At 44.7% G+C, this 72,089-nt stretch overlaps 1 protein-coding gene across 1 annotated transcript; it reads left to right on the top strand.

The window, feature by feature from the left end:
• Positions 1 to 14,297: 14,297 nt before the first annotated feature.
• On the top strand, positions 14,298 to 51,327 carry LOC144137674 (uncharacterized). The gene is made up of 11 exons (XM_077669609.1): positions 14,298 to 14,405; positions 19,320 to 19,406; positions 19,507 to 19,571; positions 20,156 to 20,194; positions 29,574 to 29,618; positions 32,113 to 32,158; positions 33,156 to 33,229; positions 40,179 to 40,226; positions 40,342 to 40,380; positions 42,757 to 42,895; positions 51,149 to 51,327. The coding sequence occupies exons 2-11, from the start codon at positions 19,331 to 19,333 to the stop codon at positions 51,196 to 51,198; spliced, it is 621 nt and encodes a 206-aa protein (XP_077525735.1). The 5' UTR covers positions 14,298 to 14,405; positions 19,320 to 19,330; the 3' UTR covers positions 51,199 to 51,327.
• The last annotated feature ends 20,762 nt before the right edge of the window (positions 51,328 to 72,089 follow it).

Raw genomic sequence — 72,089 nt, 5'->3', positions numbered from 1 at the left:
AACGGAGGTAGTGACGCGAGTGCACTTCCTGAAAATGCTTCCATTTTCGTGAGTCGTTCCTCTAAATTGAAGAATCGCATGAGTTGTTGCCCAGCACATCTGCTTACCGCGGCGTGCAGATGTGCTGAGTCTCGTTGAGGGAGGTACCACATGCCTTCACTCGGGCGTGGCGAGAGGCGAGGGACAAACGTCCGCTGAGTGGCCCGTTTGATGGCAGAGGGTGGAAAAGGCGACCGTGTGGCGATAGGGGTAGCAGAGGAGGGCTTGATTGACATATACGTAGTACGGTACTCACTTGCCTCGAAATGGAATGACAAAGACTTTGGACCCTCCGAGTCGCCGAGCTGTGAGCACCTCTTAAGCCGGTAGCGCAATGAGTGACTTGACGTACTCCTCTAGATCTTCATGAGTGATGTTGTGCATGATGCCACGGCAAGAGTTGTCCGGAGTGACCGGGTAAACTGAAAATTCGTGTCTGTAACGCGCACCCGACGGAATTGAGCGGTCGTACGGGAAACATACGTTTTGGATTGGTTTGCAGGGCAAAAAACAATATGTACAAACCACATACGGACATCTCGCCTCTAGACAAACAATTTTTGCGCACTGCTTGCCATGAATGGGACTCCGCTTTCTAAACAGGTGAATACCAATTCGGTTGCGTCTTAAGAGGTATTAAAAAGGCAAAAGTAGCAATTGCTTATGACAAATAGCGATTATAAAAGTTCTCACAGTTTTCTCGCTATTCTGAAACTTACTGAATTAACTAGTTTAAATCGGTATAAGTGAGCATCGCTAAGCTCGCATGCCGAATTGTTTCGGTGTCTGCGCTTGTGTCGCGCGGTGGTGGAGCCGGAATCCAGCCCATCAGGACGGCTAGGGTCCGCTGTCTTAGTTTTAGGGTCTTAGGGTCCGCTGTCTTAGTTAAAAACGCTCCTCTTATTTTTCTTTCTCCCGACTCACGCCCCGGCTGCAGCGGCGGCGTTGGCCGCTCTCGCCCGGCCATTGCCGAGGCTCCTGCTGCGTTCAGGACGCCGCCTCCGCAAGTTACAGGTAACGGCTGGCAGTATCTCTGGTTTTACTCTTTGTAGAGCCACGTGCGTGAATTCAAGTGACGTCGCATTGACAGTTGCTGTGGGTGTTGTTTAAAGCTATGCTATCAAACCAACTCCGCAGCTTGGTTGGAGCAAATTTTTTTAGAATGCATTTATTTGCCAAAATCTTCGCAAATAGTAGAAATAAATGGAGGCGGCATTGAAAGAATCTTCACGCCATCCAGTATGAGAATCAGAATCACAAAAAGAGTTTATTTGTTCGTTGATTATGTATACATGAGTGACGATACAGAAGGAGGTCCCAGAGCCAAGGGGTCAAAGGGGACCTCCTGTGAGTAAGCGCATAGTCAATGGCACACGAAATATTGGCAGTAGATCAAATGATTGATTGATTGTAGGGTTTAACACGCCGACGCAACGCAGGCGATGAGGCGCGCCGTAGTGGAGGGCTCCGCATTAATTTTGACCACCTGGGGATCTTTAACGTGGGCCGAAATCTCGTACACACGGGCGTTTTTGCTTTTCGCCTCCATCAGAAAAGCGGCCACCGCGACCGGGAATCGAACCCACGACCTTGTGCTCAGCAGCGCAACGCCTTAGCCACTGAGCCATCGCGCCGGGTGGCAGTAGGTCAAACAAATCAGCAAAATTAACACATAGTCAAGGGTGAAAGAAAACAGGTAGTTGCATATGGGCAATAAAAAGAGACATTGTGGTTACGGTTGTAGAAAAAATTCAAAAAGACCTCTTTAAAATACATGCAACGACGTAGAGAGTTTAACGTTAGCTGGCAGGGAATTCCGAAGCACGCGAGCGGCAAAGTTGGCAGTTTGTTTTCCATAATTAGAGTGTGCAATAGGTAAGAGAAAATTACGATTAGAGTCAAACCTAGTGGAATTTACATTCACGAGACTTGACCGGGTGAAAAAATTCAGTGGTACCAATGTTATGTAAGGACTTAAACAATAGGGTTGTTAGGTTATATTTGAATAATTCATTGATAGATAATATACTCAACTGCTGCAGCAATGAAGAAGAATGGGAGCGGAATGGACTGAAAGTAAATATGCGAATGGCTGGATTTTGGATATGTTGCAATGGCATCAAATTACTAAGGTACGTGTTGCCCCATGAAGATAAGCAGTACGTAAAATGGCTATGAATAAAAGCATAGTAAAGGGAAGTAAAGTTGATACACTAAAGAAATGGCGTGCTTTGAGTAATACCCTGATGCTGTGAGCAGCTTTTGTCCTTAAATATGAAATGTGCTTAGTATATTTGCAATGACTATCAAGAACAACTCCTACAAACATGCATTGGTTAAGTACTTGAATGGTATGATTGTTAATACTTATTATTGGTTCATGTGTTAGGTGACGCTGACTCGAATGGAAATCATAAACATTGTTTTAGATGAGTTGATATGCAAACAGTTTTGGCGACACCACAGCAAAATGTTGTTAATGTCATAGGTACGTTTTGCTGTCAGAGAATGAAGACATTTGTCAGTAGCCAATATTGTAGTATCGTCGGCGTACCAAAAGGGTTCGGAGTTGGAAACACAATTAGGCAGGTCACTTATGTATATTAAAAAGAGGAGAGGACCCAGTATTGAGCCCTGGGGCACGCCTTTGTTTGTGGTTTTAAAGTTTGACAGATTTCGTGAAACACAGACTGCTTGTCTTATATCAGATAAGTAGCTTCGAATAAGTGACAGAGCACGTGTTACAGCGCCTACTGCAGTTAGTTTATGAAAGAGAATGCTGTGAATTATTGAATCGAAAGCTTTTGTTAAATCAATAAAGAGGTCTCCAGCATAATTTTCCGAATCAATTGCATATTTATTTTGTCAGTGAAGGATAGTAAAGCAAGATTGGTGGAGTGACCGGCGCGGAAGCCGAACTGGTGTTTTGAAAGGGTGTTGAATTTTGTTAAGTACTTGTTTAAACACCGAACAATGCAGTTTTCAAATATTTTGCTAAAGAACGGTAGTATGGAAATGGGTCTCTAATTGTACATGAAATTTCGGTCTCCTTTTTCAAATACCGGTGTGATTTTCGCCCTTTTTAGTTGGGTAGGATATGCACCCGTTTTGAAAACAAGATTATTAATTCAAGATTATTTCTGCAAGGTGAATAATGTGAGCAAGTGGTTCAGCTATCTGGTGAGCTATCCATTTAGTGTTCCAAGAGAAAATTTGGTCGAGATCTGCACTGGTAATTTTAGTCAAAGCTTTTTTAAACTATAAATCGTTACGTATGTTTCCATATCCTCCAACGCTACGTTTTCGCAAATAATGAAGGCTGTGTCTAAAGGTACGTCGGACGTACCCGCAAAATTTCTTAAAGATACGTCGGACGTACCCGCAATATTTCTTAAAGATACGTCGTACGTACCAGCAACATTTCTTAAAGATACGTCGGACGTACCCGCAAAATTGCTTAAAGATACGTCGGACGTACCCGCAAGATCTCATAGATACGTCGGACGTACAGGGCCCAGAGTGGCTCGAAAGCGGCGTTGCTCGAAACTAGCGTGGTTATCTCGAACCATCGACGGCAAAACCATCACGCGTTTGCTGTATATCAGCCAAGAATCTAACGATGCCTAACCTGACGCTGAATGTATTTTTTTTTTCGTATTCTCTAGTTGGACCTTATTTGAAGGGGCGGTTAGAGCCTTCGCTGAGGTCAGATTATCGAATGCGGACCACTCCGGGTTCTCGCAAGAGGGAAACAAAATCATGTGCGACGCGAGTATCTCATTTTTTTTCCCCTCATATATTTCTGTTTAAAGCCCTAACCAGATGGACGCGAAATCACGCGTCGCGCGAGCGTCGGCGTCGTTCGGCGGGCCCGCAGGAGACCATCGAAGTCGCGCGCCAGTCGCTGCGTCGGCGGGCGTTGCTGGACACGTATGCCATCCTGTTGAAGTCGTTTATGAGCAGTTATTGTCGCTTCTTGAACTGCAATTATCAAGACTTTCGCTCTAGCAAAAAAAAATCACTTGGCGTCTTTATTTATTGCTAAGTATGTTGGCGGGCAAATATTGAAATGCTGCGAAATGTATCGAGCCATACGGTCAAATCAGAACAAAATAAGATAGAATGATAAACGAAGACGCACCTCGCACAACTGCTTTAGTTGCTACTTGATCTAACCTTCATGTTGCGTACCGACTGCACGTTCATGAATTCAAATTGTAATCAAAACAAATTTCAGCGCTGCCTTGTACGGAGGTTACCGTCGAACGTCATTTGTAGGTTGAAAGGCACGGTACTCTGGCACCCTGTCTGTACCCTGTAAAAAAAACTGATCAAACCCTCGCCACAAAAAAAAAGAAAAGAAAAAAAAAACCGTCTTTGGTAGGATTCGAACGACGGACTTTCAAAACAGAAGCCCGGCTCTCAACCGCTCGGCCACTTTTTTTTATTACCAGTCTTCAACACACAATTACAACGCAAAAATAACCACACTGTAGTTGGTACAACACACACCGACCGTAACATACCAGCCGTGCCTCCGGCTAGGCTTTGTCATTTATTCATCACGTCAGAGAAATTAACGGCTCTAGAAAATCCAAACAATCTTGTACTGGCTGCTGGACTCTCCGCCCCTCAACGAACTGCGTGACACTTTCCCGCAGAAACTGCCGTGCCGGTCGGGCATCCACGTCGCCATGGAGCCACGCCATGCGCGCCCTCCGTATGCTGTGAAGGCCCGGGAGCATTATTAAATCGTAGGGAACTCCTTCGTTATTCTCTGTAGGTAAATACCGTATACCATGGGGGGTAAGTGGGAAGTCTTTGTGTAAAGTTCGCTGCATAACATCCCAAAAGTGAACCGCCATCCAGCAGTGTATAAAAACGTGGTCTATGTTATCCGGTTGTTTACAAATTGTACAGTCAGTACCCGCGAGGAGACGAGGAGGTTTGACTAATTCGGTGTACCAACTGAGGCTGCCCATGAATAGTGTCGGGTGTGTTTTCTTTTGGTCGTATTTGAGAGATTTGAGCAGTGGTAACGCTTGCTTCTTGTGCACCGATCTTGGAGCCGAGGACAATAATGCTAGCGCTACAATCGATGTAACCACAGCTCTCTTTTTTGAGTAAAAAAAAGCTATCGCACATCCCCGGTCTCCTCTGCGCAAGCCACGGGAGCTACGAATGGATTGGAATGCGCCAGAATTCTGGCGTTGATAACGCTTGCTCGTCACGCACCAAACTTGCTGACAAGCCACATTATGCTAATAATGGATGCGATGTAACCAGAGCTCCCTCATTTAACTCACACAAAGCTATCGCAGATCCCCGATCTCCCCGCGATGAAAGCCGAACAATAGCCTCCTTTATATATAGGAGGCTATGGCCGAACAAGCCACAAATGGACGAGCGCTTGCGAACAGAAATAGCTTGCAATTTGTCTCAAGGCAACCGATTACCGTAAGTTAAAAAGAAATTGATGGTTTCCTGCTGAAAGGAACGACCCCAAACCAGGCGAAGACGGACGCTGCCGCTCGCTTTCCAAAGCCCTCTCGCGCTGCGTCGACGCCGATATCTGGCGCGCGTAGACATTGGCGTCGCTCGAGTTTCAGCTCGCGTCGCCATGCATTTCTGGCGACGCGACGTCGACGCGAGAAAACGCTGAACGTACGCTGCATGTTTGGGCCGAGTGAAACAGAATACACCGACGTACTTAAAAAAGCTTCGCGGATACGTCCGAAGTATCTTGAAAAAATCTTGCGGGTACGTCCGACGTATCTTTAAGAAATGCTGCGGGTACGTCGGACGTACATTTAGACACAGCGAATAAACGAAAAGCCTCAGGGAAAGAATGGACATGCTTCGCCCTTCCCTACGGTCCTGCACATTTTTGTTGCTGCCGTTTGCCTTCCAACGCGTTTATACATGGGTGGTTTTAACCGGGGAACACGCATTTGAGGCTGTACCTACTAATCGCTCAAGCAGCTGGCTCTAACCCTTACTGGTGTGCAAATATAGAACTCTCCGACAGCTTTTCAGTGTAGTGTCAGTGTGTAAATTTTCTACAGGGCTTTTTTTCTAGGCCGATTGAGGATAATGCAATTAAAGCAGCTGGTATATTTTTGAGCAGGCGCATGCTATTTGAAAGGTAATCGGCCAACATCAGAATCACAGTATTTGTAGGTGGAGCTTATTTCCATCAGGTTAAATATTCGTGTTAGAGATATTAGAAACCAACCGCTGGATATTTATCACCTAAATATTTGTTCAACAGCATTTATTCACACGTGTGTTTCATAGAAAAAGTATTTTTAGCAATAGCACTCCCATACAGAAAATATCTCACATTGAATTGCAACCACGCCTCAAGATGTAGAAAAAAAGATGTAATAAATACATGGAAAGATCCATATAGTGAGGAGGTACCTACCCGCGTCCTACATTCCTTGAAACGCGCCGGCAACCCACAAATAAAGCGATGACCTTCCCGTCCTGTTTTCTTGTTTTACATTATCTTTTGACGTCATAATGCTATGCCAAACTTGGTATAGAGAAGATGATGTAGTATTGAGAATAACAGGCTACCAAACATACTATCTGAAATGCCCGGAAAGGAGAGGCGGAGGTGTTATAGTGATTATGAGTGCTTTTAAATGTGAGATAATTCAATAATTCCCAGAAATAACCCAAGATTACGAGTTTCTAACCGCAGTTTCAAAGAAAACGTCCATGCCATAGTGTACCGCCCAGCTTGTGGTTCTGTTCCTACATTCCTTCAATTTTTAGACATGTTTCTTGGCTGGATAAACGACAATGATTTCCACTTTGTTCTTAAATGTGACAGAACCATGAACATGCTAAACACGAAGAGGTATATCGCTTTTCTGATGGGGGCGAAAAGCAAAAACGCAGTGTGTACGAAATTCCGGCGCACTTTGAAGATCCCCAGATGGTCCAAATTAATCCAGAGTCCTCCACTACGGCGCGCCTCATCGCCTGCGTTGCGTCGGCACTTTAAACTCTACAATCAATCGACGAAAAGTGATATTCACGATTTCGTAACTATGCTACAGTCGCCTGCCTGCATCAACACCGCGTAAGCCCTCACTGGCATTCAAGCTAATTCCGTCATTTATTCGATATCTTTCCCACTAATATGTATCCCCCCACTTTATTTTCCGGCGTAATTGGCTGCCACTTGACCAATAACATGCCAACCATTTTAATGTTTGACGAACACGCTGTACTGGAAACAAAAGCTGAAGCGTGAGTATCCCCTTTACAAGACATAAATCCCCTGACGCTTAAGAATTCTCCAAGCCACAGCGCTTTACCGCAAGGAACATGGCAGCACGTTCGCAGCCAACCTGACCCTAACGAGGTATACGAAAGCTTTTTGAATATTTTTAAACTGATTTAGGCAGAACATTTTATGCCTAAAACAGCCTGTCCAAATCAGACCCGCAACCCTTCGCAAAGTAATAAAATGCAAAAACTAATAAAAGAAAAATAGGCTCTTTAGGGGTGGTTTTTGTGTTACAGAAATCAATGATTCACACGCTTTCAAGGCGTTCTGCAATAAAGGCAATAAATGCTTAAAACAAGCAAACAAAATTTACTTTCATAAGTTATTTAACCCTGAAACACTGAACTGGAGTGATGAGGTATGGCATAATGTGAATTTTGTGCTCGGACGTACGTGCAAGCAAAATGAAACCGAAATGAAAATCTCGACGCAGTGTCTTAGGCCGGAGCTAAACTGGCAAATGCTTTAAATGACATTTTCGTATATCTAACAATCAGCACTTACTGTTGGCCTAGCTTAGATTACCTGAATCCCTGAAACAGCTGGCGCATTTTTAGGGCCAACAAATGCTCAAAACAGTCACTAGGGTTTTGTTTCTCTGCGCAATAGAAAATGTACGGACGCTGATAACTTACAAATTTTACCAGTTAAACATATCATCGATATCGTCACTCCCTTATAGGATATGTTATAGACAAACTGATGAAGTACTGAGAATAACAGGGTACCAAACGTTCTGTCTGAACTGTCCTGAAAGGACAGGCGGAGGTGGTGTGTACCTACTAATCGCTCAAACAGCTGGCTCTAAGCCTTAGTAGGATATGTGGACAACCTAATTTCCACGCAAGCCATGTTCCCACGGCGAAAGCACCTAGCTTATGACAGAGCAAACTTATATCGTTAAGTTTAAAATTCTATACTAGCCCTAGGGTTGCCATTCGCCTGGTTGAAGAATTGCCGCACGTAGCGTGATGCTGACTCAGGTATGTGTTCCCAAGTAATAGCATGCAGGTTAATTGCCCAAACAAGAGAACAAGAATCTACTGATGATGTTTCAGTATTTGAGGAATGTTATGCTTGCTATTACCTAGGCAACGCTCCTACAAAAAATGTTTATTCTGCGCCCCGGCGATTCTCAGGTGCACTACTCAATGAGTGTTGAATTTTTAATTCTAGCGAGCCCTCTACGCAAGACAAACAGCATCATAAGCAGTAGTGTCAGTCAGTCTTATATAAATGTTAAAGAGCCAGTAAAAATTACTCACACAAGAGAAACAAAAATGCATCATTAGAACCGATGTTTGTCACCCCTTCCTCTCGTTTTCAGTATTTCGAGATGTTTGATGGTAATCCAATGACTGAAATGCGGGGCAGTTTCAATGGGAGGTGGAAAATGACCTACTGAACTTCTTTGTGACGCACGTTAACGCCCTTCAATTGCAAGCGTGGGTCCCCAGTTAGTTCTTGAAGCAGTGGCAGCAAAGTAGCTACGCCATCAGAAAAAAGTCATTCAGCTCCCTTCTTAGAAACGTTATACACTGCTCGATACAATATTTTCTGTAGGATGTAGATTTTCACACAGAGCACCCGAATGGCACTACAAATTCCGGTTGCCATCGAAATTGAAGAATCACTGAGTCATGTTCCGGGTGACACCCAATGTCATGTGTACTTGATTACTGAAACAAAAACTGAAAAAATTCTCTTACACGCGTGTTTACCAAGTTATCTCGCTCAGCAGAGTGACCTTCAGGAAAACAGCTCACCCATACAAGCTGACCTTCAAACCCGTTCTTCTACGTCAACAAAAATGCTTGGAACTTCGCACGGGAAAAGGGCATCGAGCCAGCCGATCCTTTTTGACAATTCCAGATGCTTTTACACGTAAACATAATGCTCCAGGAAAAGCGGTCATGCACGGGTTTTTTAGGCTCAAAAAATGTTGGGCCGAATTAAGCGGTTTAGCCTTTCAATATTCTCATATGAGTGGCCGCAAAACCGCAACGAACTATAGCGTATTATTGAGTATGCTTGTCAATTTGCGTGTAATTTTCCCCCAGCAATTCACAGTGACTAATAAACCTGATATGCCCAAATGTCGTTGCTGAACATGGATTGACAACTGACATTTCTGCTCGGAGGAATTTCAGTTTTGTATTACGGAAGAGAGGTCACACGTCAGACGACCTTCCAGTCGTACGCCGAAATACTTCAGCTCCTGATGCTACTAAATATGGCGGCGCAGGGGTCATCTCTCATGACCGGGACGAATGCCTTAATAAGCGCATTAGTTGGTTGCTTGGTTGCCGGTACCACCGGGCTTTATTTGTTCGATGAACAAGATGTTTGCTGCTTACGGTTTTGATAACCAACGACAAAAACAACAAAAGACGTCCTAACGATTGCTATACTCCTTAATAGGAAATTTGTGCGCTGGGCAAACTGCAGTCTTCTCAGTCACGGCGCATATCTGCTGTGCCCCAGGAAGTGATCGCGTGAGCAGCGAACGCAAGGGGGCGCGCGCAGCTCTGCCGTTATCTCGCAGCACTTCGCTGCCGCCGAGCGTGTTGTTGCAAATCTTGTTTTTACCCCCGCCCAAATTTACCGTGCTTCGAATTAGGGACAAACAGAGGAGGAGTACGGGGAAAGTGCGATTGAGAGAGCGCTACTCAGCAACGACTTATGGCGAACGTGAGGGGGAGAGGCAGTGAGATATATGAATTTTAATCGCAAAAATTCAGACAGGCGACGTACGGGACAAGGACAGGCGCCTGTTCGTCCCCTGTATGAATTTTGAGCTTTAAATTCGTACAATGAATTACCAGCTAGCTCGAACTCACACGTCGTTAAGTGACATATACTTAAGCGCGAGACACATTCACGACTCGTGCAAGAAGGAAGGAAGAAAACTTTATTAAGAAAGGATGGCCCGAAGCCGCAGGGGAAGGGGGAGGGCAGGAAGGACGCTAGTAATGTCCAGCCATCGACGCCGCACAGACAAAGCTCCAGAGTTCTGTCAATGTGTCGTTGACACGCCAAGAGGGCCGAATCCACTCTTCGTAGGAGTGAACCCACGCCGGGCGGTGTTGGGCGCGAAGCACGGCAAGGTGGTGCTCGTGCTCGTGGAAGCGACTGGTGGTGCTTGTGCAAGCTGGTGCTCGTGCAAGATGGTGCTCGTGCAAGAGACTGATCGTTACGACTAGTCGTTAGGACCAGTTTTGTCGTCGTTCTGTTGCGGGAGGAGGCTCACGACGTGCGACTGGCACGCCAGATGCAGTCGTGCCATCATTGCGATCGTCGTGCAGCCACAGCCAATGAGAGCCCAAAGGTGTCATCGCTGAGAAAGTTTCTTTCAAAGCCCCCAGGAGGCGCCAGGGAGTATTCCGAGTATGTTGTGGGGAGCAGCTCTACGCCGCCGCCGATGACTACCCGTGCGCTCTCCGCCTGGTAGACGCACGTTGCCAGAGGTACCTACAGCATGGACGAGCGGAATCATGGGTGCTAAATGTTCCCAAACCGCTGTACTTCAAAGGAACGTTTGACATCCACCTGTATGCAGCCGAACGGATACAAGGGAAAGCTATACAGCTTTCTCAAAACTTCGTAGTTTTCTGAGAAAGATGAATAGCTTTCCTTTGTAGCCATTCGGCTGCATTCAGGTGGATGTCAAGCTTTCCTTTGGAGAAAGTTAATCCACCTTGAGGAATTTCCTCTAAATATTTTCTCAACACCGCTGTACTGAACATAAAAAAATGCACTGTATAACGTAATAGCGCAATAAATTTTCACTTCAAGCTCGGGATTCTCTTGCACATTATATAAATCGTCCGGAATTCGCCTAAACAGGAGGCAACCATGGAGCGAAAAAAGTTGGCCGAGTGACGCCGACGCCGCATCGCACGTGCACATTGCAGTTTGTGTCTCAAATTCACGCGTACGACTAGTCGTGGCGACCGTTTTACCACTCGCATGAACCACTCGTCAATGTGTCTCGCGCTTTAGCCATGGCATACGCTTTGGAGGTGACGCCTTAGCCCTGCAGGGCGCCCTACCCCTCACCAGACGCCACTCCGTTTTTTCCTTGATCTACAGTGTTCTGGATGATATTCGATGGTTCGAGAAACGCTGGCGCCGAAAGATAAATGCCCGCATAAGAGACGCCGCGTATTCGATTCGCCGACACTCGCCTGCCCACGTCCCTTTGTTGACTTCTGCATCGCCGCCAGTGTATTTTTGTTAGTTGTTAGGGGAGCACTTGTTCCCTCCAGTAAATTTGTTTTTCCTTTACGGCCAACTGCATCATCTTTGGCTTCTTGACCATATTAACAGGGGTTGCTAACACCCGACATCATTTTTAAAAAACAAACAATTTGACGGCAGATATGACTATTCCACAAACAAAGAATTTGACGGTAAATATAAGTATTCAACAAACAACGGAGACGAAACGAGCGCACAAAAACCCATTAGCTATGCCAGAGAAGGGAAGCAGAATGTGTTATAGAGAAAAACAGGCTTGGTTGAAATAATTCACAAACGAGCAAGAGAGAGAAAAGTTGGACTGTAAGTTCAGCATTTAGACAGAAGACCAAAAAAAATTGTTCTTCCAGTATAGCTATTGAATTACGAAAAGAGTGTAATTAAGAAATGAGGGGTAAAAACTGGAAAGAAAGGCAAGAGTTCTTTGAAATGCGCAATGAATAAATTCTTGCATTTTTGTGTTGCCGTTTATTGAGTAAATGGGGGTACATTTCGCTACTGTGAATGCTTTAGCTGAAACGTTTACTCGTTATATTATGTTAATTAGCTATATCTCAGGATGAATTCCTTGCGATACCATATCTGACTGCCTCATTGTTGTTCTTCAGGGAAACCATGTTTCAACAAAATGGTGCATTCATTGGTGATTACGAACTTGAAACCTGCTAATAAAAAAGCGAATCCATATCACTTGCACGTTTTTCAAAGTAGTCAACTATACCCATTTTAGGCAGATACCCAAGGGGCCATCGGCAATTGTGCTTAGCTGTGCACACATTTTCTCACTTCTGGAATGGCTTAAGCTGATTGATACAGTAATGGTGTTCCAGTAAGGAATATAAGCCGGCTATTTAGCCGGTATCCTGTTTCTGGCACTTTGGCACAGCATTTTTTTAACTTAACGTGCTCTGCTGAAGTTCAAATGACTGATCCAGATACGTTTGAGTGTCTTTCACAATAAATCGCAATGGCAGAGTAATCTAAACTTCACGTCGGTAGAATATATGTCAGAAGAATATGCGGGGCGCCATACATACAAATCATACAAGCTTGGCGAAGGAAACCAGTGAAAGCAGTGAAAGTGCGAGACTTGTGTTGAAGTCTTAAGGAAAACCGTGGCAAATTAACAACACTAACGTGAAGACGCAACCCCCTCTCTCCCCCAAAAAATTACAATGCGAATTCCTTTGCACATAGGTCGTGACTTTGGTCCACACATTCCTTCGCTTTTGCAACATGTCATCCAGGGAATAAAAAAGAAAACTTGCGATGCGTATGTGACAACCGCGCCTGCTCCTCACAAATTCCAAGTTGTAACAGTCGGGTTGAGTTAAAAGGCGCGCGGTCACCCACAGAGGCGAGAGTTAAAGTGAACAAAAAGGGCAGAATGGCGAACAAGGGGGTTGCGATAGCCCCATCATTAACGATTGTTTTAATTCACGCGGCACCGTTTGCACGGTGATCATCGGCTATTTCCCTGATGCAGATTGAGCTCGAAACGACGGGTAGATGGTGCTTGGGCAACTAATCCATCTGAGAGTGTCAGGTGGGCGCAGTCCATTGATATTTAAAGCGACGCATGAAAGCTTCCTTCCGGTGAACGAAGAACTTGATGAAGCTTGCACTAGGGATGGAAGATTGGAAAAACAGCAGAGCTGGCGGCTCTTTCTCTTCGTCGGAAACCCGGCTGTTGCATCACACATATATATATCCGAAATTGCTTATGACTGGCGGGAACCGATCGTTTTGTACCCAAGCTTTCAGACCTCTTCCACAGTGGACAGCGCTAGCAAGCGCTAGAACCTGCGCCAACCGGCTTGGCAAACGCGCGAACTCTGCGTCTGTAGAGCGACCTTTTCTGTGTTTCCTATTTCAGATGCGAATTCACGAGATCTGGTGAGAAGAACCACACGCTAAAAATCACGCAGCGAATGCTAAGCGGGGTGCTATCGATCGTCGAGCTGGCCGACGCCGGGCGCTCCTCACGAGGCCCAAGCTCTGGTGCGCAAGGTATGTTTTTTTGCGAGCTCCTCACGCGGCGCAATCCTGCAGGACGCTTAGCGCCCCTCACGAGGCGCACGTTTTCATGCGCTCGGCTGGGCGGAGTTTTATGGTAACGCTCCACGGCGGACCTAAAACCTCAAACAGCTGTCCTGTTGAAAACAATAACCATGAATACTTTCATTTGCGGAAAACGTAAGACCAATGTGAATAGTGCGGTTTCAGGCGGGTTAGCGCGAATAAATCAGAACCACACTCAGCAATTTTTGTGGCGGGCAAGTAAATGGAGGGATGCGCGAGACAAGGCTGAAGAACTCAGCGATAAGCAACATTCTTTTTTTATCACCCCAGTCAAGAGAATTTTTTGGTCGGTATTCTCTTGTGTGAGAAATATTTTCCGCTGCAAGTATTGTGCTTGGACAAGTTGGGAAAAGGTCTGGAATGTCATGATAACTAATGAGTTGGACAATGGTCAAGCTATTCTAACTTCGGACTGGAAAAAAAATGCCGACTTAATCCGGAATTTATAACCTTTACACGGCACCCTACGTGACGTCACATGCACGGGATACAAAATGTCGCGCGCTATACGGACGGCTCACGCCGAAGGAGAGAGTGGGCTGAGGGAAGCCTTTCCCCTTGGATGATACATATATATATACATCAGAAGGTAGGTGAATATTCTGCTTTTTCGTCTGCAGTAAGCAAATACATTAGTTCGAAGATCAATTCAATACCGAGCATCTACCTGGTCATTGACTGACAACTCGTTTGTAGGTCTGGATCAAGCTGAGAACTCACGGTAAATTATACTACACTAAGTATAAAATCTATAGAACGCACGTTATTTAGCCTTCGCTCCATTGCAAAAAATGCACAAGTGGTGAGTTTGTGCATGTGAATCTGTATTCAGTGGTTTTTGCCCCTATTTGTGCACTAGTTAAGAAATTAAGCTAGCTTATCTTCTGTGAAAGAACCATAAGAAAATCGTTGGAAGTGGCGTGTTATATTTAATTATTTTTGAAATCCTGCCACTTTGAAATACTGCCCAACGGAAGGGCAGGTGCAAGGATCCTGGAACTGGTACATATACATGACATTAGGGGAGAAGCCAAACACGACTTACGAGAGCCAAACCACCTCACTAGCGTGGTATTTCCGTGCTCCCGGAAACGACCTCAACCTAACAACGTGTGAGTTCGAGCTATGTGGTAATCCATTGTACGAATTATTGCGCTTTAAATTCGTACAATCTCAGCCGCCAGAGCGGCACCCGCAGTGCGGCCGGTCATCGCGGTAGGAGCCCATAATGACGACGTTTGAAACCTTCGCCTCGCCCCGCTTTTTCCAGCAGCCTCCTCAGCAGCTCCCTTACTCCCGAAAGCGTCCCAGCTCAATGATAGCGCTTTGGTTCCTGGGCGACCAATTGATAATGAGCATATTTCAAAAAAGACATCAACGAGTGCTCTTTTCTTATCCGTTAACGTCACCCCTTCCTCCTTCTTGTTCCCATTGGGAGCCTCCCTTTCTGCTTTAGGACCCAATACAAAACGGTCGCGGAGCCTTGTACCGCCCTGGGCCGACTGAACTACACCGAAATTCCCTGACCGCTGATATTTTCCTTTACATCCTCCCATAAGGTACCTCCGTTTGGCATTGCGCTAGATCGGCGTTTCTCTGTTTTTTTTTATTTCCTAATAATGTAACCACATTTTACTAATCTCCACTACAGACCAGTAATGATCTCCCGTTCAGATTCCTTAGCGAGTTACCCGCCCCATGTCTTGCATGAAAAAAGGAAACGACTGTGCCTAACGGATCCTCACCTCGACGAAAAAATATATGGCTGACCTGAGTAAGCCGTCCCAGTCTTGACCACTGCTGGAAGGCTAAACGCTAGCCCTTCCGCTGAGGACAGAGTCGTGTTTAAATTTAAGTGTGCTCGCTTAACTCCAAAACGGGAACGCTGAATTCAAAACGGAAAGACATCTCCGCTGGCATTTATTATGCGCAGAAGTTTCGTCTGAAACGTGTTAAGCTTCTATTTTGCCAGAAAAATGTCGGAATTATGTTTTTGCCCACCTATGGTAGAAACAGCAGTAATTGCTGTATCTGCATGTGTATAGTACGCCACTATTATTGAAAAATATCTCTCTGAAGTTCATCCTTATGAGCCGACATTTGAGTAAAAAATATGACACTAAATACTACAATAAAAAGTAAAAAAGCCTACGGGTGTTTGACATCTATGACTTGATATTGAAAAGGAAATAGGCGGTAAGTGATTGCCGGATGAAGAAATTCTTGTACCCGTCATGGTTTCCCTTACCATGAAACATTAACAATATTCATCATTCGTTATTTCGATTGGTGTTGAGATTTCCAGGGGGCGGGGGGATTTTAATTTTGTGGTTCGCAGTCTGAATCGGGGCTTATATTAACGATGGCTTGCGCGAGTGGACTTAGGATTGGAACGCGAATGCACCTCGATTTCTACAACGATTTGCACGTAAAAAATGTAGATACCCTACTATTGACAAAAATAAATGTCTAGCAAGTTAAGCCGATATTCAAGTAGACGTCGGGGAGTGAGTGCCTTCTGAGTGCCGATTTTGTTATTTGAAGGCATGTAAGATAGTGCCTCAAAGGAAGGGCGATGACAAGGACACGCAACTCTCCAAGGTTATTCACAGCTTGTTTACAAGAGGTATTCAGGACATTGTATTGGAAAAGGTGGGTGTCATGGGTAACGAAGAATACCTCAGTAACTCAAATTTTCTGATGACGTTGCCTTGCTACGTATCTGGGGACGAATTGCAAAGCATGATTACCGCAATACACAAGCAGAGTAGAATTGTGGGCGTGAGAATTAATAAGCAGATGACTGAAGTAATGCCCAATAGCCTCAGGAGAGCACAGCGGTTTGAGATACGTGGCGAAGCAGTGGAAGTGGCAAGTAATTTTTTCTACGTAGGTCAGGTAGTTACCCCGGATCCCAAACATGAGGCAGAGATAATTAGAAGGATAAGAATGGGGCGGAGTTCGGCAGGCATTCTCAGACAATGAATGGCAGCCTACCATTGTCACTGAAGAAGAAAGTGTATGACAGCTGCATCTTACCGGTACTCACGTACGGGGCAGAAATATGGAGGCTCAATAAAATGATTCAAGTTGAATTGAGGATGACTCAGCAGGCAATGGAACGGAAGATATAGGTGTAACGTTGAGGGACGAGAAGAGAGCGGAATGGGTCAGGGAACAAACGCGTGTTAAGGATATATTAGTAGAAATTATGAAAAAGAAATGGGCGTGGGCCGGGCATGTAATGTGACGGCAAGATAACCGTTGTTCAGAAAGGGAAACAGAGTGGATCCCTAGAGAAGGCAAGTGTGGTAGGGAGCGGCAGATAGTTAGGTGGGCAGATGAAATCAAGAAGTTTGCAGGAATAAATTGGTCGCAGGTAGCACAGGACCGGGATAATTCGAAATCTTGGAGAGAGGGGTTTGCCCTGAAGTGGGCGTAGACAGGCTGATAACGATGATAACGACAGTGACGACGACGACGACGATGATGATGATGATTATGATGATGATAGTGCCAGCGCAGTGAACCTGAGGCTTGAAATATCGCACTACTGAGCGCGTTTCAGTAGCGGTAACCGTTTAAAGCGGCTTCTCCGCAAGTTAGAGATCCCTAGTGGTGTGAATAGGCTGTAGCATCCGCTCAACTCCCATACCCACTGACGCATACTGCTGTGTGCCCTATAGCCCCTCCGCAGCTTTTGTGCGTTAAACTTTGATTATGGTATTCCTCGGGGGTCCATATGCATCAACCCAATGCGGGTGCCGTTCCATGGCAAAGTTTCTTTCTCCATAGCTAAGTAAGATTCCTTAATCTCATAAAAACAGGCAGCACCAGCTTGAAAGGTTTGCTTTTTACAAAAGCCTGCCTTGTTTAACAAAATAGGCACACAATCAACCCATGGGCCTAGGAGTCAGGACCTTCCCGTGCAGCACGTTTCGCGCGGCCAAATTTCAATGCAGGGATATTCTGGCACATAAATTTTTCGCGAACGAATTGGCGCACTTAGCTTTTCGAACCTACTGGTACACGTTGATTTTCCCAAATGGTCTGCTGTGGAAAACTAATTATTGCTATGATTGAATTTTATTATTTATTAACATGCTTTAAAAGCTTAGCTTCATAATAATTTCAGCTATTTCCTTTTGTTTTATATCTCTTTCATGTGATAATCGGTTTATTATTGGAAAGGTTATTTTTAAAATTTCAGCATGTCGTTTCTGTTTTGTATAGCTTCAGCCGATATTGCTTTTCATAAAGCCAACTGTTTTCATTAATTGTCGCCAATTTTTCATCATTGAGTTAGTTTTTTGGTCGTCTGTGCTCTAGGTTTTCCTCATTTTTCGAGATGGCCAGGGTGACTAAAGCAGCTTTTGTCGCGTAGTGCGAAGTCCCAAGTCCCATTACACGAATCATGTTTTCCAATCACCACGTTGCCAGGATATTCTCGGCTACACTACAACAAATGCGTGTAAAAACCAACCAAAAGGAACTATGAAGGACAACACGAAATTTCGTTATAATGGCTACAGAGAACGTAACTTTATATATAATATATCGGGAAAACAAGACAAGTTGCATGTTAGCGTAGAGGGGATCTCAGTTTTATGTAAAGTTTTGCGCGAGTAATGGGCGCTTGGTTCCCAACTAAAAAAATACGCCTTAGTTTTTTTACAAAAAAAAAACAATTTTGGAATATTTATATACCTTGAACTTACATGTGCGTAGCAGCCTACCATTGCGCATGAAGCAATACAATTATCTGGTAAACAATTATCTGGTTTAGCTTCAGAAAAACAGTCCATAGGGGAACCCTCACTTCTTTAAAGAAGTACCGCCAGGCCTAATTTGCCGCTATACGCAATAACAAGCTATACTTCCCGTTACAAACTGCCTTTCAGTTTAGTGGGGCTGCAGAAAATGCTGGCCACTACACGAGAGGGAAACACACGTCCCCGCTCTCCAACCTGGCATCAGACTCCGGACAAAAAGTGTGCAGTAACATTTTTCTATGAATAAATCATGATGGCTTTAGCTCGACTGGAAGTTGAAATACCATACTACTCAAACCCCGGACAGCAATTGGATATCTCATCTTGCAACGACAGCCAAGCGTTCCCTTTTTCAGAGCCTGCCTTTAGACGCCACTGAAAAAGAAAACATATATACCCAGTTAAGGGGCATCCTTCTTGTCAAATGAATGAAAATACGCAGGAATAAAGAGTGAAAGCTGCTGATCATGTAACTGGGAGAGCAATAAGCTCACTGGTATTTCTGAGGATTTATTGATTTTTCATTCTTCGCTCCGTTCAGGTATGAAGCTTCACGCCACCACCAGCCGACCGATGGGGCTATTCTCCGCGGAGGCGGGTGAACAGGCGTTCTGGGTTAGATATGATGAATAACGCACGAAGGCAATATTGTCAAACTGGGAGCTTCGGAGAGTAAACACAAAATCATAGAAACATAAATTTTCTCTCGTGTTTCCAGTAACACCTTCCTTTTGTGGAAGAAGGTCTAGGGCAATATTACCCAATATGAAAACTTCGAATCCTGCCAAGCAAGTGAAAATCTCGAACACTTTTATCCTATCTCACCCGTTGTTGCTCTTTTTACTTTTTACGTATCCTTGCAGAATCAGGGACAATGAAGACACTGCTCACAGCTCTCCTGCATTCTGCCTTCTTTTTTTTCGTTTCGGCGCGGTCGTCGGCGGCTACAAGTAAGTTCTCAAATTATTTGTGATTTTTTTCAAACTCTTATGAAGGTAAAGATAGGATTTCGAATTGCCCATTTCTGCTTCCGATTTCATTTTCCCACAGCCACTAAAAAACCACTCGGTCCATGCCGAGAGATATTCGTCCCCGATGGCTTGCTGATTCGTAAGGTAAGATATCAAATCAGTTCGGTAACTTATTGTACCAAACTTAAAGTAAAAATAGACTAGATTTTAGAAAAATAACGCTTATGGTTTCTATAGCAAGGCCGTCTATAACGAGCATGGATAGGTAGCTGTCGTGCTACATATCCCCGCTTTGCTAGTCCTGAATTGGTTTTGGGGAGTTCGAAGTCTTACTTCGGAATAGAGAATTTGGTGTACCAGAGAGTTATGAAAGCGGATTTGCTTTCCATTGAAGACGATGTTTTTGCGTGCTCTCTTCATAGCTTTCTTATCATTTTGGAAATAAATAAACAAACCAAGGAAGTTCTTTATAGCACAAAAAACAAAATAATATGCCATGATGTACTGCCCTCGGCCTTTACAAGAGCAAACAAATGGAATGAAATGAAAATATCTGATAATTAGAGAACACTTATTTCTTACAAATTCTTGCCGGGGAGATATATCTCCAGCGTATCGTACCATTTTGCGTACACGGCGCACGACGAATACGCAAAACTGTTTCTGGCCTAAAAATGTGGGGTTGCTGTTCTGTCTGTAATCTTGTTATCTGGTGCTTTTACTTACAGTGTATGGGCTACTACTTCAACCTGTGCGCTGTAGGGCAGGTAAGTACCGTATCCACAAAAGCACTGCTTCATTTCGTACAAACGCACAGCTTGCACGAGAAGCTCAACGGCAACATTTTCTTTTAAGTTTGGGCAACATTGATCGAATAAAACAATATAAACTGAACAAGTAGGATTCACCAAAAACTCTGTATTGTTGTACATAATAAAACTTTGGTTGTGATAATCTGACAGCGGGTAGAAAGAAACAAATCTGGGTTGTCAAATGGAGAGCTATAACTGTTAATGGCGTCTACACCGGCAGTAAAACTTCGCAAAAGCTGCTAATTCTCCGATAACCCCTGTCCCACTCATTGTTTGATCAAAAGCTGATGTAAAACAAAACTCTGTACAACAAAATGTTAACCGTAAACCTTTTAAGTTTGCGCTTTTCAGGCAGCATAAATCCTCCAAACAAAACAAAATACTGTCCAAGGGAAATGATATAAAAGGCGAATAGTTGAAACCGGTAGTAGCAGAGGAAAGCAGTGGCGCATGAATAGCAAAAGTTCTAAAAATAGTTCAAACCCGGTCTAACAAGGTTACTGAGAGCCGCGAAATATTTGATTAAACCGAGCACTTTGTTACATATAAAAATGCCAATTTACCAGCACTTGGTTCTATAAATTCGATGTCTAGTAATTTCTGCTTCCGTGTCGCTCGGCGGCGGTTAATTTAGCCATGCGCTAAAATTCTGTCCTGAAAATAATAATACTGAAGCGGTAAGCGTTCAGAAAGCAAAACATATATTTCTTAAATAAAGCTTCTCATTTTCGGCAGCGTGTGGTTCGTTAACATTAGGGTGGACAGACTTTTCGTAACACGCACGCCTGTTCAATGCGTTATTGGTTCCTTCATGACTCCCAGAAAAGCGCCTGAGCAAGTCAGTAGCGTCCATCACCTGGCCTGGAGCGGGCAGAGCAGCTTCAGCAGTTTCTGGGTTATCCGCATCTTCTGACACATCTTGTGCGTCGGAAACTAACTAGAATTTCTTCTTCATTCAAAACCTTCGTCCCGCAAGCGTCAGCGTCTCCGTTGGTGCTCAGATAGTCGTCCAAGCTCTGATTCGACGCCAACTCGTTAAGCCGACGAAGCTGTTCTTAGAAACTGGGCGCGACCTCTCCTTCCTCGTGTGGAGGCATTGCGGAACTCCAAATGCTTCGTTAAATCGGGAATTGCGCTGAACTCTTTTCGTCAGCTTGATTTCACAGAAGCATACGGCCGTATATGCACCTGCAGGGAATTGGAATTTGTTTGTTAGATCGGAAAAATCATAAGATAAGGTTTTGCTCCAACGAGTTTTGGCTCTAATGCAGCTCCTGCGAAGCTTGTAGCAGAAATGAAACAATTATTCCTTCAGCACAAGCAAAAAATGGCTATCTCCTCTAGCTCATTTTTTCGACAACATTGATTGTAGTGGAAGCGACGTTTACTTCTGAAGAAGGGCCAATTTCACAATACTCCTTGTTCTGGTTTAATCTAATGAAGTTGGTTCTAATATTATAAATTTTCAAACAATATAGTGGCGTTGATTACATTTACACGCCTACATCAAGGACACTGTTGATATTATGCCTGATACACTCGCTTACATTGTAAATTTAATCTTTTACACGGCCGTGCTCCCGGAAGAGCTTTACAATTTAACTGAAAGTCTGCCTTCAAATAGGGTGTTAGACTTCCTTTAGTAACTGGGACCAATACTTCCGCTTTTTGTTAAACGAATAAAAACGGTAAGTGAACATCGTGTTTTAAATTACCAAAAAATGTTAACCTTCCTAATGCATTGACGATGTGTTTACCGCCCTGGTTACTCAGGAAATGTTGCCGTGGTAGCTATTAATGATTGTTTAGGGAGGAAACTGATAAAGGTAAAAGTGTAGGATTTGTCTTTTCCAACAATAACTTCAGAATAACTAATTGTACCCTCTTTTAACCACATCCTGAATTACTTGCTCTACCTAGAACAAAGCGTGATCTTATCAGGTGAAATGTCACACAAAAAATAGTAAATACAGGCTACCACAATGGCCTATTCTTGATCCTATTTTATTCACAACTTTATTAATAGTCTCCAAAACTGCAAAATTGCCTTACTGACTTCAACTTTGCTCGGACAACACAACCATTTTTAAGGCCGCAAATCTAGAGATGAAATCACAGAGTCGCTAAATAACGATATCTGGAAACTTAGCGATCGGTGCTACAGAATGAAGCCCATAATGATTCCTTCTAAAACACAATTCGTCACATGTAGTTCGTGCAAAGTTAGGCCCGGCCATCTGTTCACACCCTGTACCTCCAACCCTATATTTCCTATTGATGTGGGCTTCTCAGTGCACAGGGGAACTGCTCCCTTAAGTTTACCGTCCACATTCCTTATTTAAAAATGTTTCGGATGAGATCTTCGTTTAGGTCTTAAGACGTACGAAGCGATAGCGTTGCTTTCACACCGAGGAGGTGTTTTAAAACGACGTTGCTGTCTTTACGACCTATGCTATCCGACCCCTGAAGGTCATCGAAGGGAGAAATACTAGCAGCCAGGGTTTTTGATTCACTGAGGCCCCAGATACACAGAAGCGTTTTGCCCTTTTGTGGAATAAACTGTGACCGTGAAAGGTGACGGCTGCAGAGTGTCGTTCAGCTTTCGCGAGAAAACGACAGTGTCGCTGTTCCAAAGTGTTTATTCTGTGATGCCTCGGCCGGACCGAACGGTTTTGGTTTTTTGCTGAGAGGGGCCGTCAGTGAAAAATTTTGCTGAGGAAGAAATGGTTGTGGTTTAAAAAAAGGGAGTAAACAGATGGTTGGAAGCTCAGAAGTGGAACGTAAAGTCCATGGCCTATCACGTCCAGCAGCAGCTTCTTCCCTACCCTCCTTAATGAGCTAACGCTGGTCTCGAGGTAGCGATATGGGTTAAAGCTGCTTCCCATGCTCGGTAAAAACGGAAGATGTAATGTTTGAGTTGTCCTAACGCTGACCATACCCTTCGACATAGGTAGGTTGCCTGGAAGAGGATGAATGTTTCACAGAATTGAACACAGTTTACAGATAACGTCTGATGTTCCTACCAAAAGTTTTATCCCAGATAGATTTAAAGATATCTGCGTTGGTTGACCCTCCGCAGAGTGTGCTATTTATCGGCATTGGGACTCCCTTGTGGCAAAAAAGAAGATCGCGTCCCAAACCATAGGAGTAAGAGACGTTCTAAACGTTTTTTCCAGAGGGAAGTCCGGTTGCTGCGGGTGCAAGGAGAGCAGTATGTGAATTCGCGTGCCTCTTTGTCGGATCCCCCTTCTCTTCCAGACCTTTGGGTGCGGGCGACAGAATGACGTCCTTAACTTCCGTCATTGTGGTTCGGAGGAATTCTGCCTCCAGTCGTCAGTACTATTCGGTTCTTCCGCTAGTGGGATAGCCAAGAAATTGGCTCTAGCTTCTTTGTTCTTGTATTCAGCAGGGTCTTATAGTCTTAAAGACTGCCGGTGTAGTGAAATACCATGATTGCTGCCTCGTACATTCGCGCATTCACGAGTTGGTGTATTGTGTGTTCGCTTTCTTGACTTCGGAATTTTCCTCGAATGAACATGATTCTGCCTTACGGCATGTCCTTGTGTAAGATTTCATTCATGTTTTAGGTAGCAGAGGGTTTCATGCGAACTCGCTGGATGAGGGCATATCTATGATGGCGTGTGTTGTCGATTCTTTTGATTTGACTTGTCTGCCACAAGATGGCCCCTCGCAATATTGTTTTTCCAGCGTTCCCTCCAAGCTAAAATAATGGTTTCTCTGATCCCTTCATAAAAGTGATAAAGACCCGATTTAAGGACCTCTTTCATAATTACATCATCAATAGCCTATTTACGTCTACGGAAGTATGAAGGCTTCTCCCATTCATCTTCACCGCTCCTGTCCTACCCTGCCCGAGCCCATTCTTTGCTTCCGAATATTGCTATTTCTTCCCTGCATCGAGTAAATGACCTTCGCCTTCTTGTAGGCTCATCTCTGGCTGTCCATTATTTTACACTGGTCCTCCATGGGTTGTCAGTGTCCCGGCAAAAAATGCAAGGTTAAGGGTTGGCTTACATGGTGCGCTGATAATGGTGTTTATCTGATTTTCGTTCGTGCGCGTAAATTCGGCTATTGTAGGGTCTACGATACCTTGCTTGTGATCTTCCTTACTTTTTCTGTAATTCCTGCTCTTCTCTTCGTTAGGCGTTTTACATAGTTGGCAACCGGTTAAAGATATTGTCAATTTTGCGGGTTGAGAGATCTGCCTTGACGCTTGACTCTACAACCATGCCGAGCCTTCTTACTTCCCGGTCCACGGGTATGACATCCGTACATATTTGTAGTGCGATTTCTAACTTGAGTCGTGGCGCCATCCGCCGTTCGACAATCAGACTGTTGCGGTGGACACCAAAACCCGGAAATGTGGAAAATTACTTGAAAATTAGCGGAATTAGAAGCTATAACCGATATGGTATTCCATTTGGTTTCTACCGATAGTCTATGCCTTCTGTAATGTTAGAGAAACTGGCGTTAAGTTTTCCGCCTGATTTGACTAGGTGACCTAATGTCGGTTGCGGCCTCAGTTCTGGTGGAAAACATGCCACGGTGGCTCAGAGGGTAAGGAATTCCAAGAACGGGGGTTCGATGCTCTTTTCCTGAATCAAGCAGCAAACGAAAACGCGCGTTTGTCGAGATGTCGGCGCTGGTTAAAGGTCCCTAGGTGGCCGATATCATTTCGGAGCGCTCCAGTACGGCGCGCACCATATCCCTGGTGTGGCATCAGCACGGAAATTACTACAAATTTGTTTCCCTCATTAAACAACTTCCTCATGAAAGACACTTCAGTTTAAGGCCGTCAATTGCGTGCACGGCTAGTGACCATGACTGCCGAACATGCTATCAGACAGCACATATAACAAACGTCACAGGGAAGGTGCGGAATCTGCTGTGTATGATTGTTCTTGGTTCCACTTCACCGTAGTATTAATGTTCTCCTGGCTACACTTCAGTTAGCGCAACGCCATAATCAAGATTCAAGAAGCCCTCAAATCTGGCTGCCTTAGTCTTAGCTTTGGGTTCAAGCGATGACGTACCTACGGGGACGCGTGATGATCACGGCTGATACGTACGTTTGGCAGCCACGGAAAAATCGAACATGAGCCTAATGACGTTATCGCGCCAACAGAATACGTTTCGTGGTATAACACTATTGTATAAAAAGTGCGTCATTATTTCCGCTTGTCAACGCGCATTTCCCTTTTCTTTGCATTCATTGGCAGTCACATGAGCTATTGAATCGTGTTCTGGCCTTACTTATCGTTCGCGGCTGACTCGCCTTCACCACATAAAAACCAAGCGGTACTATAACATGCAGCCAGTGCAACGCTTATGCGCGGAAATTTTTGAAGCCTAAAAACCTTCTCAATGTTAAAAACGTGTACAATATAACCTGGGAATGCTTGCTTATCGTTTTTAAAAAAATTCCTAATACTTGTAAGTCATCAAGAGAACGCAACTAAAAAAACCTAACGGCACATAATTCTCACTTCAAGACAGCTATTCGATTCCGAGGTTTTGCAATAACTCGAAAAAAATCGGTAGAATTTCCTGCTATAAAAAAACGGTCTGCCCCTTCTCCTTAAACATGACATACATCCTTGAAATGCCATGAGGATTGCGGCAACGACAACACAAAGAGTAGACAGCAGGACGAGCGCAACTAACAACTAACTTAGTTGCGCTCGTCCTGCTGTCTCCTCTTTGTGCCGTCGTTCCGCGAAATGCTCATGGTGTTTCAAGTATCAGACCAACTAGCTCGTCAAAAAATCTTGCAGATTTACATCCACTCTTGTTTAAACACCTACTCAAGTCATTTTTATCTGGCTAATTCTTGCGCGCTATTTTTTACTCTAACCTCTAGAAAATTCATTAATATGCCAGTGTTCTTCACAATCAATCCGGAAGGCCGTTTTTCTGTTTCATTGTGCATTCTGTGTTTGACAATATTTGTGTCGAAAAACTCATACTACTCATTAAGCTTGCTGATGGCATTTTTCGCGTTAACTACAGTAAACGCATCTGCGTTGTCTCTGCCTTTTATATCAGTTTCCGCTTATTAAAAAAGGTCCAAGTACACGCCTAGTTTGGGACCTATTTCTGTACGTTGTATTGTATTGCATTAACCGGAAACCAATAAAGATAAGGCTGTATTGTTATATTCAGAAGCAGAATTGTTTCAGTCCATACAGGTACGGTCGAGCCTCGTCAATTGGAAGTCGCGTAATTGGAACCAACGGATAATTCGAACTGCTCTATTGGTCCCGGCCAAGTGACGTGTATTTGAAAGGGGGAGACCATCGCTCATGGGAACCTGAAACACGTGCCAAGAGTAATTCTAACAATATTGCTCGCCCGTACAGACCACTTTCGTGGAACTCGAAGCCGAAGACAAAAGTAATACGTTCCTAGCCTCCGCACCTAACCCAACCAGTAACCGCGTGTTTGCTCCGCGTACACTGAAACAGCTGCATAAACCACGCGGTCCTGCTTCGCGTATGGCGTATGCTCCATGGAGGAAAGAAAAGGTTAGGAGAGGCCCTGACGTCACATTTCTGAAGCCGAGTCCGCCATTACTTGAGCCCACGGAGCCCAGCACTCTATCCCATCATCCTTTGCTATCTCCGGTTTGATTTGACTAACATGGCATCACCCTGCCCTCCCGCTTCGAAGCGAAAACAGCTTCGTCGCTAATTCCTCGGTGCGATGTCATGTTCTAAGCTGTTGATTTTGCCTTCGATTTGCCATTCTAACCCTCACCCAAAGTTTCAATCGAAAAACGGCCATCGTTTTTGAGACAGAAGGACGATTTTTCAGCTCTTAAGCCTGGCAAAGTAGCGTTTCTCGTCGTCAACAGGCTCGCGGGATGGCAAACGCAGACGACGGGAGCATTGTTTGGGGTGGTACATCACTGCGGTCTTTGCGCGCTACGTCTCAGCAGCGATAAATTTCACTTCACTTCACTACGAAGAAACACACAGTGAGCAAAGAACGAACTGTGGTTCTCGCCAACGCTGAGCGAAGGGGATTTTCCCGGCAGGTCGCCGGCGGCGGCAGCGGCTCGCTCCGCCGATCTCGACGCGACGTAAGCGCCGCTGCGGCCGGGGTATGAGCTAAAGCCTCCTCCGACGGCGGAGTTTTCAAACTGGCCTAATCTAAAAACGTTTGTCGTAGCGACTGCGCTGGTTTGCAAGCGTAGCGAGGCAGCCACATACCAAGAGCCTTAAAAATTTTCCGTTCTATTCGCCCACATTTGGCCGCCGCAGTTGTAAACAAGTAAGCAACATTGTCCATGGGCTAAAAAAATCCCCCCACCTCCCCGAAGGGGATCGTGCGGAACTGCGATTGCATTGGGTGCACCGAATTCTTCTTTGCGGTATCGTTGCCGCGAGGGATTCGACTTCACCGACTTCCATCGCTATCAAGGCGCCAGTCGGCAAGCAGTCACGGAGAGAGGCGCGCACTCCCTGCATTTATATGCGCAGCGAGCGGAGAGGGGTACGCGGAGAGGAGAGAGAGACCCGCGCCAGCCCGCGCGCGAGGTCTCTCTCCGCCCCGAGCTCCGCGATGCGAGCGCCCTCACACGCCGAGCGCGCTCCTCCTCTCCCCTTGCCCTCCGCTACTGCGCACCTGCTCCGGTAGCTAGGCGCGCGCCGCAGCTGTTGCTAGGCGCGCACCACAGCTGTTGCTAGGCGCGCGCCACAGCTGTTGCTAGGTGCACGCCGCTCAACGACGCAAGACAACCCGCGGCTAAGAAAAGAAATGCATTCGCATTTAAAAAATGACGTCACTTCCTCCACACTTTTTGCAATGCATTGGGATGCTAGGGGCCTCTCCTGAGTATTCTTTCCTCCATGCGTATGCTCGCTTCGCGACCATTGCATACGCCGTACTTCAGCCGCACGTGCTTATTGAAAGTCCACTTCGAAGGACGTGCAATACCGCGTGCTTTATCGCACATGCGTTTTTAGTATTGGTAGCGTTAGCTGTACCGCCAATCAACAGGACTCCGCTAGTCCGAACGCCAGCCAATGTTAGCGAATTTTCTGTTCCCTCGTAGTTCGAATTAACGAGGTTCGACTTTATTCTGGGATAAAGGAATAAAAGAAGGTTTTAGTGTTGCATAAAAGTACGCCAACTTTATGAACATTATCTATGCACGAAGATGCGTATAGATTAACAAATAATCATTGCGTGGCACGCAAGCTTTGTGCATATATTTTATACATCATCAATGAAAATATTCAGAAATCGTAAGAACAGACGATTCTCAGTTCAACACAACTATCTGGTGCCGAGGGTGCAGTAACTATGAAAAACAATTAGTAGAAGTCGCTGCTATAGAAAACATGGGGGCCCTTATTAAACTATATCAATCTACTAATTTCCTATTTCATAATATTATAGTTTGCGAAGGTACATTACATTTTTATCCTGTACCTCGACTCACCCCATTATTCGCGAGCCCCGTTCACATAGGGGTGTGAAACGTTTCCCCTTGACTACACTGCAAGGTTACCTAGCGGACACGAAAGCTTGAGTCGTAGCGTGAGGGATATTCGATCCAAGCTAGTTTTCATTACGGCATTGTAATTATGAAGGCACGAAAAGCAAATTGTTTTCTTGTCACGGCAGAACGGGCGAGTGAACAGCAAGTGGTTTCACGTTAGCATTTCAGAAGTCAGGGTGAAAAAGCCGTCGTGCTGACGCATGACTGAAAATAATTCGGCATTAACCTTGTGAATAGAAAACAGCACAGTACTTCCTTGGCGTCGCTGTATAGGGCAGAGAAACTGTATATCAACGGAAGGCCGCAGTACGATTGAGTGAACTCTCTAACTATCAGATACTTTCTGAATCACTTAGGCATTAGCCCGGACAAACCAGTCTTTGTTTGCCTACAAAAAGTTCTCCTCAAAATAAGTGTGATCTATGAAATCCAAAACCAATTGAAATTTCAAGTGCATGGAGTTTTTTCTCCCGTGAAGGTGTCCTGGACTTTTCAGAAGCAATTTAGAAGCGCTTTTAAAATTTCGTATTGGCATTGTACTTTCTAAGCGTGTATGTTAGCGTAAAAGTGAGCTTTGTTGAGTATTGTAGCAGCGTAATAAAACTGTACGATATTTCTGCTTCCAAACCGCTGTAAAGAAGCTCTCTTTCACACATAAGTAAAGCAAAACTTATGAGAGGCGAGGTTTTTATTGACCTAGACTAAAATCATGGAGGGCTCACTTGTTACACGTGGAAGGTACCTCTCGAAAAACGTAAATATCAAGAAACTTCACTGCACTTCTAAATAAACTTTTTGATCTTACAGCACTCGCAGAAAGTCCTTGCACAGGCTGCTGAAAAATTCGGAAAGGTAAGTGTCAATGTTAGCGGATTGCCTAGTTTCGGACTATACTAGACGTGGTAACCGCAAAATGACGGTCTGTGCTATCTGCATCTGTGGGGATTGTGCTATCTGCAGTTAAGCAACACGAAGTTTTGGCAATTACCACAGACTTGCTTGAAGAATATGACGCTTGTAGGCTAGCTGGAAACGCAGTTCGAATTATCTATACAGATGTGGAAGAGACAACAATATTGAAAGAACGGTGCGACTTGAGACATAAAATGTCAATTCTTTCCGTAGTTTTGCATGACAATAACAATAGTAAATTGGCAAAAATACGAAATAAATGTTCAGAACAATATTGTACTTGATCTCGGTAAATCTATATTGAACACAAAGCAATTTTGACACAGAAAGAAACTGAGATTCTCGGCAGCCTACCACGCTATGTGCGCTAACACCATCTTATGTAGATTTCTTGAAGAGATAGCATCAAAATATTTGACCCATCCGTAATGTCTCATTTTTTTGTATCATCATGAACCAATATTGAGAAGCTGGTACCCTGCCCAGCACAGCTGCCACATTTCACCCAAGTTGGGAATGGACAAAACACTTGAGAAATACAAAATCTAACTGTAACAGCATATTTAATATGTTTAAATCATTAAACCATGACGTTAATCAATTGCTCACTAAACTGTTCTAAATTGCAATTAATTCGAATGCAATTTCTTAGGCAAACTGCTATATTGGAAAGATGCGAATAAGCGCTAACACAAAATACTCGCTTATTCTTTGACGTAACGTTGGGTATCCTTCAGCGGGCCTTACTCTCCCGGTTTCTACTCGCTAACGTAGATAAAAGACTTGGCTGCAAATATCCTAATCCCTCTAGCATTTTATCACTCTAACATATTATTCTGCCATCTCTAATTGAAGCTAAACAACTGGTTTGCAATAGTAAGCAGGATTACTTCCCACATGGTATTCAACAACAATCTTCTATATCAACTTTCTATACCTAACGTGATGATATTCACCCCCCAAAACAGCCCAATGCAGTGCATCTACAGCATCAGGGCAGTTCCAGTTGCTCCCGGAGTGCGAACGTCATCAGCGCTATCTGGGGCAATAAATAGACAAACGGCCTCTTCTGATACTTTAGGCAGATTGGCAATCTAGCCTTCTGCAGCAATTTAAAATCAGGCTAAGTGTCATAAAGAGTCAGCCTAAGATGCATTAGTAAGGGCGAGTCTGAGAATAGTTTTATTTGGAACCCTTCAGATGCATATTTTACAGAAAGGCCTTGAAAGAGTAATAAATATCTAGGAGCATGGCAGCTGTTTCAGTTTAGTGAGGTACTCTAACAGAATCTGCCTCAGCACCCTAAAAAACATGAGTGGAGTTGCCATCGTTTCAACTATGTCGCATTGTTTCTCGCCTGTATCTTATTCATGCAATAATATTACCCGAAATGGCGTTACGTTCTCCTAAAACCGCCACAGAGAATATCGTCCCGCATGAACCATACACACCCCAAGGACGCAGATTTTTCAATAAAATCTTTCCTCATGGGCTAACTCTAGAAATAACCTAGCCACAAAAAATTTACGAGCAGTAACCGGCTAAACTTCCGCACTAAACGAGTCAACCAATTTACAATTACCATTATATTTCTCTAACAAATAAATGTTTATTAAAGCCTAAATTCTGTTTTATTGAAAATAAAGCAGCTTTTGGTGCGTAGTTTTTATTTTCTATTTTAACTGCCAATATACTATACTAAAAAGACTGCTAAAACCGCCGTTTTTGTTGTTATATTTTGCCTAAATGTGCTTTAGGCTACTGTTGCGCTGAATAATGGGCACTCGCATAAAATTTTGTCGCAGTTTGAGTAGTTTAACGCAGTGTGCCCTCTATATACTTTGCGCTTGAACATTGTTTCATCTTCTTTTGACGAGGCGGCAAGTGCTTGAATAGACTAACAAACAAGAGCACTAAGGAGTACACTAACTAAATTTGTTGTTTAGGACACCAAAAAAGACTAGTTTTTTTTAAATTAGAAAGGTAATACAATGCTCCGCGTAGTTAAGCATGAAGTAATGCCTACTTCCAAGGCTATAGAGAATAGTTCTAGGAAATGCAGTATTGGTCATATGAACATGTGTGATCGTTATAATATTGCTTTTGTACACTGTTGCGAAAGTGGAAGACATGGGCCCTATGCTATAAGCTTTCGTTTAGCAGTTAAGCCGAATTTAACAAGGCTGGTTCTCGAAAGAGCGGAGGGAGTCTCCATAGGACTAGGCAATTTTACAGATTTACGGAAAAATTTACTCCTAATTTTTTGCTTTGTGTAATTCAAGCTAGAAGAAATGATATCATCTGAAATAAAGTAAAAACCTATGGGGGAATGTACCAAATGCTTAAGTAAATTATAAAAAATGGCAATGCCTCTCTATCTAAGGAAAAGCAATGGTTTAAGCTTAGTTCACTTGTTTTATTAAACCTTTTGCAGTGTTTAGGGGATCCCACGTACACCTGGATCTTCAATTCCTCCATCAGTAAGCATTTTCAAACACTGGTTCATAATCTTGTTGCGCTTAGTTTCTCAGTGTCAAGCTTGGTAAGCAGATTAAGCTAGTACATTTAAGCTGGGAGGAATCATTTAAGGATTTAGATAGTGCTGCAGTTGTAATTACCTCACCAGGCCTCTACATTGTTGACAAGGAGCCCAGCTAGAATTTGAAAAATCGCGCTTCAGGCGGGTTACTGTCCAATATGGATTAGATGAATTGGATTGGAGAGCTGCATGAATGCTGCTCGTGTCACCGAGGCAACCGACGTAAACTAGTGCTGCTTGAGTTAGCTAGGTAACCTTGGTAAGCTCACCACTCTCTCCCCTTCTGTCATGGTAACGCTGGCTATCACCCTCAAGCGTGAGATAGCTGCGGTAAATATAAATACCCCAGAGAGTGGCGAAGAACACAATCGGCCGGAGAGCGGAATCGATAAGGCGTCTGGGATCTAATCAGAAGGTATGGGTGAGGTGCGCCCTCTGTACGCGTGTTTTCTTCACTTTGTTATATAAATTTAAAATGTTTACTATCTAACAGCACTGAACGAAAGAAAGAGCCTAACCATTCTCTCTGCCTCCCTTGGTGTTTTAGACTGCCGGAATTTCCTTCTGTATGTTTGTATATACATAACACCAAAACAATGTGATCTGCGAGCTATTGCTTTATCACAGTCGAGAAGCATGTGAAGGAATAATATTTGGTTGCTCCCATTAGTTCCCCAATTTTTATTTACTACCAAATTAATGGTACTAAATAAATGGGCAAGTATTTTTGGAACAAGTGGTCGTGACAAATATCAATGGTTTCCATTAATACGTTAAGACTAAAAACCGTAAAAGCTGCTGCAGTGGCTAATAGGAGATTGCCGAAGGTGGTTTCGCTCACAAAATCTATGGAAAAGTCATGGGTTTTGTGTGTTACGGTGTGTCTTGGTGCGTTTAAGTGGTTGTGCAAATGAACTAGCAGTTGCTTTATTCTTTAGGCATGCCTAAAAGGACTGATATTTGCAAAAACAAGCTGACGACAAGCGTCCTGAGGTTTGGTGGGCTTGAAAAAGTAAGCAATGCATTTATATATTTATGTAAGTGGTATTTTATTGTTTCTGTATGCCTATCAGAATAATTGAAACAGTACACCGAGCATAATGCATGGAACGAGTTCTGTGATCGTATTGTTTGCCTTGATGCGAAACTGTTCCCCAACACGCAAATATTTACTACTCAAAGCACGCGGCGGCGGGAAGGGAGACGCGGGTTTCGCTCCCGGAGCACTCTAGATGGTGCGGCGAATTTACCCAGCGTTCCCCGCGCGGAAGTGACTGCTCGCCGGCGTCGGCGGTACGGCTTTGTCGTCTGCTTTAGCGACGGTTCTTTTGCGCCTGCTTTGGTGCAGCTAAGCGTCCATTGCGCGCTGCCTTCGCCCAGTTTTGAATAACTTGTTTTACAGTACCTCCTTGGTAACCCGCACCCGACGGAATTTAGTGCTCATACGGCAAACATAGTTTAAGGATTTGTTTGCAGGGCGGGAAAAAAACACACAAACAACATACAGAATTCTGTCCGCTAGAGAAACGCTCGCTTTTGCGTACTGCTTGCCACTAATGGGGCTACGTTTTCGGAATTGTTTATTGCGAATTCGGTTGTGTTTTAAGAGGTATTACAATAGGCGAAAGTAGCAACTGTGTCTGATAAAACCAAATATAAAAGTTCCCTCAGCTTCCCCTCAAAGTCCAACTTACTAAACTAACTTGTTTAAATGGGTATAAATGGGAAGCTCACATGCCAAATTGTTTCGGCCTCTGCGCTTGCGGCGCGCAGTGGGGTAGCCCCAAGCTAGCACATAAGGATGGCTAGCTTCCGCTGTTTCATCCTTCCTTCGAAGGACGGTCCCCTTCATTTTATTTTTGCCGACTCATGGCCGGGCTACAGCAGCGGCGTCCGCCGCTCCAGCCAAGCCATGGCCGACGCTGCTGCTGCGTTTGGGACGCCGCTCCCTGCGAAGTCCAGGTATACGGCTGGCAGAATCTCTGGTTTCACTATTGGTATAGCCACGTCTGTGAATTCAAGTGACGTCGCATGGGCAATTGTTGTGGGTGTCGTTCAAAGCTTTGCTTTCAACCACCTTCACAGCGTGGATTGGAGACGATTTTTTTTCTAATACAAGCCTGTTCACAGCGTTATTGGAGCTCTGGGCTGTCGCTTATGCAGTAAACTACATATTGCCTTGTCTAAGAGATTGCATACATCCAACAGTGTGCTAATGCGTTTTTATTTGGCAGGATATTTAGTATTTCGATTCTAGTCAATCATAATTGTGTTGGCAATTATCCAAGCAATGGGCACCATTAAATTCGTAATCAAGTTGAAAATAGGTCATTGGCTTTTGTAGTACTATGCCGCCTCTCGGCTTTAAAGAAATACGAATATGACGCCGCCTACTGGAGATTCCCCCTCTTTGTGCCCTTTAGGGTGCTTTCTATTTCCACTTTAGTTACTAGGGGGACATCGCCAGCTAAACTTATATGCTCAGCAAGTTTGCTGTAGTCCAACATTGCTGGCTTAACGTTTTTTTGTAAAATAGACCCGCTACTTCATTACCTCGTTTATGTTGTGCGTAGTGCTACCCTATTGGTCTCTACATGCGCAAAATTTGCGTTTCCTAATAGCTTGCTTCTTCTTAGTTGCTTTTAGGCTTCCTCCCCTCTCCAGAGTTGGCTTCAGAACTGCCATGTTGTGCAACAGGATCTCATTCATTTTATCTCTGTTAAATAATTTTGACAGCTCCACCATGTCAATTGGTTTCAGCGTGCGGGATTTATCTTGTTTCCAGGTTCCAAAAGAAGTTCCTTTCTTTCCTTAGATACTGGCCAAGTTCCTTCTAATATGCTGTTTCCCCCACAGCTCCTGCTGACTTTCACGGCCCTTTAATAAAAGGTTTCCACTTAGCATGTCTACACGGCCGTTTTTGTCCCCTGTTAAAAGCGAGAATTTTTTTCAATTGTTATTTTAAACTCCTGTACCGTGGCTCTGTCTGCGTCCATGAGGGTTTTCTTAGTTTTCACGAATTTTATTTATTCTGAAGCCAGATTTCGGCCTATTTTTACCTAATCGTTCTGTGATAGCTACTCCGAATCCTGTCAAGCCCATTTACGTCCTCTACAATACCTGCGTTGCCTCTTAAAACTAAGTCAATTTCGTTTTTGTAATACCGCTTCAACTTTTCAATGTCAATTTCCTATTTATTTAATTACCGAAGAAAGGTGTTTTGTAGCCTCAGGTTAGTTCTCCCCGCAAATCCATCCAGTGTATCTCGTCAACTCTTGTTGCGGCCTATTTCAAAGTTTCCCACTGACCTTTCTTCTAATTGCTTCCACACAAGATTTCGCTTTGAAGTCTCCCATTGCAATCGTGAATTGTGTTGTTCCCTTCTTCACTTCTGATTCGATGTCCTTGCAGAATCCATAAAAGGCCTTGTCATCATAGCTAGACATTGAGGCATAGGCTTGCGCTATCGCCAACGTGTTTACTTTGATCACAACCACTGCAAAACTTTCGTTAAAGGACTCCTGGCCGACGTTTTCAGCTCACTAAATGAACAAGCGCAGTCTTTATGTCCGGTGGTCAGCATCAACTGTGCGTAGTATAAGTTTCTCACGTGCAGAAGAAAGCTTACACTTTCATTGCGATGTCTGTCGTCGTGCCTTTCCAACCGTTTCAGTGTATTTTTGCACACTGCCATTGAAACGCATGTACAATCGTCAAAACTGTTAACAACAACAAAACACGAGGTGCCTGCCTACGCACAGAGTGGCAGCTCACGATAGCTAGAGCCGCATCTTTCGCGCCTGGTTATCGGCACTCACGATGCTGCCCTACTGCACTCGGGCGCTTCAGCGCATGCGCACAGCCTGGCTTAGCAGCCCGAGCGCTATCGTAAGCTGCCGCTCTGTGCATACGCTGGCACCTAAACGAGCGCGCGAAGTTGGGACATGTGTCCGCACGTGACGACGGAGACGCGATGGGTTAACAGTTTTGACGACTGTACGTCATCGATATCCCGAGTGCATCACGAAGCCGAGCTTCCGCGTTTGGACTGCTTGTTCTTCCGCTTTCGGGGAAGAGAAGCGTCCTCTGCTCAGCGTTGGCGGATTGCGGCGGTACCTTTAGGGTATTAGGCCTTTCCGAAGCACGCCTACGCGCAATCGTGTTCGTCTATATTCACCTATTTCACTTTCTTAGCACGCTTCTCGTTACAATACCAATGCGTAGCTTGTCAAAACACGCGTGTACACTTCTTTATGGCGCCGCTTGTTTGCTGTGTGCCTCCCGGGAAGGCCGTTTCTCGCGACTGACAAAGTGGCCCGAACCAGCGCACTTCGAACACGGGCTGACTGCGGCTTTGAACTGTCTTTTTTACATCCCGCTGCTAAGAATTACAGCAACACCCAAGAACAAGGCCCCACACCGTCGGGACTTTATGTAAGACGGAGCCTTTCGGAAAACTAGTGTGCGCTTTGCGTAAAGAGAACAAATCACGCGTGATCCTCCCCGAGAGGCTGATAATGCATTCCTAACCACTGCATTCATCATCCCGAGTCCGCCACCCCATTAAGCAGTCGTTTCGACGGGCCACGGATAGAAGCCACCGCAACGTGCTGTCCGCGGGGCACAAAACCGGAAATAGGTGGAAACGCCACCTGTGAAAAGCGAAGCATCATGGGAATGTACGCATGCGCTCCGTCAACAGTGAGGAGAATGACGAGAAAAGGATACCTGAAGCGCACACAATGGCCGGTTTTAGAATTAAATTTTCTTAGCTAATACTCGTGGTTTTAAGAAACTTCTTGCAGAAAATGATCGCTACTAATTTCTTTCATTGGTTATATGTACATCCAGGTATCGGTGGAGTGTATTTAGGAACCTCTTTAACGGTGAAGAATTCCTCGACGTTCCCTGCGATGGTTTTGTAGAGCAAGAATTCTTGAAATTATCAGTGGCACAAAATATACCGGCTCCTCAACTCCGCAAAGCCTTCTTCAGTTCTTCTAAGCTCACTTGGTCGTATGATATCTCACTTTAGGTTCGAGAGCTCCTCCAATACTGCAGCCAAACCTCCCTAGACAAAGTTCGCACGTTGAACGTTACCGAAAAAAAGTTCCATAGGCGGCCTCGGAATCTCTGAGTGTCAGAGATTTTTAGCAGCCTCTTTTGCATCAAATGAGGGAGATCGACACGGACAATTATTCACATGATTGTGGAAGAAACGCTGGCAGCACTCTTTAACCGCAAACCCATCAGATCTGATAAATAAAAGCACGAAAGCATAACGAGGTCAACCACTGTTAGTGGGACACGTTGCATGTTGGTTGTCTAAGCACAATCGCACGTAATCTGTAAGGCTGTGCAGAGGTAACATAAGAAGCGGTGCTATTCTGCAACAAAAGCACACCAAAATAAAAGATCCAGCGACAGAAGAACGCCAGAAATCCCCGAAGAAAAAGAGGAGAAGAACGGGGAGTAGCGGAGGCAGCTATGCACCATCAGCCGGAACCTGCAAGGCGGAAATGACACAGGCAAAACGTTCATAAATGTTCACCGCACCCTTTTTAATACCTTTACTGTAACGGCGGTATACGTCACACAAATAAAGCACTGTCAAACCAAACATCCAGTTAAATACACCAAAACCCCTTCCTTACGTGAAAGATGGTTAGAACACAAAGCTTTCTCCAATGCAACCTAAGTGAAAGTGAAATCTCAAAATCCATACTGCTTCCATTTTGTGGTAAAGGCGCAATAGGATAGACGTCCGCTTCTTCAGTAAAGCAACCCACGCTCGATTCCGACGACAAGAAGCGTTCCGACGAAAAGAAACCCATTATCATCATCATATTTTTGTGAAATCTATTGTCTAACTTCGGTTTTCCTGCAGTGGGATTTGCTCGGGCATCGCCGCCATCAGTGAGCCATAGAATGCCTTGCCTGAAATACATCCGACACGGGCGACGACATCCTGCTCCCATGAAACACAAAGAAAAGCATCTTGATGAAAGGCACTAACAAAAACTAATAATTGGTTGCTACGCTTCTAGAATTAAAAAATATAAGACAATGAGGTCTGCTTGTCATGGCAATAAACAGGTCTACATTTCTACACGTTCTTCATTACCACGTTTGAGAGTGCTGAATTTATTATTCAAAATATAGTAACGTAGTTCTCTTAATAAATGCGAAGGGAAACCTGATTCGAGTCTAGTAGCTGTTATATTTCCCAAACAGTGACCAGACAAATTTACATGCTCAGAAAAAGCAAGATAGGGCGACATACATACGTGCACCCTGTGGTTATTAAAGCTGATCCTCAAAGACTTTAGTGCTTGGCCAATCTACTGGAGAATGCAGATTGAACATTGAGAAAAGGATACGACATCTGACCTGTTGACATTAAAAACGCTGTTGATTTTTAAGGAAAAGTCAGAAACTCCGCTTTTTCTTGTAGTGACGTAGTCATGGAGGCGCAAATTTTGTAACAAGCCTAATGATAGCTGTTGTGTCTCGGAAAATGTTAGCATGTCCTGTAGGGTTTTGGAGCGGTGATAGACTACACGCGGTGGTTCTTTAAAATGCTTCTAAGCCGCGGGACTAGAGTAGAATGTCGTGGTGCTTCTCTATAACAGCTCTGACTTATGGCGCGGAGGAAAATTTGCTAAGATAAAACATTAGATTACCAATATGGTGCTGCTTTATTGTACGGCTGCAATATCACACTACGGCATAGGGGATCTTCACTCTGTAGGAAATTGTCAATTATTTGTTTTGGTATTCCCGGAGTTTGCGGCGGCTAGCCACGAAATCGCATTGCCCAGATCTGCCTCTAAGACAAAGGACTTTGCTATATAGTTTACTCGTTTTATTGTGTTTAACATGGTGGCTTTGAAAGTGTTTACATTGATGCCTGCCAGTGGGCTTTCTAAAAGCTTTGTCGACAATTTTTGTCAACCAATGACGTTGTAAAGTCCGAATATTTTATACTCTATTCTGAGAAATGGTGCAAAAAGGTAATAGATGGCTTAAACATTAAAATCACCAATGAGCATAAAGCTCTTATTGTTTATTCTACCAAACTAAGATGTGGATGAAACGCTCGTAGTAAAATAATTTGAGAGAGTGGCAGCCAAAATTCGATCACAGAGAACCTCATAACGATACTCGCGTAATTACGGCGTATTTTTGTATTTTTGTGCCTACAGAAGTTCCACTCAGTGGGAAGTAGAGTTCTTCACAAAATTCATAATGATTTATATAAAGTACTAATCTGAACATAACTTGTAGTTCACGTCAAGATTGCTTCAGGTTAAAGTACTGCTATATGCCCGGAAACTTTATTCGATATCTAGGGCGCGCCGTCATGAGCGGCTGCGGAATAATTTTGCCTGCCTAGAAATATCTAACATACCTTGGAATCTCGACACACGGGTGGTTTCGTTTTTGCTACCAACAGAATTCCTGACTGGAATATCCCGTACTAAGTATCACCAACCAAACCATCAGCTCAAAAGTTTCACACATTTCTTTCACCCTCATACACTTGACATAAAAGCTTTACTTTGGAACGAAACGTTTAAGGACAGAAAGAGTATTAAAGCGTAAATTACCATTTTGCGATGCTTTCATATCAATTCAGAGACATCTCGGATGCGTCCGCAGCCACAGTTCTACAAAGTGGTCTTTTTATGTGTTTGAAATATGACAAACAACTGTGAATAAAAGAAAAAAAATGGCGCCCACGCAAAATATTTGTCAACGTGCAATAATGTTTACTTGTTAGTGTTAAACTACACTTAGTTATTCTGGGTAGAATAAAACGGCCGCAAAATAGTGTCGGATTGAATTTACATCAGTGAGTTTATAACAACAAGATAATATATTTTGTTCCACAACAATCTTTTATTACAAAATAAACGCATTCGGGTGACCACGCTTTCTTACCGCCTTTCTTCTTTCAGTGCACCAATGAACTTGACCAGATATGCAGAAAATGGAGTGATGTTGATGTAAGTAATAAAAGGCATAATAATATTACAGCGCAAAGACCGATTTAGCCAACGTCAGGCTGTAAGGTCAAACACAATGCCTTACTTTTTTCGGATTTTTCTTTTTTCTCAATAGGGTTTACGAAACCTTGGTTTATTGGTTCATGTAGCATTGGTGAGTAATGGATCACAGAGTTTCTTTCCTTTATTTACTAAATTCAATGGACATCAATTCGTGACATTTCGCTAAACTCGGCACACAGTGTCGTGTATTTCAGTGTTTGAGGACTAAACAGTACATGCCGCAAAGTGTTTTGCTTTAATAGCTCGACTGACAACTACTGCATAATGGCGCTCCCATTCACCGCCACCATGTTTAAAAAACTACGTTCTAAACTTGGCTCACCTTCGCCTCAGTTCAAGCTTTGAATAAGGAAACGTATTTAGAATGCTCAGAAATCATTACGTTAAGGTCTTCCTTTTACAATAGCAAAGCCCGCTGCGTTGTGCGCCGGCAGTAACGAGAAAGAATGGAGTATTGAATATTGCAAAGTAAATACTGCAAAAAATTTCCTAAAGAAAATTGAGAAAAGTGAGAAAGCTAAAAGAGCGTTGCACATGAACTCCAACTGCGTCCAACCGATCGTCTAACCTTCGAAGACCCAAATCTCGAGCGTAGAACGAACCCGTGCGACCATTTTTTGGCACTATGTAAACGCATCTACGAATCATCGAAACGTATACCGATACGTGCTTTATCAAATACATGTAAAGTACTGTTCTCTTTTATTGTGACCGATGCCTGCGTTGTCTCATCTAGAACTTTTCCTTTTTCGCGATTTTCAAGTCACCGTTTCCACGGAATAAAAGGTTGGTTTCACGTATTCGCCGTGTGTCCAGTGATCGTATCAGAGATTTCCGGTAAGCCAACCGGTCTACAGGGAACTGAACTAGCTTTTCTGACAGAACGCCATCCATCGCACTGAAATCTTGCGTTTGAATACCATGAACCTGGCACTGCACAAAATTTTGTGGTCTTCAAGAGGCATGTGTAGGCTTTCGTCTTGGCACTATATCCCAAGGATATGCGTGAGGAAAATTGTTTTACCTGATTCAGCCATCCCGGGAATGTGGTTTTTTTTTACTTTGAAACTATTTCGCTCATGTGCAGGAGTTCTATTGAAGTAAAGGTGCACTTTCTATCCATTCTTCTAGTAGGCGTCTGAAAAGCAGTAACCTTGGTGTGAAGTGGTAAAACAATTTAAGAGCGCTTTATATTCCCTACGAGCACATTCGGCTTTTGTAAAATGACGCGCATTGTGTTCGGCGTAGACCCATTGAATAACTCCAGCCAGAAAACTGGAGTTCACATTTTCAAGTCAACATTATCTTATGTATTAGTTATGTGAACTTGAGAGACTCCATAAAAAAACGAAATAAAATATCCACTTGGTATTAACCTCAAGCATCCCTTAGTACCAGCCATAAGTAACGCAATGCCAGAAAACATTTATCAATACACGTGACGAGAATGTATTCGCCTACAGTCTAAGTCGACCTTGTGGTTTAGCTTCACCCATCCTTTTTAGCAACAAAGCGCGCTCGGGAGTGCAACGGCCACGTGACTCTGAAACGTTGTCTGCGCTTTGACACTGCGGAATATGAACATCATGCTTTCATGAGCGGAAATTCTCTCTGAGCATCGTCCAGAAATAGTGAGGTCTTCGGCTCTAATTACAGTTTCTGAACAATGGCAATGTTTCTATTTTTCAGATTCTCCCTTTTTAAAGTGTTGCCCATTAATATAACAATATTTGTTCCAACGTGTCATAACGACAATTCGTTTAAATTAGCCGCTCTTTTTGTTACCCTCGACCGGAGTTAACTACCTCTCAATGAAGGCAGCATTCGAAGCATTAACGCAACCAGTAAGGTCTCAATTATTGCAGCCCTCTTTTGGTTTTTTGCTGTGATAATGCAGTACGCTTTCGAGAAAGGCATACTCAGCGAGCACTGGTAAACGCATGTAGAAGCGAATTTTAGGTTTTAAGTTGTTCGGTTGTAGTGGGAGAGAATAGCTATTCTAATAAGTGTAGATTTGGAGACGGACGCAATTGACCATTCAATGGGCCGGGAACCGAGCAAAGACCAAAAATTGGAACATGACACAGCTCTCGAAGGTCCCCAAATGTGTGGTTTTATTCTAGAAAGGTTTTTTATGCACTAATGGCCGCAAAGCTTGAATTCGTGCATAACATACGTACAAAGAAAAAGACGCCGCTAAATAATATATTGACGGCGTACAGGCTATAGTAGAACGTACAATTGGGCTAGTTCGTACCTGTTCATCTTGACCGTGGAAGCGCTCACAAAACAGCGCCGTGTCGTCTATTTTTTCTACTTTCGTCCCTGTTTTGTGAGCGCTTCCACTTTGAAGATGTACAGGCTATCTTCGCATTTACTTCATGTTTGATCGTTTTGCTTTGATTTTGTCGCAATGAAACACATAAAATAAAAGAATGTGAATTTCTTTCTTTTTATTGCTATGTAGTGCTTCATCCAAAAAGAACCGGCCTACAGAGATCTCGCACTGTGGAAGACAGTTGCCTGCTCCGCTCTAAGCACTCTCCAGAAGAAAACGGTGTCCCCCATTTTGGAGGATATTATATTTTTGGAGAAATTGCTTCGATGTAAGTTACGCCACCATACATGTTTCTCATTTCCCACTGCTATGCATAGGAAGTGCGCCATGTAACGTTACCGTTAAGGTGGATTTCTGGGCAAGTTGGTATTCCATTGCATGATCATTCGAAGCGCAAAACATAAACGAGGGACGGCAAGAGGGCACAGGGACAACGTTACCGTTGTTGGGGGAGTGCGCGATAAACAGTTTTCGGGCTCAGAATAGTATTAAAAAGCGAAGAAAGTTTATAAAACAAATTTAGCCGCCGTTTTGGCAAGCTATTCTTTAAGCCTCACAGTTGAGCATCGCAGTGACTTACCATTCCAATGGCCCGACATCAGTTATACTCATCAGTAAGCCAGCGTGTGAGATTATTTCTTCAGAACCGAGCTTAGAAAAACCAAAACCGACAAACCCTGGCTCAAGATGACTATAGCCGTGGCCGCCAATGTCGTAGGCAGAAAACGTCTCTCGCTCTGTCACTCTTCTTGTCAGGCTTTGTATACCTAACCCATGCAGTTATGGAGTGCTGCCTGCTCCGGAAGTAACCATCATCCCGGATACCTAACAGGCTACACTAGAAAGGTTCACCAACGCTAGGAAGGGTCTTAGGGACAGAAACAGCACTGCCTCACCAGACAAGGACCTGGCCACCCTGGTGTTGTAGTTGCCTGCCACCTGTCCCGACCAACCAACTCAACTATCTGCCCGAAGTCCCCAGCAGCTGCAGAGTCCCTAGCTGTCTACGGCGGCAGTTACAGAAGTGACACAGACAGGGTAATAAGGATCTCTCGGTCCGGAAAGGCAGCCTTTGGAAATTAACCCTGGCAACGTTCAACGCATGCACCTTATACAGTGACGAAAGCTACACAGGGTGGGAGTTTTATTCTACAGAGAAATAGCAGGAAATGTGGAACAGTATTTCGGTATTAGCAAGGGCGCCACGGCTGTTGTGATCAAGCTGAACAAGTGGTACAAATTAACGATAGCACAGTCCTATCCGGCAACACCTAGTTATGACGATAAAGCCGTAGAGAGCTTCAACGAGGACGTCGAATCAGCAATGAATTATGCAACAACGCAGTGTACTATTACGATGGGACACTTTGACACAAAGTTCGGCAAGCAGGAAATGGAAGAAAGGAGGAACTTCGGAATAGACGATCGCAACAGTCGAGGAGAACAATGGGGAGATTTCCAGAGAGAAAAACCCGATGTTGATGACAACTTTCTTCTGCAAAGAAAGGATTAGGAAATGGACATGGAGAAGTCCCAATAGTGGAACCAAAGAAAAAAGTAGCTTTATGTCAAAGCCAACTGCAGTTAAATTTTCGGCAAAGTAAAAATATTGTCGCCTAATAGTACACATAAAAAGAATGAAAAATGCAAAACACTACGTTTCAGGCATGAACGCGAGCTACGCAAACGGCTCACGACATGGGCGTTTTGGGAACCGAAACTCAATAGAAATGGCGGCCATTACCGGCGGCCGGACGCGACGTGCGTGGTGGAACAGAAGCCGCCGCGCTAGACCCTGTGGCCGCTCCGAGCCGCCTTCAAATGCGCCTGGTAGCGTCGCATTTCGCACTATTAGTTCCACAAAAAAACTCCCACTAACGTTTGCTCAGGATAATAGACTTAGGCGCAATTCCGACATCGCGTTGCTATCAATCGAACTGAAGTAGACCGTACGATAGTTCTTTTTACATTATAACCTCTTCAGACACGAGAAAAGGACAGACAGGGCAAACTCGTTTTAACTCTTTATTGGGAACATTTTAGAGGTAATAAACACTTCTTTGAAGGGCAGGAACCGAAAACTGTAATTTTGGAGGAGGAAATGGTGGTACCCATTTTGGTACATCTGGCCTTAGCCGAGTGAGAATCAACAAAGCAGTTTCTGTTGAGAAGGCAAAGAAAGAGATCACATTTTGTGTTTCTGATGCGGGTTTTTCCGCTGCAACCTTGGTTGTGGCACCTCATTTGAGACTTCAGGGGCACATGCTCTGGAAAGTGCCCATGCATATTCAAGCGCACCTCGTTCGGTGGTAGCGCCGTCACCTTTGTGCGCTTAGGCACTGCAACACTCTCGCCATTTTCAACTTCAAGCTCTGGTTCATCTGCGACTTCTGGAATTTCTTTAACGTGGGTGCGGATAAGTGTTTCGGCAATCCTGTTCTTGAACTCGAATTGGTCCAGCATGTCTTTTGCGGCAACATCCATGAGCTTGCAGTCATTCCTGTATTCGATCCAGGAGTTTGCGACCGCTAGATCGAGAAAATCGGCAAACACCCGTACGGTCAGCTTCTTTGTACGGATCTTCGTCCTGTAATAGGACAGGTACCTGTCCACAAGGTCCACGCCGCCCATGTTCTTGTTATAGGCTTTTACGCAATATGGTTGCGGTATATCCACTTCCTCTTTTTGCTCCTTTGGCCACCTTCTACACGTTCCTTCAGGGTTAATGCCGAAAGCGGTCGAAAGAATCATGACTGATTTTCGATCCTTCCACTTGGTGACGCACATTTCTCCATCACTGCGGACAACGGAACACGATTCTCCGCGGATCATGTTGTCTTCGTTTAGAAGCTTGGAAGCCGCGCCTCCAGTTCGGTTTGCCACAATTGTGCGGGTAAGATATCCATTTCGTCTGAGAAGGAATTCTGCCAACTTTATTCCCGTAAAAAAACGGTTGGTAAACACATGGACAGGCTCGTCCGTTGGCACTGTTTCCAGAAGCCCCTTTACAACTGCGCCGCCAAGACCAAGTTCCTTTATGTCGGCATCCGGAACCGTTCCTTTGCCTCTGTAGATCAATAAATCTAGCACAAGTCCATCACTACTTGACAAGAGAAAGTTCTTGAGGCCAACAGGATTTGGCTTGCTTGGTACGTATTGCCGGGCGTGACAATGTCCGCTGAATGGAATCACCTGCTCATCGACAGATAGTACTTCAGGGCGCGGCAGTTCGAGACATGCCTTTTGAAATGAGTCGACGATACGCTCCACTCTGAGCAACCTGTTCTCAGTTTGTGATGCTGTTTGGGTGATGTCGACGAAGTGCAGCATGCCACGTAACTCAAAAAATCGGTTCCGGGTCATGTTTTCCACAACAAGAGGTATAGCAGATATACGGGACCAGTATAGTCTAGCTCGAGGAAGCGCAAGAAGGCCCATTACAAATGGATTCCAGCCAGTTTTTTCATCTCTAATGCGGACGTCCGCACAGATCTGTGGGCACGCGTCTGAACCGAATAGAGGTTTGTTTCCTCCGCGCATAGCTTCCAAAAGGTTTCGGGAAAGTACTTGGTGAAGTAGGCAAACGGAGACAGAGGTGAGTTTGAGTGTACTTGTGGTGGTGTGGTGTCCAATGTGCACCTGGGAGAGAAGCTGTGAAAAACGAAAAAAAAACCTGTTAGTCAAATATTGAATTAAAAAGTTTCTTTTGAATAGCGGCCTTAGCATCGAAACAAATTACAGAAACTAAACACTTACTCTGCCACTTTCCAAATGGGTCCACGGGCCTGAAATTCGTGGCTGCCTTGTGTGTCATCATCTTCATTTTCATCACCATCAGTGCTGCTGTATCAGCATTCACTGCTGTCGTCTAAGTCATCCAGATCGTCGTCTTCATCAGACAAGTCGACATCACTTTGAAAGAGTAGCTCTTGTACTTCCTCGTCGCTTAGGAACATGGCTGCAAGACCGAACGAACGATAATATTTTTTTACCGTACTGACCTGAAGTGCCCAATTGGGTAAAATTGTGATTTATAGCCCGGCCGTGACACTTGGAACTTGTTTCAGTGACTCTCCGCCAGGTGCAAACGTCGTCTGCAAGGAGCTACTTGAACAACGGTACCTAGAGTGATGTGTGCTTACGAAGTTTAGGATTTCGCCATGGTGATTTTTTAGAGCATAGACTACTTATTTGGATCGAATTTGGACAAAGAAAAATTTGAGTCCAGCTGGCCTTTAAGTGACAACCAAAGTATTGTCCAAGACGTAGAGGCGCTAAGTAAGATTATAGCATCGATCATGGGATGATTAGATGCAACCTAAAGCCTAATCTCAGGAGAGAAAAAGGAAACTAGTGAAAACCAAGAAAATCCGCATAGAATCAGCGAAAGCTTAAAAAACCCGTCAAAACAAATCCTCGCATTTCAACGGGCCGAGCAAGGTCACTGTAGACAGGCTGAATGACAAACTAACATCAGCCCTCAGTGAATCAGAAGAGGCTGTAGTAGAGGCAACATGTAGGGAACAAACTGGAAAACTATCTCATAAAACGAACGAATTGTTAAACGTAAAAACATGAGTCTGTTAAGCACAGCGGATAGGGTTGAATTAGCCGATCTGCATTCATGCATATAACATGGCAGTGATCGAGGAATGGCAGGAAATAACGGGAAGCTTGAAAGCAAATAAGAGAAATTTAGCCATCGACAAAGACAGGATGTACGCCCTTAAAGATGAGCAGGGAAACAATACGCACTACTTGGATGAGATAATAAAGGTAGCAGAACAATTCTACATCAGGCTGAATACCAGCGACCTTAGACCAAGCGAAACTACTAAGAGTAGAAGCTCTTAGGATGTCCCACTAGTGACTAAAGAGGACGTTAAAAAGGCTCTCATAGGAATGAAAATAGAAGAAGCTGCAAGTGACGACAGCATAACCGTATATCTTTGGAAGAAGGGGCGAGATAATGTACTGAAAACGTTTGGTGTACGGTTTTCGGAAGCCTTCAATACTGAAGCAGTGCCCATAGCCTGGAAAAATGCCAATATTGTGACTTCTAAGGAGGGAGGTCTCGAGGACGCCAACAATTACAGACCTATCCGCGTACTCTTTATATTATTACAAGCTGTTTACAACGGTTATAGTTAGCCGCATAGGTGGCAGCATATATTCCCAAGAACCTAGAGAAGAGGCTGGGTTTAGGAAAATTACTCAACAATAGATCTTATCCGTGCCATCCAAGAAGTGATAGAAAAAATCCGCAGGGTACACTAAAGCACCTTACATGGCCTCTAGAGATTACATAAATTCACTGGATTCCGAACTCACCGCAGCAGGTTCATAAGCACTGCACTAAAAAGGCAGGAAAGAGAGGGAACCTTCAAGAGACCCCTAGAAGACATCTATAAGAAATGTACGGGCAGAATAACCCTCCACAAGCAAAGCGAGAAATTTTTGATCCGAAAGAGAGTCATACAGGGAGATGCCATCGCTTCAAAAATATTCACAGCTGTCTCGAGGGGAGTATTTAGAAAGCTTGACTGTGAAAGCATAGGATTAGGGATTAAAGATGAACACTTTAGACAATTAAAGTTTGCAGATGACCTTTTATTGCTGAGTGAGACTGCAGAACACCAGAAAACAACGCTTGAGAAACCACATTCAGAAACCACGCCCGTGGTCCTTAAAATCAATATCAATAAATCTGAAGTAATGAGGAATCGGCGTACAAAAACGTCCTTTCAGCTAATAAAACGAAACGCTAGAAGAAGCAAAAAAATGCTACTTCCTCGGAGAGATTGTTAGTGCTGACCACAACCAAGAGTGAAATCAGGCGCAGAATAGGTATGGGCAGAGTCCTTCAATGCTTTATATTGAAGGACTCTGGTATGGGTTAGGGGGCACTCGGCAAGCACTCGGAAATAGGAAAAGTAAGCTGCCTCTACCATTCCAAAGATGATTCTACAACATGTGCATACTGCTGGTGATGACATACGGAGCTGAAACTTGGCGGCTTATTAAACAACTAGAAAACAATCTTGCGTCGGGTCAACGGGCGATGGAACGAATATTATTAGGTATAACACTCAGGGACAAAAAGCGGGCTACCTCGACCAGAAAATAAACTAGAACTGACGAAATCATAGTTCTAATAAAAAAAGAAATGTACTTTGACTGGCTATGTAGTGGGACGAACTGACAACCATTCGACCATTAGGCTAACCGAATGTATGTAAAGAGATGGGTATAGAAGGGGAAGTAACCCGATGTAAGGGTGAAATACGGAAGTTCGGGAATAAACTGTGGACTCGAGCTGCGCGGGACTGGAGCGGTCGCAGGTCAATGGGAGATTCCTTCGTTCTTCAGTGGACCTGAGTAGGTTGATTATGATTATGATGATGATGGTGATGATGCAGAGAAAACTGAACAAATTTACAGTGAAAGTCCTCATGGTAATAACTTCAGAGTTCAATATTCATATAGTTCCTTCCTGAATACTTGCGTTGTTTTCATCCGCGTCTTGGAAAACTGCATCATTTTTTTCCTTTTTACCGCCTGCTTCAGCTTGGGGTAATAAAGTACCAAATGTTTTTTCACCGCGCTAGCTTGCAGCCTTCTACGTTTTCTTGCCTATATTTTATCGCGTCTGATAAAAGTGCATGCAAGAAATGAAACACAAGAATACATTTTCCATTGCCAGTCCTTGTTGAGGAATCGATACCAATTAATCTTTTCGTGGAGTCAATGTTATAAAATATTTATTATTTCAGCGCGTACTCAGGGTTCCCCTAGGGGAATATGGTGAACTTTTTTTCAGTTGGGGACCCTTAATTTTTAGGGCGTATATATAGAGAGACATTAGGACATTTGACCACACGGAAATGAGGGATCCATACATAGAGCGGAAGTGGCTTCGGGCACGTATTGAGTGAATAAAAGATGGTGGCTTCTGCGTTCCATCGCTATCCCATAGGAGTGGCTCTGGAATCAGTTGACGTAGCAGCTGTGTTTTGATAGGATGGCGAAATATTGCGGGACCGGCAAGCGACCCTATATGCCGACCATTGGATTGCCCACAGGGTACAAAACAAAGCTCCCTGTACAGGCGAAGCTCCTGTTAAAATCACCTATTAATTCGTGCATCTCGACCCTATAGTTTTGCTACTTTCTACACTGAAGTTATCGCAACGGCGTAGCCTATATTCATGGGAGCCCTCGAACTCGGTGCAGCAGTAGTAGCTTCAAGTTGGCAGTGATGACACGCTCGCGCAGGTGTTTTATGAGCACTCGTGATATCGGACGTCTAGTGCCCATAGATAAATCGGTAAATTAGCCTAATAACGTTATCGCGTTGAGATTTTATTGGCGCACATAACTCTGATTATTGTTTTGAAGGCGAGATCCTCGCGAGAGTTATTGACGAAGTATTTGCTGCAACATCGCATTTGCACTGTTTTCTTAGCTTCCTACGCTGTCGTTTCTTTGTCTTTCGCGCAATTCAGTCCAACTGCCTCCCTTTCTGCTACAAAGTGTTTACATATTTCTTTGCTTTTATTTATTCTTCTCACTTCCGGAATCAGCTCAGCAAGCAGACTAGTACACGCCACAGTCTCCCTAGGTACAGGGCTCTGGACGGCTGGTGTGCACCTGTTTGACTCACGTACCATCCCATTTGGTGGTCCCGCGGCACGCATTACCCTACAGATTTACGTTTACAATTCTTATTTAGTGAATTTTGTGAGTCAGGCACATGCCCCTCAAGTTTTTCAATATCAGGGTGTTCTTCCTAAGTACGCATGTGCGACGAATAAGGAGGCAAAAGTTTTGTTCTATGGTGGCATTGTGCGGAGAAAGCACAGTTTGAAGAGCACTGTAGTGCTTCTGTGCAGACCCGAGTGCAAATCCTTTAGTATCGCCTACGTGTATTTTTTTCATTTACTCATCACTCCAACAGTCTCATTATTTACTGGTCATCTACAACAACGACGATTTTTCGGAGATTGGGGCACTTATGGCTTTCGATATAGAAGACACCTGCGAATCGTGGAATCGGAACCAGCTACTTGGTAACGTATCTCAAGCTGAAACACAAAGAACCTAAGGCGAGACAAAAGATGCGAACAATTTGCATCAGAACCGTAGCCGGTCACAGTGATTCGTGCCAAAAGACGAAGAAGTAAAAGCGAAGAACGAGAAAAAATTACGATTTAGGAGTAAAAAGTTGAATAAGTATGGCCAGACTTGCGCTCTCGAAGCCCATAAGCTGAACTAAGTGTCCCAGAAATTTTTTTGTTAAGCGACCGATGTCCCCGATTTTCGAACAATTTATTTGGCATGGAATGTGAGCACAATGAAGAGCCTTATATTTAGGCAATTTATTATTGAAAAATGTGCTGAGGTGCATGCCGATGCGGGGTAATACAACGTAAAAGTGTGCTTTGAATTGTTTAATTATTGATGAATGTAATATTAGATGCTACGGTTGAATGCATAAATTTACATCATCATTTCGTTGCAGGCGAACCTCCCAAACCCCCCGTCACTACCCCTTCAGTTCCTGCCTGTTAGCATCATGCTATTTGGAACTACCATTACAAGAACGTTTCAGAAGAAGGACTCATCATTGCCACCTACAAATTCATCTTTTATTAGAGTTGCAAGGTGTGCTACAGGAAATAAACTTCGTGTTCTATTCAATCGTCACTGAATGTTAGAGTTGAAATTTTTTCTAGTCAAAGCAGGGGAATGCGTATTGATCTCTTGTTACACACAATTTACGAAGGTGATCTCGATAATTACAGAACTGGTGCAAAAACTGGTTTTCAACTATTTTCAAAGTTCATTTGACTAGAAATGGGACAAACACAGGCATACAGTGATATAACTTTCTCTCTTACCAAATAATTAGTGAAAGCGATTTATGTCTCCAGGACCACCCAAAGCTCAGCATGAATATGAATAGTAACCCTATTTTTTATTACATGAAATCTCTCTGGCCATTACTACTGTGAGAAATATATCGAATCATCACTACTTGTCAGCCTTACTAAGAGCGTACACCTAAGAATATACATTCATTAAAAACGCAGGATTTCAATAAAAGTACGCATTAAACTATGCTAGAAAGAGTCCTAATAAATAGGCATCAATTCCCTTGGTGCGTAGCACCAATGGTTTAATTACATTAAAAATAAAGGAATGAATGCGGGCTGGCGTACAGTTCCGTCATTACTTTTTACACTAAAGCGAAAAGGTCAATCTGGTGACCTCTTTACACAATAAAAAGGAAGTTTTGCAGGTTTTGTTATCGTGATATCTGGCTCGGGAACATTGAACGCACAGCAGACGTTTTGGCAGAGGAGGAATCATAACTACACAACGTGTGCCTTCGACATAGTCAGTTAAACCGCCATTCTAGAGGAATTAGCCCAAGCGTATCCAAGCCAAAATACTCAAGACTCGGTGCGCCACGTTCTCCAGAGTATACACGCAAAACCTAACGGTTCCAATTCCGGCTAGTCGCCGCGTACTTACTTTCTGGACAGAGGAGTTCCTCAAGAGTCTATATTTGGAGCAGCCCTCTTTAATCTGTATGGCTCGTCAATTCGAGCAAGACACATCAGCCCGTTTCTCCATCTACGCGGATGATATTACGATACGGACAGAAGGTAATGACTTCAAAAACACGGACAGTGAGATTACTGAACTTCAGGCGGCTGTCGCAAGCCTTGAGAACCATCCACCTCAACCCGGGAGATGGCACCTGAAAAAACTGATCTCTTTCTTGTTCACGGAACCAAGGCTTCACCTGCTACGTAACCAACCACCCTCCACATCGCAAATAGCACTATCCGTGCCACTTGTGGCCGCATAAAGCTGCTTAACATCCCGCTGGGCAGTCAAAACAGTCGAAAGATCTGGCTAACCAAATTGAAAAAGCAATGGAAACCATGCTTCACCGTATTAAGCGCCCGTCTAACAAGTACGGCGGCGCACAACAAAGTTCATGCATTGCTTTGGCTCGTGCTGTGACCATCGGTGCCCTCGCTTATGGTGCCCCCGTATATGCCTTCAGCAAGACTAATCTCAAATTCTTCCACACCCTTCACAGAGCCACACTCCAAACCACCACCAACCTAACTGGGCATACAAGAAATACTGCACTGGAACAAGCCGCTACACTTCCCCCATAGATCTGATAATGAAGGAAACTCGAATGCAAGCGGACTTCAAGAGGACTCTTACCCTGCAAGGACTGGCTTTCTCATATGGAACAGACAACGGCCCTTCCAGGTGCACAACCTGCTAAGCCCAATGGCTCCATGGGCTCTCCCGGATGTCACCCCTAATGTACCTTCGAAACCAGTCCCGCGCGTCACTTCAAGCTGAGCAAACAGCGCCTAGAAAAGATAAACCGGTCCCGTTTGCCCGGTGAGATTGACATCTATGCGGATGCCAGCGTCAGGGACCACACCGTCGGTCTGACTTGGCACTGCTCGGAAAACCCAGATCTCAGCGGCAAAGCAAGCCTCAACCTTGTCGACATCACGCCGTCGGAGGCTGAGCTCCACGCTGTCATCGGTACCCTCAACCACGTAAGCTTCGACGTCTCGCAGATGCCCCCATCCCACATTCGCATCCTCACGTACTATTTCGGCGTAGTTCAAGAACTTAGACGCCCGTCCTCTCTCAACCCCCTCACACAACGAATCCTGACCCATGTTGTGCCTACTCCGCGCAACGGGGTATATATACGGATTGATTGGGTTCCCGGCCACCAGACAGCTTGCACGGGTGACCAGGCCCCCCATTCTGCGGCACAGGAGGGCAGTATCGTTACACCTCTGCTGGTTTCCAGTACGCCGTCTCTGACAGCGCTACCTCCTTCAGTGCAGTTAGTTTGACATAAACACGACAAGAGGAACTGCTACGTTGCTGCCACGCTCAAGTATACTTAACCATCCTGCACCCTGCCACCAGCTGGCGAGGTATTTGTCAGCAAGCTCCTAGCAAATGCCGCCCATTCCCCGCACATATTCCGAAAATCTCTCCCCCAATTTGCCTCTGAAATGTACATTCTGCAATACCCTCACATAGGCAGACCTCAACCATATCCTTCGGGATTGCTCCTTGTTCTCGCAACATCGCTCAGAGATCATCGCATAATTGCACGCGCCCTCAAACACTCCATAAGGCTATCATGCTATGGAGAAACCTCTACTCCACAAATTAGAGCTTTTCGCCATCAAAAGTGGCCTATCACGGGCAGTGTAGCTGGGTTCGACTCTGGTCCCTGCAAGCTGCCACGTCCCTGTAAGACACTGCATTCCCCTCCCCTCCTGCCCTTCCTCTTGCCTAAATCGGCTTTTGGCCCTCCTTACCAATAAAGGTGCTAGTACTAATTTAAGGTTCGACCACCGGATATCTAGTGAAAGCACAAGTTAGTGCTCTATTCTAGCCAGATTGGTTCACAATGAGCTCGCTCTTCATAAGTTAGAACTGAATTTTATAGGATTTCTTTGTCATGTGAGGAGCTGAATGAGGAAGTTGAAAGTAATCTTATTTGCATGGCGTTAGAGGGCGAACGTAACCACGACGAAGGTTCTCATGACTGTTGAAACTGTGCTTTCGGACTGATCCAAGCCCTAATTCGTTTTGTATTAAGCACTAAACGTAAATAATGAACCACAAACATCAATTTGTTCCAACAACAATACGGAATACAAATTAAAGGGTAAACAGCGACGAGTGGGGGCACCACCGAGTAAATTCTATACCGCAGCATGTACCATTGGCTAAGTACGCAAACAATGACATGAATTAAAGAAAATTGAACTCAAATAAACCTGAAAACACCGCAATCGCAGAGAGTCCTTACATTATCTGTTGAAAAATTTGAAAAGCTTAGTGTCAATGTTAGCGGATGGCACCGGGCGTAAAGCATATAGGCCTATTTTCGCACTATACAAGACGTGGTTACCCCAAAACGACGGACAGGGCATCGTGGGGATGGTACGATCTGCACTTCAGCAGCACGATATTTTGCAAATTACCGCAAAATTGTTTAAGAATATGGTGTTTGTAGGCTAGCTGGAAACGCAGTTCGAATTATCTATAGTGATGTGGAAGACGCAATAGAATTTACGGAACGTTATGACTTCAAAAATAAAAGTCGAAATTGATCTGATGATTTGCAGGGGTTAGAGTGGAGTCGAAACCCAACAACAACGAACGAACATTTGTTGACAGGAATGACTCAATGCCACATGGGGAAGGGAAAGGAGCGGAGAAGAAGGCTTCAATAGTGTCCCAACATGGAGGAGTCAAAAACGAACCGCCACAGTGCGGATAAAGTCTGTTTGATGCGGCCTGTCGGACGGATCCAGTCCACCTAAGCAAGGACCTAGGTAGGCCAAAGTGTCTCACGTGGCCCTACAAGGCCTATGCAGTCCCATACAAGGTGATGGATGATTGGCTTCAGCGGCGTTAGCGATCGGAATCAACGCAGGAGTCCTCGGTAGAGGATCCGTCAAGCTGCGTGCGGAAATTCCGACAAGCCTCGCTCACCAGGTCGTGCGCTCACTACCCCTCACTACCGAGGGGTCGTGTGGGCCCTTGTATTAGGCGAATGGTGTATTCTAGAAACACGTCAATCGCCTGTAACAGTAAAATAGAAAGTGGATCAGAGGAGGCGATTGCCTTGTTGCAGAATGACGTTTATGATATTCTTATGAAAGAGTGCTCTATAAAGCGTTTTGTTTCCTTAATTTAATTTGAACACCTGTTGGCGGGATCAGTTGTGCCGCAGAGCTGCTCTGAGTTTCAGAGGGGAGAAGTCTTGTTTTTGCTCTAACGTTTGCGGCGCTAGTGGCGGTGAGGTTTTCCACCAGTTTCGCCCTTCTCTAATATGCCGCTCCGGACAATGTTGCTTCGTAGGAAAAAGGTGACACCTTGTCGTTCACTTGTCTGCTCTTGTTCGATAAACAATGTGTACAATCCAGAGCGAACGCCGCGGTATTCGATTATGCGATTATCATCTGCGCACGTCAGTTGGCTGACGTCTTCTTTAAGGTTTGTATTATGTTTACTCCGGTGCGCAAGTTCACTTCACTAAACTGTAAGCCTTCTAAAATGCTGTGTCATTTTTTCCTGAATGACACTGTGTACATCTTCGCTCTTCATCCCTTATTACAACGAAACTTGCCTTGAACTTTTTGCATTTCGTACACTCGCCTACTTTTTCAACCAATTTAAATAAAGTTGTCATTCGTGCCTTGCCCAGTATCAAGATAACTTTGTGGACATATAAAGAAAATTTGTTACATATATTAATTTTAAAATTCACGTGCTAACAATTCTTGTAGTGTGATTGGAAGATAATATGTGACGACCGGAGTCAGTCCAGTGTGAGTAAAAGCTCTTTCTTCAAGGTGGTCTTAATTTATATAAAAAAACGTTTTTTTTTCGCTGGAGGTGGGCGATTTGCGCTTGCATTAGGTTATGTGTCTCTCTTTTATAGCAGGCGCACGGCCGACTTAAAACGTATACTGGGCTACGTCAGCGTGCGTATTGCATTCGTGTGGGGAGCTTCCTTATATATATATACAGCTTTTGCAAAGTTCTTTCAAAAGTCGAGACGAGGTAAAAATTTTGTTTTGGGGGTTGAAATGGGCCGGACCTATTTAAAAGGCATCGACCTGAGAATAGTCTCGTAGATGTGTGGGGGAATACCAAACTAGAATATTTCTTTTGGCAGTTAACGCAGCTCTCCAAAAACCGACAATCGTGAACGACATTCAGTCTCGATGACAAAGTTTCGAAATGCACTTGAAGAATATATTCGCCCGAGGATTGAAAAGAATTCTAAACGCATGAGTTCGCTTCCATGGACACATTATAATTTCTGTTTATCTATTGATGATTCATTTATGTGCTCCTTATTGGCATTTATCTTTCGGGAAGCTACGAGAAGCTTCCCGTCATGGTGGACGTGTTCAGATGTAGGGCGCGATTTATAAAATTTCAACAAGAAATCCGCCACGTACGTTATACGTCTTTCGCCCTCTTCCTTTATAAAGTTCTAGAGCACCTTTGTACTAACTTTCAATCTCCTAGCACATATAGCTTTGCAGGTATAAGCATTTTGGGTGGCGCGGGGTTGCCGCAATGGGTCACATCTGGTGTCAAGGCATGTAAACCAAACCTAGGTAATTTCCTCCACATAGTGGTTCCTTAAAGACCATACTCGTGCTATCGCGGGACTGTTCGATAGTTTGTCAGGTTATTTACAGCCAAAATCCAAAATATAAACAAAACTGTCACCGTGACCCTATTCGACGAATCCACCTGTAAAAAATCTCACAATAAGCACGTCATTCACCCGTAGGGGTCTTTAAATCATTGAAATAGGTAAAACAAAACCTCCCGCTGCATCGCACAGGCACTTCTAAATCAGGAAAAAACATATAATAACAGCGCTTGTCGAAGCGCGATATCAACAGCCCACAGTAACCAGAAGCCTAACCAGCCTCGCCAGCGAGGTTAACTCTGAAAAAAGAAAATCATTCATTCGGCAAGGGTCAAAGATTGTTCAGAAAACTAAAGACCTTTCGCAGCATTGGACACTAAGTAAATAAGAGGAAAATCCCCAAATAAGTTGAGCACTACCTGAGGAACGCCGCGCCTAACCGGGCTATGAATACGACCACGGACCAGGAAGGCACAGCTATAGCATCGCTCAAGTTTGAAAAACTCGACAACCGCTTTGCACACCTGAACATACGTTATACACTTGGGTATAGCATTAGCTTACCTTTCCAACAGCCGCACGTTACTAGAGCAAATCTCTAAGCCAGCGTCTCAGCTTATTCTTTCAGAACCACGCTCGTAAATGCAAAACCCAGAGACGCTGGCTTAACATAAATTCAGGCGTGTACGGCAAGATACTTCCCTGGAAACTTCTCTTGCTTTCTTGCCCTTTTTCGTATCGCTCTCTCTGGCCATCCCATGCAGGTATGGAGTCCTGCCTGCTCCGCAAGTAAGCATCATCCCGGAAACCTAAGGGGCTACACTAGAAAAGTTGAATCATGCTTGGAATGCTCTTAGGGACAAAAACAGCACTCCCTCATGAGAGAAGGATGTGGGCACCTTGGTGATAGAGTGCACTTTGATGAACCCTAGTGAGCAGCGGTAGGGCAGACGTCCATGACAGCGGCCTGAAGAGCGATACACAGAGGTTGCAAGAATCCTGTGTCCGTTCAGGCCGCCTTTAGAAATTGAGTCTCGCAACATTCAACCCACGCGCCTTGTCCAGCGAGGGAGCCTACCTGGACTACTAGAGGAGCTCTCGAACATTAGGTGGGATATTAACGGATTAAGCGAGGTTGGAACGACGGGAGAAGGCTTCATGGAGCTCACAAATAGGAATATTCCGTGCTACAGCGCGACCCAAAAGACGGCAGGACACCGGGTGGGTTTAGTAATCCACAGAAAAATGGCAGAAAATGTGGATGATGAAACAACAAAAATAGGGCAACATATCTTTGATGCAGGTGATAGAGAGCAACCTTGGCTTTAATTTGTGAAAGATAGACCGAAGTGTAATATAGCCTCTTTTTAATTGGCATTCAAAATATCAAAATTGGTTAGCTTGGTGCTGCACAGGGCGTTTCCCACATTGAACCGTCTTGACCACATAAACTAAAATTTGCCCGAGCATTGAGACACGACAGAGGAATAACGCTGAAAAACGTCAACTACTACTTAGCCTGTTTACATTCTGAGAAGAAAATCCCTACATTTTCGGCAATTTTATAAATTCTTTTTTCAAATTTAGGAATGTTTATAAAAGGAATTCGCTCTCGAAGGCAAATACGAGTAGGCTATGTAAATTTAGAGTATGAAAAGTCTTTATATAACAAGATCTAGAGCGATAGCTGAGGTGGTTTTTCTTTTACGGGTGTAGAAGTTTCCAATTTTCCGAGAGCCGCTCAACGCGCCAGTGACCCAAGCCGGTCACTGAATTTTTCGGAATTTTTTTGATACAGAGGAAAATATTTATCTACAAAATAACCTCACAGTTGTTTTCCCCTGTTCCCGAGGAGCTATACATAAAATTTTCGCCAAAATTAAGGATGTAGACCGGGCGAGCCTGTGGGAACCTTCGTGAAAACACCCTGCACTGGAGGAGCGAATGGCTGTTAGAAAAGGCATGTTAATTCTTGACCCATGGCATATTTGCACAAATTGAATGCACACTGATAGAGGTGACTCTAAAATAAGGGTACAGTTACTATAGCTTGCCACTCTTCAGTGTACTAGGTGTTATTCAAATTCAAAAATTCAACTTCCTCCTAACACTACTGATTGTTTTTCATATGAACCTCAAACGATGACGCTGTGTTTCTGATTCTGAGCCATGCAATACAGATAGGAGAAAAATAAATGTTTATTAGAGCAGTCAAAGTTGTTTATAAAAGTGATAGGTGGGTGACCTCCTCAGACCAGAAAGTTTTGCGTCTGGGTGCCTGTATCGCCCGGTCTACAAGGAAGGTAAAAAAAAGAGTAAAAGCAATATGCGGAATCAACACAAGAGGAGGTTAGGCGGTCGGCTGCTGGTTTAATCTGGGTGGTTCGAATATTTGTAAAAAACATTTTTGTGGGGAGCTTTTCATCAGCTTTTAAACAAGGACGTGCACCTGTTTCTTGCCTTTGAATTCATAAGTGACGCTGTATTCAAGCCTGAGTACCAAGACAACGTTAAACTTAGCTTCACGGTTTAAACTCCTGAGCCAGCGTCTACATAATACATAACTTCAAGTAGTTGTAATGAACACCAGCCGTGTTCACCACATCATATCTAGCAATAGGAAAGTTGTACTAAGTTCATTCTTGTTTGTCATGTTGCCTAATTTTTCTGATTTGACCGTTTTGCGTTGAAATATGTTTGTCACTAATTCACACTTTGCCAACAAAGCTTGCTTCCAAGAAATAAAGAAGGTATAAGATATTATGGAAAAACAGGAGTCCTGATGACTGCAGCTGCCCCGCCAGAAAGAACTTACAGGTTTCCTCAGCTATTATGAAAAGATGCGAAAGAGAAAACATTTATATGTGTACACTACCAGCGTTTTTGGGGTGAAAAAGGACAAAACGGGGATCTGCGGCACGCGACCTAAAAGGAAGACAACCGGAAAAACTCTCATTCCAAAATTTCTTCAAAAGGAAAATAGCAGCGCGCCTTCCAATCAGCCAGGAGCAGGTGTATGTGGCCCGCCAATGTTAATGGCTCAGTTTCAAAGAAATAACGGTAACCGAATTATGGGAAAAATGTTGGCACAGCTTGTACTATTGGTGCAAGACTGAAGAAACGGAAGACCTGGCGGCCTCTCTCCTTTCATCGCAGACCCGGCCGTTGTACCTTACATGAATTTCCGAACTTGCTGCTGAAAGTTCTTCATGACTGGCAGGACCGGATCGTTGAATCCGCAGCCTTGCACACCTCTTCTCAAAAGGACCGCGTTACGACGCGCTAGAACACGCTGCAACCGGCTTTGAGAACTCCGCATCTGTAGCCGCGTCAGTGCTCCTCAATTGAGGCCCGAACGCTCGTGACCTGGTGACCAGAAGAGCACGGGGAGAGTTCACCCGAAGAATGCTGGGCACAGCGTTCTCTAAGGTCTAGCTGGCCGACGCCGGTCGCTCCTCACGAGGCGTAGGCTCACGTGCACTCGATATGTTTTCTTGGTATATTTGCCTGGTAACGCTGGATGGCCCAAAGAAAATCTTTAACAGTACTGCTGTTGAAATTGGCAATACACGAATTAGAGAATCCACAGATAGGAAGATGATGCGATACACCTTGGCAGCAGCTCACTTCAGCAGCCCTTCCATCTGATGTTCGGGATTTTCGATGGTTGCGTGGCGGTGAAGTTTCCGTTGTGTGACCGTCTGGCGAGATTCCACGTTCTGCCTGCCGCACCATGTCCTTACTGCGTTCGCACTCAGCCACTAGAACATCCCTTCGTAAATGTATTAAGCAGGTTGCATAGACTCAATCTTTGAAAGCGCGCACGTTCAAATGATGTGTTGGTGAACGTTCTGATTGTGCTTGGGACTTTGCAGTGTGGCAAAATAGTGGTTCCGCGTGTCTTAACCCCTACAGCAAGGGGCGATGTTCCCAGTGCGGTTGAGCGTGCGGTAGATTCTCAAAAGTTACTTGGAGCCCGAGCTGGCAGCTCTAGGCGAAAAAGCTTTTCTTTTACGTTGTTCCACGCACTTCATAGTGCTCAGGAAGAAGCCCTTGAGCATCTCTATACAGCCCTATTGAGATGTTCTTTAAGTGTTTTAGTATAGTTATGAGCTCTTTTTTGAACACTTGTGAAATTTATGTCACTAAGTTTTCGGTATAGCTTTCGCCCTAATCTAGACGTTTCTTCTCTAGTGTGTTGATTGTCCGGGTTACTGAGACTCTGATTGGGTAATTTTCCGTTTTTAGAGCAGTTCCGTTTCCACTAGTCACTGTGTCCTGTTATGTGGTTTATAAGAAATTATCTTTTCGCGTGACGACCCATACATGACAGGTTTGCTTCCTTTATGCTGCCAAGCTACTTAGAAGCACGGGCTATTTTTGGAAGATTGTGCGTCCTGTAATTCTGTTTTGACTTTCGCCCGAACTTTCAAATACGATAGTCCTCCTCCGGCTGCTTAAAAAATTAAATCATCTTTTCGTGGGGAGCCCTCATGAGGATGTGAAGCATCATGGGGGTTCCGTGTGGTTAAATTGTGTTGCTGTTATGTTGAGTGATCTGGTGTTTAGTAGCGCCCGAGGAAATTTCGCGTCCGGGTCCACACCGGTGGCAAAGGCACGCAAGTACTGTTGTGTTACGGTGAGTAGGCGGTGGTTCTCGAGGCGCCGAAGCTCGTCCATCATCTTCTTGTCGTTGTTGTCTTTGTGGTAGAATCAGTAGTCTCCGTCAGCGTTGGTGAGGTAAAGGTTGTTGACGTTGGTTCACCGGCTGAGAGCAACGTACACGCCCTCCTCTTCGCAGCTTTGTCTTCTCCTTCTTCTATTTCCGCGGTTCCCCTTCGGAAAGATGACGACAGTGGTTAAAAGCGAAGCTATCTCGTGATGGATTGTTTGGTTGGCCATTTCCTAGGGGCATCCTGCCACAATCATCATCAGAGGCGCTGCGAACGGGGCACGGTCACGGGACATACCCCCAGAGCAAGAGAAGCTTCGCACCTAAAAGTGCATAAGGACAAAACCCAAGTTTGTTTTATTTGAAACATTATGTGTTTTATAGTGTCCCCAGTGCTTTCCCTGCAGCGAACGTTGCTTTATTCACTGACAAAAAAAGAGTTTAGGATATTTTTAAAATTCTTTCGCTAAATCGTGTTTGGTGACTTTTTCAATTATGTAATCCGATAAAGCGCCTAAAACAAAAGTTAGTATGTCGACTGAGGCTGCTGGTAACGTCTAAACATGTCTTTTGTTGCTTTTTTTACCATCCGCCTTGATAGATGGCGCAACCATGCTTCTCAAACACTGCTGTAAGCATATGCTGTGTTGATGACCAGATTTTTTATTTATTTTGTTACAGGTGACCGTAATAGTTAACTAAAGACTGGATATGCTCGACCAACAGGGTCACGAAAGTGCCAATGTGGCTTACGCCACCGGACCAGGCTACCAAATCTGCCCTACTTATAATGACACCTCTAAAAACCCGCCCTTCCCCCCAACCGTCAATATGACTGTTTGCGAATGACAACCCAATCACCCACACTCACGAGCTAAAAATCGTGAGGCTTACTATCACACACAACAGATCTACACTACCCACACTAAAGTACGTGAAGAAATACACAGACCAAACTTTCCACCTCATTAAACGCGTCACCAACCGCCATCATGGCTTAACAGAACTGGACCGACTACGTTTATTACACAGCTTTATGATCAGCCGCATACTCTACCAACTCCCCTACATGCATATCACAAACACTCAAACAAACACCCTGGATGCCATGCTCCGCAACATATCGCGCGGCCTTGCTCCTTCCTCCCGGGGCGCCTACCAATCGCCTTATGTAACTAGGGATCTAAAACACCATCTCTGAACTTGTTGAGGCCCACCGCACAGCCCAACTCATTAGAATCTCCACAACACCCACGGGCCATTACATACTCCAAATCACAGGGCATACACCCCACACAACATCCACTTCCCCCAAGCCTATTCCACGCAACATCCAAGCTCTCATCCGCATCAAACCGCTTCTCCTTCACACGCACCCCATATTCCATGCGAACCGCGGGCAGCTCGTGCAAGTCATCATGCAAAACCACCCCCCCCCTGACAATGACACCATGCACGTAGATGCAGCCAAATACCCCCATAAACCGGCCTACGCCCTCTCGGTTACCGGAACTGACATCAACGTCCCGACACACACTGTCACCATCTCCACCTCATGTGCAACTACGGCGGAGAAAGCAGCCATTTCCCTTGCATTCTACAAGAGTCACACCCCAATCACCACCCTATCAGACTCGCAGCAGGCCATACGGCACTTCTCCAAAGGCTTTATATCCCCTGTAGCCCTCAAAATTCTTCTCCAAAGCCCCCCGACCGACCCCGTGCAACTGGTGTGGACCGCGGCCCACACCGGGATAGGTGCTAACGAGGAAGCGAATGCGCACGCTTGAGCTCTTACTTCCCGGGCCACTGTTTCTCGTACACCTACACACGGGCCTCCCGAGACTGAGACCTCCGAGTCTCTCCTCAGTTTCAGGGAAATTACCCTTCATTACCGCCTACTCTGCCGTACACTCCCACCTCCACACCCACACCTAATCCCCCGAGGCTACCCACATGTGGCGGATACTAAAACGCACACGTTCCCTCATCGTACTCAACTAATACATATACATCCACATCAATTACACACACCCCACTGCCCCAAGCGTGGTCAGCTGGATACTCTGTATCACTCTCGTTGCGAATGTCCTGATGACCCACATTCCCCACTCCCCTCTTCATCACACGGGGAGCACGCCCTGGGCAGCTCCGAGGAGTCCAGCCAAGTGCTGGTCACCTCCCGAGCTCTGGCGGTCGCGGCGGACCTCTGGTCCTTCTCCACTCCCCCTCGCTAACCCGGTTTTTTAAATAAAGTTTTGTTCTCTCTATTTCTTTCTCGACGTTTGATTTTCGCACGGAAGAAAGTTTCACGTTACTCGTATTACCATACTTTGACAGAAGGTTTTGATTTCTTGACGCACAATTCGCACCTCCCCATTGCAACGCGGAGGTTGAGCAAAAATTTAAACACCAATATATAGGTGACGTTTTGACTAACCTTGACTTACAAATAGACCACCTGCAAGTCTTGCAAGAGATCTTCAGTGGTGGAAAGAAGATTGGTTGGTTTAAAGTTTACAAATGTGGGTTACTTAAGCAGATTTATAGATGGGCAGGTGTTTTATGATCAAATAAAAGCGTTCTTTACTCGGATGACACCGCAATGAACCAATCGTTCATGAAGTACACGTTAGGTTCGAAAAAACTGTGAAGGGAAACACGACGTCAGACACGATGTGCGCCAGTCTTGTCTTTCAAAGCAAAGCTTCAGTGTCCTCACGGATGCCGTTGTACGCCAATACGCCCTCTAGGAAGCCAACATTTTCTTGCGATGATGATGAATGATCGGGGCTGAAGTACGTGAAAGAAAAAAAACGCTTCCCACGGCCGGAATCAAATCTTGGGTGTGTCAATTTATGAAGCCGGCGTCTATCGATTGCTGCATTTCGACATGGCTGAATCGAAAGCCCAGATTCAGGTACGATTCACGCCGTACACCCCAAAGCGAGAGTACATACTCCAACTGCGGGATTGGCCAGCCCACGAATTCGTCTCGACAACGTTTCGCGTTAAACAATCTTCATGAGGGTGCACAATTTTTTCGTGGCCCCATCGTTTAGGCGCAGTTTTCTTAACCTAGATAACAACACCAGCTACCCCGACAACCTTCTCGGTTGGTCGGAATAACGGTAATAGCATAGAGTTCAATACTAATATCTACTACAGGGAAATCTCGCGCCGCAGTTTCGGGCGGCCGTGGCCGGCTCCATTGCAGCTAGAGACTTTCCTCGCCTACTTGTCTTAACTAGAAATTAGGGTTCTTTTTGTCTCGAACCCAAAATCCATAAAAAGGTAATATCTTTCTATTGTTTACCTTGCATGATGATGCCTCTAAATATTCCCTGTCGATTTTATTTTTGTAACATCAATTTTATAGTAACAAAACAAATTTGAATAATATATTACAGTAATATTCTTGATTTCTTCAGCCAGAGGCAAATTTCTAGCCTTTTCATGGGCCATGCCAAGGGCAAGAGGAGCGCGACGGAACACTCTCTGAAAGGCGGCTCCCCTTAACCGTGGTGCCAGATTTCCCTCAAGTATATATCAGTATAGACTCAATGTATAATAGCTACTGCACCCAGCTTCACGAGGATAATCATTGTTGCTTGTAAAATGCCACAAGGTGTCACGTATGAAGACGGAGCGAATATTTGGCAAGCGTTCTGTTCTATAATGATTTTACAGCAGAGCTATTTAGGGTGGATGTTCGTTCGTCGGCGTTCGCAAATACCAAGAAGGATCTCTCCCTGCAGGATCCGCCCGGGACTGGCTTCGCGCAGTCGCTTTAGCAAAATTTCGCTCCAATCCACGCTGTGAACGTAGTTGGAAAGCAAAGCTGTAAACGGCACCCACAACAATTGCCTATGCGTTGTCACTTGTATTCACACACGGGGCTCTACAAAGACTGAAACCAGAGATTTTGCCTGCCGTTACCTAGAGTTCGCAGGCACGGCGTCCCGAACGCAGCAGTAGCGTCGCCCATGGCCGGGTTTGGGCGGCGGACGCCACCGCAGTAGCTCGGCCGTGCGTCGGCAGAAAGAAAAGGACAAGGAGCGTCATTCGAAAGGTGAGACAGCGGAACCTAGCCATCCTTCTGTGCTAGCTCGGGGCTACATCATCACGCGACACAAGCGCAGACACCGAAACAATGCGGCTTCTGAACTTAATGATTCCCATTTATACCAATTAAAACTAGTTAGTGTAGTAAGTTTGTGAATTGTGACAAAGCTGAGGGAACTCATAATCGCCATTTAACAAAATCACTTGTTCCTTTCGCCTTTTGTAACACGTATTAAAATACAAAATTATTGGTATTCAGCAATTTAGAAAACGGAGTCCCATTCGTGGAAAGCAGTGCACGAAAGGTAGTGTTTGTTTAGTGGCCAGATGTCTGCATGTGGTCTCTGCATTTTGTTTTCGGGCCCTGTAAACCAATATTAATCGTATCTTTGCCGTACGACCACTTCATTCTGCCGTGTCCGGGTTACTGAGGAGGTGCTGTCGAACAATTAAATCAAACCGTGCGAAGGAAGCGTGGAATGGACGCGAAGCTGCGTCTAAACACGCCCAAAACAACCGTCGCTAAAGCAGAAGGCAAAGCCCGGTCACGCCGATGCGCCCGCAAGCGTGAGTGCGCATGGAACGCTGGATAAATTCGCCGCGCCATCTACACTGTGCTCCGTGAGTGAAAACCGCCCTTTCCTCCGCAGCCGCGTTGGGAGTTTCTTGTCCCGTACGCCAGAAAAGAACCGTTGGCTGGTAGAGGAAGAAAGTTTGCTCTAAAGAATATCGAGTGCTTGTGAGCGTGTAACCCGCTAGCAGCGTGCAGCGTTGTACAGGCTTGCGCGAGGGCTTCCGCCAGGCAATGAGGTACCGCCTTCGTCGTCGCCATCGTCTTCCACGCTCCGGACCCGTGGCGCGACGGTCGCTACAGGGCTTCCCCCCGCAGAGCCGGAGTCCGTCGCGTTGCCCACGGGATGTTTTTCCGTCGCGTTGACCACGGAGACAGGCTTGGCTCGGTCGGCGGCGACGATGTTTTTGCGGTAGTTAATGTCGAGGGTGACAGTCTTGGGTTGCTGCTCTCCGCACGGGGAACGTGCGTACGCTTACTCTTAGGTAATCTGAACTGAAGCCCGTATAACACCCCCTCAACTCGTCGGTTTACACAAAACTGTTTAAAACCATCGGTGCATGCTATTGTTTTAACTCCAAAAAGGAAGAAGGCCACAACACGTAAATCATGAATACACCCTAAAGGAGCCGTGAAGACAAAATACAAGTAAGGCTGCTTTGTACTGATTAAAATGATACCGATTTCGTCGCAAACTTCCAAAAAATAACGGTGATAATAAAGAAAGCGTGTGGAGCTGTGGCGACTCGCTAGCCAGTTTTCGGCAACTTTTCTATGACGTCACAGAATCCAATCTTGTTTGGGGGATTGATGGCGGTGGAACTAATCAATCGCCAGGACACGTGACTGGACGATTGTAGTTGGGTGGCTAGTTCCGTTTGATCGAATCACTTGAATGCTAACGTGCACCTAACCGACTAATAATTATGCTTTTAGGGGGGATCCTCGATTTAACAGTGCTGGACGGTCCGTGGGCATCCGAAGACTGCCTTCAGACCGGAAGTCCCATAGGAATACATGGGAAAGTCGAGCGCCGGATCGCGTCTCGGGCAGTCCGCGGACGATCCGGTACTGATAATCGAGAAGGCCCAGAGCTGGCCCATATGACGTCACTCGCGCCGATAACACGTCACTGTGGCGCGAAATTTGAAAGTCCTTAATTATTTCTTACGTTTTCAACGGTTCAAAATGTCTTTCGTGAACGGAGTGAAGCTGTGTGAGGTACTAAAGTACAACTCTTTAAAGTTGTATTTTCTCTTTATGGACCCTTTAAAAAACCACAGTATTGCATTGAGCAACCTTCAACATGGTAAGCCTAAGGCATTTTTGCTCCTTCCCCTAAGTTTTATAGAATGGTTGTTTTACCTTCGACAAATCTTCTCTCATGGTTTAGCTCTACTCAGGCTTCCGGGGATAACCTTTCATTCGTGCACATACAGCCAGATTTTTCAGAAAGGTTATTTGCAGAGGATATTAAAAAACGTAGTGTTTATAGGCAAGCAGTAAGCTGCATGGTTAAAAAATAAAATATCCGTGGCGTAAGCGAGGCGAGAAGGGAATGAGAAAAGGGAAAGAACAGAAACACGTTGCATCCCAGTAGGCGAACTACCAGATGACATATAGGAGGATTGTGAAGCATGGATATGCTGCGAACTGTTCGGAAGATTCTTTGTTATTCGACCACACTCCTATCGTTGCGGCAGCATCCTCTTCCCCGCAGTAGATGTCGAAGGTACATAAAACCAGTCGATGTTGAAGAACAGAAGACCAGAAGCGGCTGGACAGAAAGATGGCCTTGGCGTCTGCGGAAATTGCCTGTCCTCTCGTAATAAAAGCCGTTTAGACTGAGCATTTGGCCAGGGCATACCCTCGGCTTTCCCTGTCGCTATACCCTCAGAAGTTTATGTGGCTTCTAGGCAGCGTGACGCCGTTTCGGACACTCCTTTGATTTTTGTTTTGTTCCTATTTTTTAGGCAAGGCAGAAGCTTGAAGCCACACGCAGCGTCGTCAATACGAAGTCTTCTGGGGGATTTTAGTTTTGTGCCCGAAGGCTAGGCGTTTTTTCGTTTCATAAGCTACCTACCCTTACGCATGGAATTTGTTAAAGGCCCATGCTGAGCGCTTTTTGAGGGGGTAAGCATCTCGCCTAAATGGCCGAGCTGGCACACGAACGGGAGCCGCCGCTTTAATGGGACAGGATGGAACACTATGTAGAATGATGATGATTCGAGAGATATGTTGAAGGAACCACTTCTTCCTCCTTGCCATGATTTCCAAGATCCTCGGGACCACAAAAAGCAGAAGCTACTAAACGACTAAATCAAACAAGCGTTATCGTTCCGACGTACATGAATAATTCAAAAACAAGCCGGTGTAGTCTTGAAAGTAGTCCGGTGCAGCGCCAGTGAAATTGCTTCGCCATCTGTGCTTGTACCGTCTGCCCAAACTTCGGAGTGTGGAGTTGCACCACGTGAAATAGGGCACATAGTTCACTGTGTCAGCTCCACAGGAAACAGTGGTATCCTCCCGAGAAGGATTTTCCTGAAAGCACTGAGACATCCTCAGGCGGCATGGAATCGTGCCTGTACATCGTTGCTGGCGAGGTTGCACCGTTGTATGTCTCTGTATCTTCTTTACTGCCATTTGAAGAGCGTCTCCTCTTTCCCCACATGAAATTATGAAGACACTTCTTTTCAGGCTTTTCTCCGGGAGGTTCGTACCTCTCCGTTTCTTTGTTTCTTTGTGCGTTAGATGCGTTCTGCATTTCTTTTGGTGCGTTATTTTCGCACACAGCGTAAGCTCTTCTACGTTGTTACTCGTTGGAGCCTCTTCGTTCACGCTCACAGGAGAGACCATGCGGATTAGCCTTTTTTGAGTGTCACCGTCGTTTTATGTCTCAGATTCCGGATGGCTGCATTCAAAGTTTCTGTTGGTGCTGAAGGCAATGACGTGCTGTTCGCAAAATAACCGATGTCAGAGTCTTGATTACGCTTCAGTTCTGGCTCGTTTCTGATGTCAGGGATGCTCTGCTTGTTATATGTTTCTTCCGTAATGCCCATCAGTGACGTAGCGGATATATTGGGAGGAGTGCCATCCCCATTTGAACCGTAACCGGTGAACGATGTTACGTCTAGATCGTTCAAATTGCATTTGATTCGTTGCCGAACTGAGCTTTTTAAAGACTGCCGTAATTCGCTGATAACCTCTTGTATTATCCTCTTAATCGTTACGATGGTATTGACCCATGTTCCAGAACTTTCGGTCTCCTCGGCAATCTGGTCTATTGAAATGAAGTCTTCGACTTCGCCATCCAGATTATTTAAAGCTTGTTCTTTCTCTAGCAGTGTCCTATTCCAACTAGACAGCATTACTAGCGAAAGTGAACCAGATGAAAGATGTTTCTCAACTTGCCTAATAATTGTGGAGATTCGTCACGTAGCTGCAGTCGTTGACTGATAAGCTCCTGCATTGTTCTCCTCGGCGTTAGTCAGTCCACAAAATTGTTGGTAGGTAGGAGTTCCTTGGTATGGCCGTGAAGACGTACACCGTCATTACAACGTATGAATGTGGTGTCTTCGTCGTGAATACGTGTGCTTGAAGCTCGTTCCCCTCGGGTCATTTCCTTGTGCTTCAAGCTCGTTCTGCGTCAGGTTCAACGATCTTCGCCCCACGGCTCACGTTGTCATTGGTTGGTAGCCCACTCGGACCTTCCACCGTTGAGTTTCCTAGGCGCGGTTCCAGACGAGGACACAAATGCACCGGCGGAAACTTCTTCTCGAAGGTCGATGGGGCCGGTGCTCGTTAGAGTGACTCACGTCTGTGAAAGCCGCTTTTCCCGGGTTTCGGCACCATGTCGCGGAAAGAACTGAGCCGGGACCACGAACGGGAGCCACCGCTTTAATGGGACAGGATGGAACACTATGTACAATGATGCTGATTTGAGAGGTATGTTGCTGGGGCCACTTCTTCCTCATCGCTACTATTTCCAACACATCTCTCCTAACTGAAAGGAGTCGCAAGAAAACAATCCCGTTAAACTCGTGAGAAAAATAGTTGTGGCAAACTTTCGCCGGTTTTTTTTTTGGAAGTTTACGTTTCCAAAGCGGGAAAAAAACGATGCAGGAGCAGAAAGGCACAATCCCTACATTTAGACTGTGAGCGATCTACATGGCGAAGAGGACCATCTACATGGCCCCAACTGCATTCATCCTAAGGAACGAGTAGAAAGAAATGTGCACATGCCCAATACAAATTGAAAAGAAGAGATTAAAAGGTATCTGATACTTTACTACTTCTTTCAGCCCTCCGTTACTATATATGTAGTCGAAGTCACACGAGGTTCACCTGTGAAAGGGACACTAAAGTGTAAAAGCAAGTTAGCCAACTTGGTAAATCAGAGTGACGCGAATACGAATATACCACACGCAGAAGCAGAAGTTACTTATTTACACTGAAAATCCCAAAAGGGCGAAAACATGTGCGATGCCTCTCAAACTTTCCCGCCCCGTAATTCGTGATACCTGAATTGGGAAAGGGATAGGGTGAGCTTGGCTAAGCGCATTTTTCTGAAACTAGCTACGGCCGGGAATGAATCAAACCCGCTTAGCACCACAACGCCTTATCCACTGAGCCACCGCGGCGAGTCTAAATGGCAACTTAAGCTTGTTTTATTGCGCCCGCAACGGCTACTGATCACTCTGGGTAACAGAAAAAATTTCACCTCCGAAAGTATATTGTTTGAATTTACTTGAAGTATTCCATGAAACACCCTGTTTCTGCAGGAGCTTGTGGAAAATGCATATATGTAATATTAGCCCAATCGGCTCGCAACGACACGGCCACCTTAATTGATCAAGTGTACACGCTTTTTCAACACCTGCTACAAGGTGTCAGCATGTGGTGCCCTTTTTTTTTAAAGCTTTACAGGCATCACTGAATGCCACCCATAAAGAACCCCTACGGCGCCAGACCCGGAGGCTGAACTTTCCTGTACTCCATCACTCTCGCATGGCGTTCTAGAGACTGTTTCTGATCGCCTCCGACTAAACTGAAACCAAATGACAACGTCTTTTCTGAGAGATGGTTACTATCGAAGGTATGTGTGGTAGTCGTAGCTCATTAAGACATTTTATCTAGCTTTCGGCGCGGTTTCGCATCAAACAAGCTGCCTACACTATTCTCCACCCCCCTCCCCCCCGCTACATTACTCCCTTCAGGGCTGGAAATTTTACTGAACTTGTGCAAAATAATGGCTAGTAACTTCACTTTTATTTACTTGTTTCGTTCTGCGTTTTGGTACCGCTGAATTTTTGCTTCTGTGTTAGTCGAATATAAATAATATCTGCTAGTATGTTCCTGAAAGACACGGAATGCGTGCTTCACCCCGATTTGAAGCCACAACGACGACCTGGTATCTGCGTCTGGCTAATTTTTGCAAAGCTTGAACTACCATATAAATAAAAGCCTCTGGTTATGTGTTTTTGCGAAAGAAAAAAAAGTAACATTTATGAGATTTTCATACACAGCGAAAATGAACAGTAATTATATTCAATTTTCATTGGGATTCTAAAGCAAGTTATAAGAAGCGGAGCGCGTGCAGGTAAATGAGTTCAAAGACACGCGCTCTTTTAAATTCAAAAAATGTTATTTCCAGGCATTTTGGTATCTTTCTTGCGCCCACGAGTATTCATTTTAGACTGCCTAAGAAAACCAAGGGTAGAATGCTTTGTATCAACAAGGCCTCATTAAAAGACGCTACCATTGTCGTTGGATAAAGTTCGCGCCCATTAGCAACCACAAGTCATCCTACTGCGGTTAGTCTACACTGATATTTTCTAACTTCACAAATGACGCCGCAATAATCACCTCCAAATAACAGCCCACGCCGTCGAAAGTTTGCAATG

Source organism: Haemaphysalis longicornis, unplaced genomic scaffold (assembly GCF_048455015.1).
Source record: "Haemaphysalis longicornis isolate Haplotype H1 unplaced genomic scaffold, Haemaphysalis longicornis Haplotype H1 scaffold_431, whole genome shotgun sequence".
NCBI classification, from domain to species: domain Eukaryota; kingdom Metazoa; phylum Arthropoda; class Arachnida; order Ixodida; family Ixodidae; genus Haemaphysalis; species Haemaphysalis longicornis.
Note: the sequence above shows the minus strand (reverse complement) of the source record. Positions and strands in the feature narration are given on the sequence as shown.

Excerpts from the sequence above, each read along its gene's own strand:
- LOC144137674 (XM_077669609.1), top strand. The coding sequence starts at position 19,331 with ATGAAGACACTGCTCACAGCTCTCCTGCATTCTGCCTTCTTTTTTTTC. Across the intron at positions 40,227-40,341 it reads GAAAATGGAGTGATGTTGAT|GGTTTACGAAACCTTGGTTT; the intron begins GTAAGTAATAAA and ends TTTTCTCAATAG. Across the intron at positions 42,896-51,148 it reads TTTGGAGAAATTGCTTCGAT|GCGAACCTCCCAAACCCCCC; the intron begins GTAAGTTACGCC and ends ATTTCGTTGCAG.